This window comes from Homo sapiens, chromosome 12 (assembly GCF_000001405.40).
Source record: "Homo sapiens chromosome 12, GRCh38.p14 Primary Assembly".
Lineage (NCBI taxonomy): Eukaryota > Metazoa > Chordata > Mammalia > Primates > Hominidae > Homo > Homo sapiens.
In genome coordinates this window covers 73,356,800-73,428,888 of record NC_000012.12, presented here as the reverse complement: position 1 = coordinate 73,428,888, position 72,089 = coordinate 73,356,800, and the positions used below count along the sequence as shown (strand labels likewise).

The 72,089-nt window shown below is 34.9% G+C and overlaps 1 long non-coding RNA gene across 1 annotated transcript; it reads right to left on the bottom strand.

Annotated features, from left to right (window-relative positions):
• Positions 1-63,687: 63,687 nt before the first annotated feature.
• Positions 63,688-65,818, bottom strand: LOC124902966 (uncharacterized). The gene is made up of 2 exons (XR_007063368.1): positions 65,492-65,818; positions 63,688-65,080 (listed from the first exon to the last, which is right to left on the bottom strand). It is a non-coding gene; the product is annotated as an uncharacterized LOC124902966 (long non-coding RNA).
• Positions 65,819-72,089: the final 6,271 nt, after the last annotated feature.

Sequence of the window (72,089 nt, the reverse complement as noted above, 5' to 3'; positions counted from 1 at the left end):
CATTAGTGTCTTCAAACATTGAAGCTGAAAAACTTCAACCTTTCAAGAAACATCCATCTTAAAATAATTAGAATAAATGTTTAACTAATGGAAGTTTCACGGATCATATATATTTATACCCTAGAGTTCTGCACTGTTAATAGAAGTGTTTCTAAGTAACTAATGTTATACTTTATTTTATATTAACACATCATTATAGTATAAATATATCCTAATTAATTAAAAAACAAATTTTCAGGAATTTATGAATGTAAGCAAACAATAACATTAATATAAATATAATTATATCATAATGGGTTCATTTTGCTTATGTACACATTCTAAGGATTCTTTACAGTTTAGATTATCAACTTTTTTTAAATGCATTAGCTCTGAGACTTACCATTTTGGGTCATATAATATTAGATATAATATATACTTCTTTCTGCCTGTAACACACTCATCATTACAGATTTATGATGTAAAAGATAATTTAGCTGGCTTATAGTTCAACTCATACATCTAGAAAGATATTTTAAAAACATCAATAATAAGATGTCATGTAGGACATTAGTTTCAGGCACTTCATTGAATTTTTTGAATGGCAGACCAAAAAACCAAGATATCTCAAAAGTCTGAATGAATACTAATTTTATATTTACTTTGGAATTTAACAAAGCTTAAGTTGCCATTTTCTTTTATTTAGATTCATTTTTTCATTTATTGTCATATTTAGCTAAAGCCAAAATGCTAATAGATATGTTATAAAAATATAATAATTTTCTCCAGTAAAATAACAAAACCTTTCTTACAAAAACATGATTCTTTCTGCTGCTCAGTATAAAAGTAGTCCCTTTTCTGCAAGATGTTTTCTTTTAAAAGAAAGTTCTTTTTTGCTAATTGATATTTCTTACAAATTTTCCAACTATACTAATAAAATAAATATGCACTAATATGAAGGAAGATATATTAATAATTAACACTAATTAAATTATAAAGCCAAATTTGACACAATATATACTGTTTCATCTACATAGACATTGTTATCTGATTAATTCAAATCAATCTTCCTTATGAAACCTAATACTGTCTCTCTCTTCTATATAAAATGTGATCACTACTTTTATGTTTCCTTTCTTTCATTCACATACTCAAAAAATATGAAATTGTTTTCTTCTCATTCTGAAAGAGTGCCATTTCTTTCAACAAACTTCACTATCTTTTTTTCCCCACCTAGATGAAGTTTTTCTCAAACCTGATGTTATAATGACCATAGTTACATAACAACTGGTATAATTTCCTGCTACAGTATTTCGTTATAATGGTCTTTTATATTTCTGATTCATGCCTATATTAAGCTCTTCAAGAATGCACATTATTTATTTATTTTTCTTGACACATTCCATTTTTAGATCTCTGTTGTAAACTCTCAGGTAACAAAAACAAAAATAATAATAAATTCAAGATACTATACCTATGTAACGTTGCTTTTGGCAAGTATACCTATCTGCCATTCATTAGTTAGTTAAATTTTAATTTAAAATAGTAAGTCTACAAAATAACACATTAGATATAGATATATTTCTTCTATTATAAGGATATAAATAAGCACCAAAAAGACAGTTCTATTAGTAAGATAGATATGAGGAAGTAATGCTGAAACGAGCAAACTGAATGCTTTAAAATACATGGCTTTTTTTGAGGCTGACATTTTAATAATACTTCTTTGGAGTTGCATTGTCCCCATTTTCTTTGCAATTCCCATAAAGAGAGATTATTAGCCTAATTAGAGCTGTTAAATCTGAGAAGAGAAAAATGTGTGAGCAAGCTCTTTCTTTTTTCTCTCAAGGAAAATAAGTCTAATAAGTTATGAAGATCAAGTCAATAAAGTAGTTCATTGAAAAGACAATTTTAGTTCCTTAGAAACAATTTGGGTATCTAAAAACCCACGAAACTCTCAGATTTCATAAACCAATATATCACTTTGTATTTAAGAACTCCCTTTGGCTGAAGTTCTCAGAAAATTATCCCCTATTGAACTGGTCCTTAAGAATGGATGTATTTTATAGTGCTCATTACGTTCAAATATATGGGCCATAGAGAAAAGTGAACAAAATAACTTGTATTCAAACCTAAGGGTGAACATAAAATAATTACTTTCATTTTGCATTCAACCTCTACTTCCGTGCTCTAACACAGTTTACTACAAACATTATGTAATATATATAAACTTATGTGTACTGTACCAAGTTGCTTTCTCAAAATCAGCTCTAGGATGGTACCAAAAAGGAGTCAGAAATATGTTAGATACCAACAGCTCACTGGTTGCATTTTAAATTGACCAAATTTTTTATTGTTTGTACACTTCATTTGCTTGTCTTTGAATACATTAGAAATATTTTCTGAAATTAAATTCAGAAAACATATTATTTTATGCTTCCAGACCTTCCTTAAAGCCATATTTTCTCATTTCTTTTATATTTTGTTCAACACAAGTTCAATCTCCCTTTGCCTCTCTGCTATGGATTGAATGTGTACCCCCAAAATTCATATGCAAGAGTATAAATCCCCAATGTGTTGATATTTGGAGGGAGAGGACTTTGGGAGTTAATTAGGTCATGAAAGTCGAGCCCTCATTAATGGAATTGGTGCCCTTTTACAAAGAGATATCAGAGAGATGATTTCTCTCTCTCTTTCCACCATGTGAGACTACAAAAAGACAGCCATCTACAATGCAGGAAGAGTGCCCTCCCCAGAAGTGAATTGGTGGGCACCCTGACCTTAAACATTACAGCCTCCATAACTGTGAGAAATAAAAGTTTATTGTATAAATCACCCAGCTTATGGTAATTTGTTATAGTAGCTCAAGCTAAGATACTCTGAAAATATCAATATGGCCTCTAAAATCTTTGACTGAATTTTATTTTACAAATTGATAAATAGTGCTCTACTAGATTAATAAATATTAGTATAATAAGGAATGGCCTCAAACATACTGCCTAGTGAAATAAAAATAAAATTAAAATAGACAAAATAAATTTTAAAAAGAACCAAACCCAGCAATAGTGTTTAAAAAAATCAATGTCTTTAACTGGTCATTGAACATTGTTCCATTACAGTTCTTAATAATTTATACTTTTTATTAATTTATTCAAAGGTTAGGTATTTAGGGTTTAATGGGTGTCAGGTATAGTATTAAATATGCAGGGTGATATGGTTTGGCTGTGTCCTCACCCAAATCTCATCTTGAGTTGTAGCTGCCACAATTCCTACTTGTTATGGAAGGGACCCAGCTGGATATAATTGAATCATCAGAGCAGTTTCCCCATACAGTTCTCATGATAGTGAATAAGTCTCACGAGATCTGATGTTTTAATAAGGGGGAAGCCCTTTTACTTGGCTCTCATTCTCTCTTGTCCGGCACCATGAAAGACATGCCTTTCATCATCTGCCTTGATTGTGAAGCCTCTCCAGCCATGGAGCTGTGAGTCCATTAAATTTTTTTAATATATAAAATTACCCAGTTTCTGGTACGTCTTTATCAGCAGTGTGAAAATGGACTAATACAGTAAACTGGTACCAGTAGACTGGGGCGCTGCTTAAAAGATACCCAAAATTGGGAAAGTGACTGGGGAACTGGGTAACAGACAGAGGTTGGAACAGTTTGGAGGGCTCAGAAGACAGGAAAATGTACAGTTTGGAACGCCCTAGAGAATTGTTGAATGACTTTAACCAAAATGCTGATGGTATGGACAATGAACTAGGCTGAGTTGGTCTCAGATGGAGATGAGGAACTTGTTGAGAACTGGAGCAAAGGTGACTCTTGTTATGTTTCAGCAAAGAGACTAGTAGCATTTTGCCCCTGCCCTAGAGATTTGTGGAACTTTGACCTTGAGAGAGATGATTTAGGGTATCTGCAGAAGAAAATTCTAAGCAACAAAGCATTCAAGAGGTGACTTGAGTGCTGTTAAAAACATTCAGATTTATAAGGGATGCAGAGCATAAAGTTCAGAAAATTTGCAGCCTGACAATGTGATAGAAAAGAAAATCCCATTTTCTGAAGAGAAATTCAAGCCATGTGCAGATACTTGCATAAGTAATGAGGTGCCAAAAGTTAATTTCCAAGACAATAGGGAAAATGTCTCCAGAGCATGGCAGAGACCTTTGTGGCAGGCTTTTCCGTCACAGGCCCAGAGGCCTAGGAGGAAAAAATGGTTTTGTGGGCCAGACCCGGGGCTGCCTGCTGTGAGCAGCCTATGGTGTCCAGCCACTCTAACCATGGCTCAAAGGGCTCAAACCATGGTCTCAGAGGGGGCAAGCCCCAAACCTTGGCAGCTTCCACATGGTGTTGAGCCTGTGAGTGCACAGAAGTCAAAAATTGAGGTTTGGGAACCTTTGCCTATATTTCAGAGGATGTATGAAAATGTCTGAATGTCCAGGCAAAATTTGCTGCAGGGGCAGGGCCCTTATGGAGAATGTCTGCTAGGGCAGTGCAGAAGGGAAATGTGGGGTTGGAGCCCCCACACAGAGTCCCTACTGGGGCATGGCCTAGTGGAGCTGAGAGAAAAGGGCCACTGTCCTCCAGAATCCAGAATGGTAGCTTCACTGACAGCTTGCACTGTGCACCTGGAAAAGTTGTAGACACTCAATGCCAGCCCATGAAAGTGGCCAGGAGGGAGGCTGCAACCTGCCAAGCCAAAGGAGCAAAGCTGCCCAATACCATGGGAACCCACCTCTTGCATCAGCATGCCCTGGATATGAGACACAGAGTCAAAGGGGATCATTTTGCAGCCTTAAGATTTGACTGCCCCACTATATTATGGACTTGCATGGGGCCTGTAGTCCCTTCATTTTGGCCAATTTCTCCCATTTGGAGCAGGTGTATCTACCTAATGCCTGTACTACCATTGTATCTTCCAGGTAGCTAACTTGCTTTTGATTTTACAGGCTCATAGGTGGAAGAGACTTGCCTTGTCTCAGATGAGGCTTTGGACTGTGGACTTTTGCATTAATGCTGAAATGAGTTAAGACTTTGGGGGGACTGTTGGGAAGGCATGATTGGTTTTGAAATGTAAAGATACGAAATTTGGGAGGGGCCAGGGGCAAAATGATATGTCTTGTCTGTGTCCCCATCCAAATCCCAGCTTGAATTGTAGCTGCCACTATTCTCACATGTTGTGAGAGGGACCTGGTGGGAGACAATTGAATCATGGAAGGAGTTTTCCCCATAGTGTTCTCATGGTGGTAAATAAGTCTCATGAGATCTGATAGTTTTATAGAGGAAACCCCTTTCACTTGGCTCTCTTTCTCTCTTGTCTGGTGCTATGTAAGACATGTCTTTTGCCTTCTGCCTTGATTGTGAGGCCTCCCCAGCGACATAGAACTGGGAGTCCATTAAACTTTTAGTTTTGTTTTTTTTTAAATTACTCTGTCTCAGGTATGTCTTTATCAGCAGCATGAAGACTAATACACAGGGCAAATAAAGAACAAGTAGTGATATTTCTCAAGAAGCATACCATTTAGTATGTTTTATTTTTCAAGGTTTGATCATTATGAAGTCTTATAGATTAGACTTATACATAGGTAACATTCAAATTTTTTGACTAAATACTTTTTCACCACTCAAATGTCATAGTCTTTGTTTTTGTGCATGATTAATAAATAGTATATCTCACATTTAAAAAAATTCAAGTTGTAAGCTTATAAACTATGGATTCTATTTTTTACAATGCATTTCTTATTTAAAAAAACAGCCAATGGCTATTGACTTTGGATTGTGCCACATACTTATTTGATGGTTGCCTCAATACACATTTAACACATTTAATTAATTCTATTTTCATTTAGGCATTCATTCATGCCAAAGGTATATTATGTGTGTAGTTGAAAAACAATAGTATGCATGCTCAAAGAGAATAAAATTTAAGCTGTATTCTGAGTGTGGGAGCTATATTCTGAATGTGGGAAACAAATATAAAATAATTTGGTCTGAAATAAATATGCAATAATTTAGTGTGGAAATTATCAAAAAGTGCAATAGGTACTGAGAAGGTGTGTACAAGCAGTTATGAGGAAGTCAGGGCAGGTGTCAGATGATTGATACTTGGGATGACTTTTGAAAGATAACATGAGTGTATCAAGTGAATAGAGGAGTACATTCCAGGAAAAGAAAAGGACAGTAGTGAAGCATGACCTAAAGCCTTATTTGACACTGCCAGTGATTGTGTAAACACTTACTATATTTCTGCATTATATCTCTTTAAAATAGCTAGAATAGTTTCTGTTTCTTGAAGCTAAAACCTAATCTAATATTGCAGACCCTGGACAGATTCTTCATAAGTTTAGAAGTATGTTATGATCAGGAAATAACATGAAGCTAATGATAATTAGAATCCAAAGCCAGGTGTGAGGAAACAGAAGTAGGCCTTTGATATCATATAAAATCATGAACAAACATGTACACTGTGAATGTAAGCTCAGGCTTTATCTTAAACAATAAAATGTCATTGGTGCATTTAAACAATTCAGTAATATTAACTTTAAAAAATGCATTTAAGAAATAGGACCTTAATGGTAGCATTATAGATTTTCTGAAGAGAAGCAAACCTAAAAAGCTGTTATAAAGACCAGCTATCATATATATTCTGGTGGTCCAGGTGAGAGATGAGGAATGTCTCATTGATGGCGCTGATGATGGATTGTAGAGAGGAGAAGATATTTGAAACACATCAGAATTAGAGTAACTAAGACAAACAATATGAATGATGAGGGAGAGGAGTGTATCTCAGAAGAACAGTTTCACTTTCCTTTTTGGCATGGATGAGAGTGAAGATGAGTACTCATTGTCTAAGGTAGAAGAAGGCAGTCATGATTTGTTAGGAAGGAACGAGGGAGTAAAGGGTGACGTGTACATTTGGAGAAGATGATGATTTGAAGCTTGATAATGATTCAGCATTGATTCATATTTCCTCTCTTATCCATGAATCATCTCGAGGTTTTTTTTGTCTCTTCAGGAAGCTAACAATAGCTCTGTTCTTCAGAAAGAAAAGATTATTCTCGAAAACTCCAAATCCACAATAACAACTTTAATGTCCATGTTTTAGATCTTCAAATAAGGAGACACTTTCCTTGCCATCTATGTTTCACCTGCTTACCTGCATGGAACATGATGTTTACTATTTCTGCTGCACAGTTGCAAACACTATTTATACAGGGGACTCTGGGACTGGTGTCAGGTCTTACTGACATTTTTGCATTATGGCTTTCTATCCAAAAGGAAGTAAAAGTTTTGAGGGCTATTGAACAGTAAATGTTCCTCATGTACCACATTACAAAACACAGACCTAAGTTAAAGAATTTGATGTCAACTTGCTGTGAAAATGCAGTGTTCAATTGCCCAAAAAACTTCAACTTCTACACCTGTAGGAAGACATTTCTAGTGCTTGAACAATGAACTGCGCAAAACAGGCAGTAACAGATACTGGTGAAATATGTTTAAGGATATATTTGACACTGCTTTTGAGCTATGCACGTTTATCTCTTTGTTCCAATTGTCTGGACTACTTTGATTTTATGTTATCTTCAGACATATTTAAAGGAAACTATGGGATATTTCAAGGTAGAAAAATATTATAAAGAAAAAAGCCCAACAGGGTCTACTTATACGTATAACCAAGCAGCCATACATCATGTACCTATTCTATATATAACAAACAATAAAATATAACAGTGCTGTTAAATTTCCACCTTGAGCATAGGATATATTAAATTAAGAAAAGAGATACAGAGTTCAATCTTTGCTCTAACAACTCACTTATTTTGCCTAACTCTGTCAATTCATGACCTCACTTTATGGACACTTACCTTGTGTTTACAGAATCTTGGTCTGCAGTATGCCTCCACTAGTATAGAATTAAACATCAACACAAATATGCCAGATGCCCAGAACAATCTTTTAAGCACAGAGATTATCAGAGAAATAAGGTCATTTTAAAAGGGAAGATAAAACTCAATCAATGTTCAACCAAACATGAGAAAGCAATTATGGGTAGAAAGCATCATAGAAATAGGATCCTAACACAAAATAAGTTACAGGACCAGAAAGGAAAGAATCAGCTTAAAATTTGGAACCAAGAATAGGTTTAAATATGTTATTCTGATAAAATGATTATATTATTTTTCAATCTCCTTGTCATGTTGAAACTGTCTCTATGGAGAGTATGTATTATTTTGCTAAATTAGATAATTAAAGTATTATTTCATTTCAAACACATTTTGGGTAATCAGAAATGTTATTATTTAAGAGACAGATAATATAAAATCATTAGTGCCATAACCTAATAGAATTTAAGTGTGTGTGTTCTGTGTATAGGTGTGTGAAAAATATTTAGTTTTTCTAAAGAAACTGACTATTTAGACATAAAGAATGGTATGGATTGAATCGGTGTGCTCAAAATGCCTATGCTGAAGCATTAATCCCTAATGTGATTTTATCTGAAGGGTCATTTAATAATGAAGATAAATGCAGGGTTCTAATCTAATAGGACTGTGGCCTTAGAAGAACAGAAAGAGAGATTTTTTCTCTTTGTGTGTGTGTGTGTGTGTGTGTGTGTGTGTGCGTCTCTCCAATGTGAGGAGATAGCAAAAAGGCAGCAGTCTGCGAGCCAAGAGAGTCAGAGACTGAATCCTTCTGGAACCTTCATTTGAATATTCCAGCCTCCAGAAATGTAAAAAAATAAATTTTTGTTGTTTAAACCATTCAGTCTATGGTGTTTTTTATGGCAGCCTGAGCAGACTAAGACAGATATATAGGCTGTCTCTAATTTGAGGCTATTCAAAACAATGATGTCATAAACATTTTTGAACATTCCTGTGCTTTGAAGCACATATGCACACAATTCTGTCGGGTGTGTATTATATATGTTTGTGTGTGTGTGTGTGTGTGTGTGTGTGTGTATCAGAGCATATGCATGTGTTCACATTTAATATATAATACGTAGTGTTCCAAAAAGATTACAGCTCTAATTTCCCATCATCAATATATGTGTATTTCAGTTCCAGTTGATCTGCATTCTTATTAGAACTTGTTATTGTCAATCTCTTTAATTTTAGCAATTTAGGGGGCATATGTGTAGTGGTGTCACCAATGACTATTTGAGTGGAGCAATTTTTTAATGTTTAATGATTATTGGCTCTTAGGATATCATTTTACATGAAATATCTATTCAACTTTTTTTTCTATTGGATTGCCTGTCTTCTTTTAAATAGTTTGTAGCTTTTTAAATATTCTTTTAATTTTTTGACAAATAATGTCTTTCCCTAAAGATCTTCTAATATTTGTTCATCTATATTAAGGTAATGACACTTTAAATACTAGCAATTCCTGGTACTTCTTTGTGTATACAGTAATGGTATGAAAAATAGTTTGTGTGTTCATTTGAAAAACTGCAAAGGCCAATGCTACCTTTAAAATTAAGAACATTTTCTTTATTTAGCAAAATATCTAACATAAGAAATAAAGTCCTACCCCTATCCACAGTTGGAGCATCCATGAAACTTGGCGATGCATCCGAATTACTATAACAAAAGGGTACCTTTCTCCAGGACATGTTATTTCCACTTGAACTGTCATTGTTGCAGAAGACTTATCCAGTAATTCTTAGAAATTTGTTTTTTTGACATGACAGTTATCAACTCTTTGAGAGAGAGGCAAGGTCTCAAGTGGGTACTCTTTCACATATTTTATAAAGAGATGGGGGTAGGATATGTCATGTAGTTGTATTAAAAGTTATTAACATATCAGTAATATGGAACCACAAGTTGGAACTTTGGGAAGAATTTTTGCTTTTTTGAGAAAAAATTCACTTTTAGAAATAGAAAAGTGTTCATTCAGTAACAGGCTTACCTGGGTTTTAACCTATATGATTCAATCAAAGCCTTGCCATAATCATAATAGATGGTCTTGAAAATAGGGCCTATTTTTGCTGAGCTCTCACTTTGAAAGATAAGATTATGGGTAGCAAACTATGCAAAATTTTCAAAATTATATGAATTATTTCTGTAGGCTGCAATTGAGACTGACAAAGATTTTCCTGCTTCATGGAAGGCTGAAATTTACAGAAAAATTTAAACACTGCAGAATTTCTTTGAAGGAACTTTTCTGATAAACTTACAATCAATATGAATATTATTAATTATTTTCTTCCTGAAGCAACCAATAACAATGTGACACACTTTGTAAGGATGGCAAAATTGAATTGAGGACAAAGAAAATTATTCCTCCCCCTGTTACATTAAAAAAGTTTTAAAGATTGCTGGTACTGTTTGATCCAAGCCAGTCCAGTTTCTGAGAGTGGGAGCTATGAGAGAATTGATTTTCATCATAACTTACTTATGAGAATTAGAATATTTATCACTAATTACAAACAAAACAGAAAGCTGTGACAATTTGATTTTAATAATTATTATTTTTAAAGCTGAGTCAAAGATGCTATCATAATTTTAACCACAGATTCCATCCAAAATACGGAAATTCTCCTCATTTGAATTTATTTTTAACTGGGGTCAACCTTAGCTTTGTATGCCTTGAAAAATGTATATTTTTAAAGGAATTATACACTAAGTTTTTAATGAAAAGTGATAGTCTTTGTAATGATTATTTTATATTTTAAAAAACTATTTATTTACATAATGGAATCAATTTCATAAAACTTGGCATTTGTGTTTTTGTTTAAAATGTGGATGGAAAACTTTCATTACCTTGATGACATTACATTCTTAATCCTTAGAAAGAAAAGAGATAAACCTAATAAAATAGTATTTGAGATTGTAAAGTGAATAAATAACAATTTTACTTTCACACAGATGAATTTAGATTACTTATAACATCTTAAGAGACATATTATTGAACAAAGCTTTTAGCATCTATAAGACCATATTTTTAAAAAGACTACCTTATAATTAGACTCTTTGGTATTTTACTAATGGAAAAATAATGGATAGGATTTAGAAGGACTACCTGCTCCTGAATTATGCTACTAAAGCAAATAGTGTCATTCACGACAGAGTTAGGATGTTGCAACTTAAGTTTTTAACCGGGGAAAGCAGTAAGAAAAAGTTGTGTATGAACTATAACATATTTTGCAGAATCAATCATGACACAAATTAGAGTTCACATAAAGCTTATTGTGGACTCTCTTCACGGCTCTTTGCATTTTGCCTGACCTTGCTAATATTATCCTTGCTAACCTGAGAACCTACTTGTAAGTACAAATGAGCAACAAGTTTATCTCTGGCTAGAAGTTGTTAGAAAAATAAAAGTAATACACACAAAACTTGATACAGACATTTACTTTTTTCCTAATTTCCTTCCTCCCTCCCTCCCTTGCTTCCTTCCCTCCTCCTTCCTTCCTTCCTTCCTTCCTTCCTTCCTTCCTTCCTTCCTTCCTTCCTTCCATTCTTTCTGTCTTTTTTTACTTTCAGCAACAAGAGTCCTAGAACTCAGAGGTTTTGGAACATAACAACACATATATAAACCCTTCATCCCTTTTCTCACCTATCTCATCATTTCCAGAACTTGTCCCAAAGGTTCATGTCCCATGATCCCACAAGCTAATTCTGCATGAGCAAGGAAGCACATATAGAGTCCAACCAACTGCTTTGAGATTTTTTAAAATAAATATTATACACAAGCTCATAGTTATGATTCAAAATGCTCCATTTTTTCCTCAAATTCTTCCCAACCTTTGGTAGATAATAGTTAAAAACCAGTGCTAATTGGTAGATAATTCTTGAGAATTTATATCAACTCATTTTGTAATCTTCAATCATCCAACCCCTCCACCTTCTCATCCTCAACATAACTACTATCTTATCCAGCCATGAATAAAATCAGAGGCTTTCTCAATTTCAATTCTTAATGCTGGCTCTCATACATCATGTACCTTCCATATTCTACACTACTAGTGGGGCTGGCTCTGAACTCACTCAGGAATTGACCTCCTCATGCTGATGGCAGAATGCCCACACAATCTCTGATTGTCACCTAGCTCAATGATTGTCGCCAAGCTCAATGAGCCCCAAATTGTGAATGAGAATATTGTTTCACTTTTGCAGTGTTTCTTCCTCCTTTCTTACTACTTCTAATGCCTTCTTAAGAAACTAATGATGCATTAAGATTAAGACTCAAATATCACAAGCTATAACATTGGCTAAAGAATCTTGTTAGCAAAAAACAAAATAAAAATAATATTATGTTTATGTCCTGTGTTTTTTCAAAAATTAAAGGTTACAGGGGAACACAGGAAGAATCCAACAATCTAAAAACTTAGGTCTCTATTATGAGAATAACAGTATATAATTTTTCAAATTTTCTTCTATTTTTAAACTTAATTGGTGATTGTAGGATAAAAAAATGGAACAATTGTTTAGAGGTTTTCTAGAAAAATACAGTTTATATTTAGTAGATCACCGTCCTTCTCACCATGTCTCTGAAACCCTTAGAGGTTTGCAAGAAGGCTGGGAGAAAGAGGATGTCAAGAGAGCAGATCTCTGGCTTTGTTTAAACTTCCAAGGGACTTTATTTGACAAAAAGATGGTTATGTATATTAGTCAGGATTTTCCAGATAAATAGAACCAATGGGATATCATTTTCTCTTTATATACTATATATAGAGAAAAGAAAAAGCTATACAATGACGAATTGGCCCACACAGTTATGGAGCCTGAGAAGTCCCATGACCATGAGAAGTCTGCAAGCTGAAGACCTATGAGAACTGGTGGTTTCTTTAATTCTAGTCAAAAGGCTCTGAAAACAGAGAAGTCAGTGGTACGAGTCCCAGTCTGCAGGCAGAAGAAGGTGAAATGAGATAATCCAGCCCAACCAGTGAGGCAGAAAAAAAAAAGGGGCAAAATCCTTCTTTCTCAGACATTTGTTCTATTCAAGCTTTCAATGGATTAGATGATGCCCAACTACATTGGGGAGGGCAATCTGCTGCTTTACTGGGCCCGCTGAGTCAAATGCTAATCTCATCTGGAAACATCCTCACAGAAAGACCCAGAAACTGTTTAATCTGGGTACCTCATGGTCCACTAAAGTTGACATATAAGATTAACCATTACATAATGCTAGTTTAGCAGTAATAGAAATATTTGGTATGACCTTTGGATTCGAAGAAAGTGACTAACCTGGCAGGCATACACCATTATTTTGTCATTATTAGCAAATGCAAAGCATCCAAAGTACCACATCTTAGACAAAATGCAGAGCAAACATGAAAAGCCATCCTTTTTAAAAGGTAAATTATATGTGCTTTGCAAATACTCAGTGCTCCAACACCAGTTGCATATTTGTCTGTGTCCTCTGAGAGGCAAATACCAAGATTAAATTAAATGTGCAAGGACTTTGTTAGGGGAGATATCTATGAAAATAAATATGTGAAGAAAGCCAGAAAAGGCTGTGATAGTCATCAGACCATGGAAATGAGACCCATGTGATAGAGAGAGGGAAAGAAGATTGAGTGGAGGCATCCCACATAACCAAGCAGGAAGTTTCAGCAAGATTTGTCAGGTAGTCATTAATCCAACAGCTTCCAGAGTTCTATTTCTCCCAGAGAAGGGCTTGTCTTAGTATACCTGTTATGTTTAGATATCACCTGGGAACACTGTGTGAAGTGTGGCCTCAGCACAAATGTGATAGATTGGAGAGCATAGCAGTTATGACTCTTCATCAATTAAGCTATTGTTGGAGGTCTGCAAGGCACATTCTCACAGTTTTAGATGTCATGCTATAAAATTTGTCATTCATGCATGAAAAGTAATGAACAGTACAGTATGGTTCTTTTGTTTACATGGAGCTCAAAAAGGGCCTAGAGGGGCAAAGGGTTGGGAGTGGCGGGAGACGGAGAAGACATTAATTATATTAATTACAGACTTTGCAGATGAAGGAAGTATTGAGCAGTAAAAAGAGAAAAGTCTTTTCAGAAATGTAGAAAACTATGTCAGTGAAATGCAAGGGGTGGTGTAAGACAAGATCCGACTGATATCCAGGGACTTGTTATACAGATCTAGCCTAAGATGAAGATTAAAGATATTCTTTATTATCCAAAAGACAATGGGAAGCTTCTCTTTATATTTTAAATAATGAGACATAATCATATTTGTATTTTAGATATCATTGAATCTACTGCATACAGAATGGATTGAAAACCAAGAAGAGTAGATTAAAAAAACACTAGTTAAGAGGTAATTTAATTTGCCAAAAAGAGATGTATTATTGCAACTTCTGCCTCCTCCATGGTTGTATTTTATGATGTACCTTTGTGAGTTATTTTTATTTATAAACTTTTGTTGCAATATATTTTAGGAATATTTCTTTCAAATGATAGTTATTTTTCATGTTTTAGTCAATACAAGCGGCTTTAGATTTGCAGGATTTTTTCTCTTATGCTTTTTTTCAACTCTCTGCCCTTCTTTGTATATGTTTTTGTTGTCTTTTGCTATATATTTATTACTTTTATTTTCTGTGTATATGTCACTTTCTTATTTGCATTTCTCATACTTTGTGTTGAAAATGAAGTATTTTAAATTATATAATGTGGCACTTCTCAAAATTAGACTGTCATCTCTTCCCAGGATTTGTTGTTGTTTGTTTGGTGGCTTTTGTAAACTAATTCTGCATTTTGTGTTTGTCTGTTTTTAATTTTTTGTTAACCAAAGTCTCTGTTCCGTTAGTGTATTGGTCAGCAAAAAATTAAATGTCTGAACCCAATAAGCCTCTCAGTTCTAGTGTAAGAACACTGTTTGTGTGTTGAGGCTAAGTCAGCTGGGAAGTTGGCAACTCTGCCTTAGTCTTCACTTCCTGCTTAAAGATCCTCAGATTTAGCTAAAGGTGGGAGCTTTGTTCCTTCTCAGGTTTTCCTGAGCATGTGCTAAGCACTGTATATGTGCACAGCCTTACACAGGTATTCCAGATTCATAAGGATATTCAGGAGTTTTTGAAAGTACCTATGGCTGTGGTCTGAGTGAATGATATATTGGCCCCAAAATATACTGTATTAAATCAATTCCTCTTCTCTAAGAAAAAAGCAAAGGGAAAAAAAGGAAAAACAAACAGAAAAACTCCTATGAGGATTTCATTTCTCAACTTAAAAATGAAAACAAAAAAGTTTTATTATTGTTTGCCCCAAATGTTATCCACTGACTTAGGCAGCCACAAAGTTCAACAATTGCCTCTAATTGTTTTGGACAAACTCCCTCAGCTAAAAAGCTCCTTCCACTGGATAAGCTTAGATTTCAGTCAAATAAACATAAGTGTGGTTTTCAAGGGAACCGTCAGACAGATGAAATGCTGACAATTTTCTGGGAATGTGACATTTAAGGAGCTGCAATCACATTCTGTCCCCTCTGGTGGCTTCTGAGGTTTTGGTTTTCAGGGCTACCATGGAGCTGGGAAAAAATGCAAATTAAAATACTACAGACCTCACTCTTGTTAATAATATTAAGCTATTTTTCATAAATAAATACTTGCTGGATTGCTGCACGAGTTTGACAGGTTTCCAGAGTTCTAAAAAAGGTTATTCTGGTTATTTTCTCACTTTTCTCATTGCTTTTATGTAGGTGAAGAATTTTGAAATTATGTATTCCACTTTTTGCTGATGTCACCTTTTCTTGTTATATAGATTACATTTGATCTTATTTTTGATGTGTAAATTTGTGTGAACGTGTATATGCATATATAATATTTCTGTTCTTATTTCTACTTATATTACTGTATTAGTTTCTCATTGCTGCAGTACAAATTTCCACAAACTTATTTGATGTAAAAACAAATCTATTCTCTTACAGGTCTGGATATCAGACTTCTAACAGCATTTTTTTGGCAGGGCTGCATATCTTCTGGAAGATTCCACAGAACAGTTGTTACTTTTCCTTTCCCAACTTCTAGAAACCACCTGTATCACCTGTATTCCTTGGCCAAAGATTTCCTTCCTCCATCTCCAAAGCAAGCAATGACTGAGCAAATCTTTCTCACACTGCATCGCTTTGACACTATTATAGTAAAATCTCCCTCTGCCTCTCTCCAATAAAGACAATTGTGATTAAGTAGGACTTACTGAAAACATTCAGGGTAATCACTCTCTTTAAGATTGTTAACTTACCATTATGTAATGGCCTTCTTTGTCTCTTTTAATCTTTTTGGTTTAAAGTCTGTATTATCAGAGACTAGGATTGCAACCCCTGCTTTTTTTTGCTTTCCATTTGCTTGTTAGATCATCCTGCATCCCTTTATTTTGAGCCTATGTGAGTCTTTGTATGTGAGAATCAAATAGACAAAATAAAAAATGATAAAGGGGATGTCACCACTGATCCCACAGACATACAAACTACCATCAGTGAATACTATAAACACCTCTATGCAAATAAACTAGAAAATCTAGTAGAAATGGATAATTTCCTGTACATATACACCCTCCTAAGACTAAATCAGGAAGAAGTTGAATCTCTGAATAGACCAATAACCGACTCTGAAATTGAGGCAATAATTAATAGCCTACCAACCAAAAAAAGTCCAGGACCAGACGGATTTAGAGCCAAATTCTACCAGAGGTACAAAGAGGAGCTGGTACCATTCCTTCTGAAACTATTCCAATCAATAGAAAAAGAGGGAATCCTCCCTAACTCATCTTGTGAGGTCAACATCATCCTGATACCAAAGCCTGGCAGAGACACAACAAGAAAAAGATAATTTTAGACCAATATCCATGGTGAACATCGATGTGAAAATCATCAATAAAATACTGGCAAACTGAGTCCAGCAGCACATCAAAAAGGTTATCCACCATGATCACGTGGGCTTGATCCCCAGGATGCAAGGCTGGTTCAACCTATACAAATCAATAAATGTAATACATCACATAAACAGAACCAACGAAAAAACCACATGATTATCTCAATAGATGCAGAAAAGACCTTCAACAAAATTCAACAGCGCTTCATGCTAAAAACTCTCAATAAACTATGTACTGTTGGAATGTATCTCAAAATAATAAGAGATATTTATGACAAACCCACAGCCAACATCATACTGAATAGGCAAAAACTGGAAGCATTCCCTTTGAAAACTGGCACAAGAAAAGCATGCCCTCTCTCACCACTGCTATTTAACATAGAGTTGGAAGTTCTGGCCAGGGCAATCAGTTAAGAAAGAGAAAGAAATAAAGGGTATTCAATTAGGAAATGAGGAAGTTACATGGTCCCTGTTTGCAGAAGACATGATTGTATATTTAGAAAACTCCAGGGTCTCAGCCCCAAATCTCCTTAAGCTGATAGGCAACTTCAGCAAAGTCTCAGGATACAAAATCAATGTGCAAAAATCACAAGAATTCCTATACACCATTAACAGACAAACAGCCAAATCATGAGTGAACTCCCATTTACAATTGCTACAAAGAGAATAAAATACTTAGGAATCCAACTTTCAAGGGATGTGAAGGACCTCTTCAAGGAGAATTACAAACCACTGCTCAACAAAATAAAAGAGGACACAAACAAATGGAAGAATATTCCATGCTTATGGATAGGAAGAATCAATATTGTGAAAATGGCCATACTAACCAAAGTAATTTATAGATTCAATGCCATCCCCATCAAGCTACCAATGACTTTCTTCACAAAATTGGAAAAAACTACTTTAAAGTTCATATGGAACCAAAAAAGAGGCTGCATTGCCAAGACAATCCTAAGCAAAAATAACAAAGTTGGAGGCATCATGCTACCTGACTTCAAACTATACTAAAAGGCTACAGTAACCAAACAGCATGGTACTGGTACCAAAACAGATATATAGACCAATGGAACAGAACAGAGGCCTCAGAACTAACACCACACATCTACAACCATCTGATCTTTGACAAAAACAAGCAATGGGGAAAGGATTCCCTATTTAATAAATGGTGCTGGGAAAACTGGGTAGCCATGTGTAGAAAGCTGAAACTGGATCCCTTCCTTACACCTTATACAAAATTTAGTTCAAGATAAATCAAAGACTTCAGTGTTAGACCTAAAACCATAAAAACCCTAGAAGAAAACCTAGGCAATACCATTCAGGACATAGGCATGGGCAAGTACTTCATGATTAAAACACCAAAAGCAATGGCAACAAAAGCCAAAATAGACAAATGGGATCTAATTAAACTAAAGAGCTTCTGCATGGCAAAAGAAACTACCATCAGAGTGAACAGGCAACCTACAGAATGGGAGAAAATTTTTGTAATCTACCCATCTGACAAAGGGCTAATATCCAGAATCTACAAAGAATGCAAACAAATTTCCAAAAAAAAGCAAACAACCCCATCAAAAAGTGGGCAAAGGATATGAACAGACACTTCTCAAAAGAAGACATCTATGCAGCCAACAGACACATGAAAAAATGCTCATCATCACTGGTCATCAGAGAAATGCAAATCAAAACCACAATGAGATACCATCTCACACCAGTTAGAATGGCGATCATTAAAAAGTCAGGAAACAACAGGTGCGGGAGAAGATGTGGAGAAATAGGAACACTTTTACACTGTTGGTGGGAGTGTAAATTACTTCAAACCTTGTGGAATACAGTGTGGTGATTCCTTAAGGTTCTAGAACTAGAAATACCATTTGACTCAGCAATCCCATTACTGGGTATATACCCAAAGGATTATAAATCATTCTACTATAAAGACACATGCACACATATGTTTACTGCAGCACTATTCACAATAGCAAAGACTTGGAACCAACTCAAATGTCCATCAATGATAGACTGGATTAAGAAAATGTGGCACGTATACACCATGGAATACTATGCAGACATAAAAAAAGATGAGTTCATGTCCTTTGCAGGGACATGGATGAAGCTGGAAACCATCATTCTCAGCAAACTATCACAAGGACCGAAAACCCAACACCGTATGTTCTCACTCATATGTGGGAATTGAACAATGAGATCACTTGGACACAGGGTGGGGAACATCACACACCGGGGCCTTTTGGGGGGTGAAGGGCTGGGGGAGGGATAGCATTAGGAGAAATACCTAATGTAAATGATGAGTTGATGGATGCAGCAAACCAACATGGCCCATGTATACCTATGTATCAAACCTGCACGTTGTGCACATGTACCCTAGAACTTAAAGTATAATAAACAGAAAAGATTATTAACTTAATCACATTTGAAAAGTTTATTTTACTGTGTCAGCTAACATATTCATTCATAGGTTCTGGAGATTAGAACACAGACATCTTGAAGAGACCATTATTCAGCCCACCACAGTTGCCTTTATGATTTTAGAATTATTTTATTCTTCTAGTAGGACAAGGCCATATGAGTTCTTTCAAATTAAGATTAGGAATTTGATATATAATTTTACTATTTCTTGACACCTCACACTGACCTTTCTCTCCCACAAATAGCTTAAGCTTTGAAAATACTTAGCCCCAAAGTTATGCTTAAATGATTGATTTTATATTATATATCTTCTCTTTCAATAATAGTTGGTTGTTATATTAAAGACATTGTATATACATGGAACAACAGTCAAACAATACAGCTCCTGTAATCCCAACAATTTGGGAGGCCAAGGTGGGTAGATTACTTGAGGTCAGGGCTTCAAGATCAGCCTGGCCCACATGGTGAAACCCCATCTCTATTAAAAAAAAAAAAAAATTAGCCAGGCATGATGGCACACAACTGTAGTCCCAGATAGTTGGGAGGCTGAGGCATGAGAATCGCTTGAACCTGGGAGGCAGAGGTTGCCGTAAGCCGAGATCATACCAGTGCACTGCAGCCTGGGCAACTCTGTCTCACAAAACAAACAAACAAACAAACAAAAAAACAAAATAGCTGCATAGCTGCATCTGCACCCAGAATAAAAGGTAGAAGCATTTCTACCACTCCCACAGCCAAAAATCTCAGGATTTATATCTTACACCATTTTGTTTTTAGCTCTTTTAGTGACTTTCACTGTAAATTTAAATAATGTGTTGACATATTTATTAATTTAAACCAATATTTATTGTGCCTTTCTGATAAAAATTAAAAAAAAATTGATACACATGGCCTTTCTTCTTCTCTTCTCCCTCCTCTTTTTATTTTTTGGACAATCTTTTTTTTTTTTCTTTTAGATTTAGGGAGTACATATGCAGCTTTGTTACCTGGGAATATTTTGTGATGCTGTGGTTTGGGCTTCTAATCATCTTATCAACCAAGTAGTGATCATAGTAGCTGGTAGGTAGTTTTACAACCCTTGCCTGTCTTTCTCCTTGCCCCTTTTTTAATCCCCAGTGTTTATTGTTCCTATCTTTGTATTCATTTGTAACCAATGTTTAGTTTCCACTTATAAGTGAGAACGTGTTGGATTTGATTTTCTGTTTCTGCATTTATTCACTCAGGATAAAGGCCTCCAGCTGCATTCATGTTGCTGCAAAGGACATTATTTTATTCATTTTTATGGCTGAATATTATTCCGTGGTGTATAGGTACCACACTTTCTTTATCCAGTCCACTACTGATGGCACCTAGGTTGATTCCCCGTTTTTGCTATTGTGAATAGTGCTTCAATAAACTTGTGAGTTTTGGTGTCTCTTGGTAGAATGGTTTATTTTCCTTTTAGTATATACTCAGTAATGGGATTCCTGGTCAATTGATACTTCTATTTTTAGTTTTCCAGAAATCTCCAAACTGTTCTCCACAGAGGTTGAACTAATATGTATTCCCACCAACAGTGTGTAAGGATTCCCTTTTCTCCACAACCTAGCCAACATATGTAATGTTTTGACTGTTTAATAACAGCCATTCTGATTAGTGTGAGATGATACCTCATTGTGGTTTTGACTTGCATTTCTCTGATTAGTAACATGACCCATTTTTTTATATGTTTGTTTGCTGCATATATGTCTTCTTTTGAGACATGTCTGTTCACGTCCTTTGCCAATTTTTAAATTGGGTTTCTTGCTTTTTGCTTGTTGAATTAAGTTCCTTATAGATTCTGGGTATCAGACCTTTGTCAGATGCATAGTTTGCAAATATTTTCCTCCATTCTGTAGGTTGTCTGTTTATTCTACTGATAGTTTATTTTACTGTGCAGAAGTTCTTTAATTAGGTCCTACTTGTCAATTTTTGTTTTTGTTGCAATTGCTTTAGAAGACATAAATTATTTGCCTAGGCCAATGTCTAGAAGGGTATTTCCTCAGTTTTCTTCTAGGATTTTTATACTTTGAGGTCTTATATTTAAGTCTTAGAACTATCTTATGTTAATTTTTGTTTAAGGTGAGAGGTAGGGAACCAGTTTAATTATTCTGCCCACGACTAGCCAGTTTTCTCAGCACTATTTACTTAATAAATAGAGTATCATTTTGCCATTGTTTATTTTTGTCAACTTTGTCAAAGATCAGTAATTTTAGGTATATGGCTTTATTTCTGGGTTCTCTATTCTGTTCCATTGTTCTATGTGTTTATTTTTGTACCAGTACTATGCTATTTTGGTTACTGTAGCCTTGTAGTGTAGTTTGAAGTTGGGTAAAATGATGCCTTTGGCTTTATTCTTTTTGCCTAAGATTGCCTTGGCTATTTGGGCTCTTTTTGGTTCTATATGAATTTTAGAATAGTTGTTTCTAATTCTGTAAAAAATAATGTTGGTGATTTGATAGGAATAGTGCTGAATCTGTAGATAGCTTTGAGCAGTATGGACATATTAACAATATTGATTCTTTAAGTCTATGATCATGGAATGCTTTTCCATTTGTGTCATCTATGTTTTCTTTCAGCAGTGTTTTGTAGTTCTCCTTGTAGAGATTTTTCACTTCTTTGGTTAGATGTATTCCTAGGTATTGTATTTTATTTTTGTGACTGTTGTCAACAGGATCAAATTTTCTAATTTGGTTCACAGCTTGAATGTTATTGATGTATAGAAATACTACTGATTTTTGTACATTGATTTTGTATCCTAGGCTTTGCTGAAGTTGTTTATCAGATCTGCATTTCTGCTCTCAACTTTTCTTTTTATTTGTAATTATCATTTATAATTTTAAAAATTCATTTAGAATTTTAATACTTAGCTTTATTATTTGATGAACTATTTGTTTTAGATTAGATTTAAAATTATAGGAAAATTGAGAACACAGCATAGATAGTTTTCATATATCCCACATCAAGTGTCACTAATATTAACATCTTACGTTAGTATGGTAGATGTGTTATGAACTAATATTGAACTAATATTGATATATGATTATTTACTGAAGCCCCTTTTTTATTTACGTTCTCTTTGTTTTTGCCTAATGTCCTTTTCTTTCCAGGATTCAATCTAGAACAATCCTTGTTTTGTTTTCTTTGGTTCCTCTTCCTCTTGGCAGTGAGAATTTCTCATACTTTATTTTTCCTTTATTTAGGACCTTAACAATTTTGAGGAGTACTGGTCTGGTATTGTAAAGAAAGTCAATCTATTGGGTTTGGGGACTATATTTCTTAAAATTAGAATAAGGTTATGGATTACTAGGGAAAAAAAACACAGAGCTAAAGTATCCTTGTCATCATCGCACCATAGCAAGGGTACACACAAACAACAGGGTTTATCACTAATTATATTAACCTTGATCACCTGGCTGAGATAGTGTTTGCAAGTGCCTCAACTACAAGTTACCTTTTTTCTCCTCATCATATTCTGCTCTTTAGAAAGAAGTTATAATGTAAAATCTTCATTTAAGGACTGATCTTTTATCCCTCAATTCCTTCAGGAGAGAGTACCATATACACTTTTTGGAACTTTTCTTCATAGAAATTTTGTCTAATTTCTCATTGATTTATTTATTCATTTACTTATTTAAATTAGTTATTGAACTGAGATTTTATTTTCTAGTTTATGTACTTAATGCTAGAAGTTTCCCTGTAAGCTCTGTTTCTGTTGTAGCCACACATTCTGATATATTATATTTTCATATTAAGTTAGTTCAAAATATTTTTGAATTTCTCTTGACACTTTTTCTTTGAACATCTGTTACTTAAAACTGTGTAGTTTAATTTCAAATATTTTGGGATATTTCCCAGCTCAATTCCTTTATTGACTTCTAGTTTAATTCTATTTTGATCTGAGGACATACATGGTATAATTTAAATACTTTAAAATATGTTAAGGTACATTTTATGACCCAAAATTTGGTTTATCTTAGTAATTGATTCCTGCAAGTTTGAGAAAAATGTGTATTCTCCAGTGTGGCCTGAACTGTTCTATGAATGTCAGAAAGATCAGATTGATTAATAGGGGTGTTCAAGCAATATGTATTCTTACAGTTGTTCTGCTGCTCTACCTACCAGTTACTAACAGAAAAGCATTAAAGTCTAACTATAATAGTAGTTTTTATTTATTTCTCCTTTCAGTTCAGTTTTTGCCTCATGTATTTGAGGCAAAACTATGATCTGCTGGTAGGCACATATACATTGAAGATTGTTTTGTCTTCCTGAAGAATTGATTTCTTTATTTTTGTGTAATGCATCTCTCGTAATCTTCCTTATTCTGAGCTTAGCTTTATTTGAAACTAAAACAGTTACCACAGATTTCTTTTGAATACTGTTAGCCTTATATAATAATATTACTTTCTTCATCTCTTTAGTGTTTTTAACTGAATGACCTTTTTTTTTGTTTTTCACCAGTGGCTGTATCATTACCGAAAAGCCTTACATGTTAACTAATTTTCAAAACTAATTTGACAAAGATATTTCTTATACAAAATAATCAATCATCTCCATTTATTCCTTCTTTAGTTCTTTTCCTTTATATACATACAAGTTTTGGACCTACATACATTATCCTATCACTGAAGAAGTCTTTCAACATTTCTTGCAGAGCAGATCTACTGGCAATACATTTCCTTAGGATTTTTTATTTATTTTTTGTTTGAGAAAAATCTTTAGTTTATTCTTCACTTTTGAAAGATAATTTTGCTGGGTGTGAAATTCTAGTTTCATATGTTTTTTCCCTGACCACATTGATTGTTTTGCTTCAGTGTCTTCCCGTTTGCATGTTTTCTGAAAAGAAGACCATCATATAATAATTCGTATCTTTATTCTTAAATTAGTAAGTGTCCCTATTCCCACTTCATTGGTCTGTCTTCTTTCAAGATTTTCTTTTTCTGTGTTTACTTTTTCAATGTTTGAATATTACATTTCCAGGTGTAGTTTTTGTTGATGTTTGCTTTTTTTTTTTTTCTATCTACCTGTTTGTTTTTCACAGAGCTTTCTTGATCTGTGGTTTTGTGTCTGCCACTAATTTGGCAAAGTTCTTGGCCATTATTATTTTAAATAAATCCTCTGTTTTGCTATCTCTTCTCCTTCTGGCACTGCAACATGCATATATTTTACTTTTTGATATTGTCCCATAGTTCTTGGATGCTGTTTTTAAAAATTATTATTGTTTTCTGTTTGAATTTCATTTGGAGAGATTTCCATTGACCTATCTTTTCAAGCCACTGATTATTACCTTGACTGGGTTCAGCTTATTTCACAGAATTTTCATCTGTCCGTATACATTACCCAAATATTCTGGAAAGTTGACTACTCTTTCCATTGAAATTCTTACCATATTAATCAGGGTCATTTTAAATTCCCTGTCCACTAATGCAAGAATTTATGTTCTGTCTCAATTTCATAGCTTCAGACTGTTTTTTATTGGCTTTTAGCATGCCTTATAATTGTTTTTGTTAAAATTTATACATTTTGTATCAGATAATAGGAATTAGTGTGAGATATTACATGAAACTAGATAGAAATTCAGTTGTGTTTAATTTTTACTATAGCCAGATGATTCTAGTTTTTTTGTTTGTTTTGTTTTTATATTTCCCAATGACTTTTGTATTCTTTAAATATTTTTTTCTCAGGGAGAGGCTGTATCTTACAGTCCTTCTGGCAATAATCAACTGTTAGTACACTGGAGTCTTCTTGGGCTTTAAAATGTGGAGCAAGGTGTGCGTTCTATAATCCCCTGATTAAATTTCAGTGTTTTAGTGGGCCTAGTCCCAGGACTGTGGTATTCAGAAGTGTTTCTCTAGTGGACTTCTGCCCTCTACTCCCATTTGTGTCTTCAGTGTTCTCAGTTGACTTCCCTGACCTGAGTCCTGTGGACTACATTTTTCATGCTTTGGTGAGAGAAAAACCTTGAGCAGACTTGATTGGAAGGAATTCCCCTTTCACAGCTGGGACAAGACACTGGCAAAGTGTTGTTACCTAGAGAATAAGATTTGGTCATGGAGAAGATTGCAGCGGCATTTTATAATGATTATTCTCCCCTTTTCTCCTGCCATAGCCACCTTAGCTAGGCTCTATGAATCTGGTGGGATTGCTGGAATTTAAGCCTAGCAAAGTGAAAGTGTGGGGCCCACATAAGATTGTGAACCACTAGAACTTTCTCACTGTCAGGCTAGTTCACTGTTGGCCTCCAGGAATTCATCAAAATTACCATTTAAGTGTTCTTACCAGTTTATGGCTTATGTGACTTCTTTTCTGTCTAAGCAGATACCAACTTTGTCTCTCTGTATACATTTATTTGTTCAGATTTCAGGACAGTGATTTGCCCTGTGACCTTAGTTTTCTGTGGGATACAACGAAATAACTGAGTTTTATTTTGCCCAGATTTTTCTTAAGTTAGGGAGTGATTCTTCTATCAGTAAGCTTAACCCTCCATTTTTTAAATATAAAATTAAACAATTCATATTGACTTCATATTATACAAAATTAGGCAATCTTTAGTCTTACATTTATCATTCTCTTACTATCTACTTTGCCTTCCAACTTGTGCCAGTGATATTATTGCTTTGTTTTACATATATCTATATGTGTGTATATATATATGTATATACGTATATATATATGTGTATATGTATGTATATATTCTGTATCCAATTAAGGTACATTCAAGTACATGAGGAATATTTTCAGTCAGTCATGTTCTGTGTATCAGGGTCTTAGCAGGAAAAAGCTAAAACATTCAAATTTGGATAATTAGAGGAGGGTTCATTTGCAATATATATATATAATAGATATAATATGCTATATAGTGCTATAGTAGAGCATTTAATTTCTGCTCTGTAATGGTACTACTTTTTTTGTATCCATAGGTTAATTCTAAACAAGATGGTATTTGTAATATTATGCTTATGCAATTATTATTAAGTGCAGAATCAAGTAGCAAAGTTGACCTATAGAGAAATACTACATTACGGTTATGTGTTACTAAATTTATTTCACTTGAGACAGAATGTTAACGTGTCAAGATTGAAAGGATTCTATTGCTTATGCTCAATCAATTTCTTAATACTTTATATATTATATTTTAGTTTGCTTCATATTTAAACATTATTGTACAAAATATAATTTTACCTAAACTTATGTCTTTCTCTTTATTCTTGCTTTCTTACAATGTTACCAAAATTATGAATTTTCTTAAATTACTTATTAAATAATAAATTGACAGATTAAATCTACTCTGTATCTTCCATAATGAGTTTAATTCCACTGTCTCTTGAATTCAGTGTCTTATTTTATCTCTATTTTTTCATGTTTCTCCAAGTACAAATATCACAGTTATATGAGGTAAACTTTCTGAGACACAATATGCCAAATATATTTAGTCTGTCTCTCCAGAGTCCGTCTCTGCTCTTTTTAAACCTGCTTTCTATCCGCAAGGAACTAGCCTGTGTGAATTGCATCCAAAGTCTGCACATCATCTAGCTTTCTTCTGGGTTCAGTCCATAAGAAGTTCTGACAGGAGATTAGAAGAAGAGAGAAAAGGTTAGAGTATTTCATCCCTGGTTCCCTCCCTGCAAGGGCTTCCCACCGTGGACTGGATATTTACTTTGACCAAAGGTCAGATTGAGTGATTTATCTACATATCTCTCTTTCAATGTTCCACTAACTATCCTCTTCTGTTACTAGTCAGAGTTCTCCAGAGAAACAGAACCAACATGATATATATATAAATATAGGTGTGTGTATATATACGGGGGTACAATTTGTTATGAAAACTGGCTTACGTGACTTTGGAGGCCAAGAAGTTCCACCATCTGCCATTTGCAACTTGGAAAACCCAGAAAGCTAGTGGTATCCTTCAGTCTGAGGTTGAAGGCATGAAAACCTGGGAGGGAAGCAGGGTGGTGCTGGTGGGGTCCAGAGGCTGAAGGCCCTCAAACCAGGATGGCAGGAGAAGATAGGTGTCTCAGCTCCCCAGCTCAAGACAGCAGAGAGACAGAGAATTTACCCTTCCTCCACATTTTTGTTCTCTTTGGACCCTCTGGGGATTGGATGAAACCTGCCCACACGGGTGAGGGTAGCTATTCTTTGCTCAGTCTACTACTGATTCATACACTATTCTGTTCCTGAAACACTCTCACAGACACATCCAGAAATGTTTGCCCAGCTATCTAGGCATCCTTTAGTCCACTCAAGTTGACAAATACAATTAATCACCCACCCTCCTTTGCAAATGAACCCTCCTCTAATTATCCAAATTTGAGTGTTCCAGCTTTTTCCTGCTATGACTCTGATACTCAGAACATGAATGAAAATATTCCTTATGTACTTGTATGTACATTAATTGGGCACAGAATTCTAATTTCAAAACCATTTTCAAATCAAAAGCACTAAAAAATTACACTATGGAGCTTAAATATTCTTTGTTTTTACAGAGGAACCTGGAATGGGCCTGCTTCTCATCAATTGGTAATAAAGCATACTTCTGAATAATTTCAGGTGTTTTCTTTATCTTTGATATTTGGACATTAAACAAGGAAAAATCAAAGCAGGAAGTCTTTGTCACTGATTCTCTTCAACCCTTGATAAGGTCTTCCCCACTGGCAAATAATAGGTTTCTCACCTCTAAGAAATACCGTTCTTAAAGTCCTTTGATTGGTCCCCTCCCCTGACACACACATACACAAGCACTCTCTATTTTATTTCTCTAGGACTCATTTGATAAATGTTGGTACCCCTGGATTGCTAATCTAGATTACTTAACATCTCCTTAGTATTTCATGTTTCTTGTCTTTTCAGGTTCAACTTTTTTTTTTTATTATACTTTAAGTTTTAGGGTACATGTGCACATTGTGCAGGTTAGTTACATATGTATACATGTGCCATGCTGGTGCGCTGCACCCACTAACTCGTCATCTAGCATTAGGTATATCTCCCAATGCTATCCCTCCCCCCTCCCCCCACCCCACCACAGTCCCCAGAGTGTGATATTCCCCTTCCTGTGTCCATGTGATCTCATTGTTCAATTCCCACCTATGAGTGAGAATATGCGGTGTTTGGTTTTTTGTTCTTGCAATCGTTTACTGAGAATGATGATTTCCAATTTCATCCATGTCCCTACAAAGGACATGAACTCATCATTTTTTATGGCTGCATAGTATTCCATGGTGTATATGTGCCACATTTTCTTAATCCAGTCTATCATTGTTGGACATTTGGGTTGGTTCCAAGTCTTTGCTATTGTGAATAATGCCGCAACAAACATACGTGTGCATGTGTCTTTATAGCAGCATGATTTATAGTCCTTTGGGTATATACCCAGTAATGGGATGGCTGGGTCAAATGGTATTTCTAGTTCTAGATCCCTGAGGAATCGCCACACTGACTTCCACAATGGTTGAACTAGTTTACAGTCCCACCAACAGTGTAAAAGTGTTCCTATTTCTCCACATCCTCTCCAGCACCTGTTGTTTCCTGACTTTTTAATGATTGCCATTCTAACTGGTGTGAGATGGTATCTCATTGTGGTTTTGATTTGCATTTCTCTGATGGCCAGTGATAATGAGCATTTTTTCATGTGTTTTTTGGCTGCATAAATGTCTTCTTTTGAGAAGTGTCTGTTCATGTCCTTCGACCACTTTTTGATGGGGTTATTTGTTTTTTTCTTGTAAATTTGTTTGAGTTCATTGTAGATTTTGGATATTAGCCCTTTGTCAGATGAGTAGGTTGCGAAAATTTCTCCCATTTTGTAGGTTGCCTGTTCACTCTGATGGTAGTTTCTTTTGCTGTGCAGAAGCTCTTTAGTTTAATGAGATCCCATTTGTCAATTTTGTCTTTTGTTGCCATTGCTTTTGGTGTTTTGGACATGAAGTCCTTGCCCATGCCTATGTCCTGAATGGTAATGCCTAGGTTTTCTTCTAGGATTTTTATGGTTTTAGGTCTAATGTTTAAGTCTTTAATCCATCTTGAATTGATTTTTGTATAAAGTGTAAGGAAGGGATCCAGTTTCAGCTTTCTACATATGGCTAGCCAGTTTTCCCAGCACCATTTATTAAATAGGGAATCCTTTCCCCATTGCTTGTTTTTCTCAGGTTTCTCAAACATCAGATAGTTGTAGATATGCGGCATTATTTCTGAGGGCTCTGTTCTGTTCCATTGATCTATATCTCTGTTTTGGTACCAGTACCATGCTGTTTTGGTTACTGTAGCCTTGTAGTATAGTTTGAAGTCAGGTAGTGTGATGCCTCCAGCTTTGTTCTTTTGGCTTAGGATTGCCTTGGCGATGCGGGCTCTTTTTTGGTTCCATATGAACTTGAAAGTAGTTTTTTCCAATTCTGTGAAGAAAGTCATTGGTAGCTTGATGGGGATGGCATTGAATCTGTAAATTACCTTGGGCAGTATGGCCATTTTCACGATATTGATTCTTCCTACACATAAGCATGGAATGTTCTTCCATTTGTTTGTATCCTCTTTTATTTCATTGAGCAGTGGTTTGTAGTTCTCCTTGAAGAGGTCCTTCACATCCCTTGTAAGTTGGATTCCTAGGTATTTTATTCTCTTTGAAGCAATTGTGAATGGGAGTTCACTCATGATTTGGCTCTCTGTTTGTCTGTTGTTGGTGTATAAGAATGCTTGTGATTTTTGTACATTGATTTTGTATCCTGAGACTTTGCTGAAGTTGCTTATCAGCTTAAGGAGATTTTGGGCTGAGACAATGGGGTTTTCTAGATATACAATCATGTTGTCTGCAAACAGGGACAATTTGACTTCCTCTTTTCCTAATTGAATACCCTTTATTTCCTTCTCCTGCCTGATTGCCCTGGCCAGAACTTCCAACACTATGTTGAATAGGAGTGGTGAGAGAGGGCATCCCTGTCTTGTGCCAGTTTTCAAAGGGAATGCTTCCAGTTTTTGCCCATTCAGTAAGATATTGGCTGTGGGTTTGTCATAGATAGCTCGTATTATTTTGAAATATGTCCCATGAATACCTAATTTATTGAGAGTTTTTAGCATGAAGGGTTGTTGAATTTTGTCAAAGGCCTTTTCTGCATCTATTGAGATAATCATGTGGTTTTTGTCTTTGGCTCTGTTTATATGCTGGATTACATTTATTGATTTGCATATATTGAACCAGCCTTGCATCCCAGGGATGAAGCCCACTTGATCATGATGGATAAGCTTTTGGATGTGCTGCTGGATTCATTTTGCCAGTATTTTATGGAGGATTTTTGCATCAATGTTCATCAAGGATTTTGGTCTAAAATTCTCTTTTTTGGTTGTGTCTTTGCCTGGCTTTGGTATCAGAATGATGCTGGCCTCATAAGATGAGTTAGGGAGGATTCCCTCTTTTTCTATTGATTGGAATAGTTTCAGAAGGAATGGTACCAGTTCCTCCTGTACCTCTGGTAGAATTCGGCTGTGAATCCATCTGGTCCTGGACTCTTTTTGGTTGGTAAACTATTGATTATTGCCACAATTTCAGCTCCTGTTATTGGTCTATTCAGAGATTCAACTTCTTCCTGGTTTAGTCTTGGGAGAGTGTATGTGTCGAGGAATTTATCCATTTCTTCTAGATTTTCTAGTTTATTTGCGTAGAGGTGTTTGTAGTATTCTCTGATGGTAGTTTGTATTTCTGTGGGATCGGTGGTGATATCCCCTTTATCATTTTTTATTGTGTCTATTTGATTCTTCTCTCTTTTTTTCTTTATTAGTCTTCCTAGCGGTCTATCAATTTTGTTGATCTTTTCAAAAAACCAGCTCCTGGATTCATTAATTTTTTGAAGGGTTTTTTGTGTCTCTATTTCCTTCAGTTCTGCTCTGATTTTAGTTATTGCTTGCCTTCTGCTAGCTTTGAATGTGTTTGCTCTTGCTTTTCTAGTTCTTTTAATTGTGATGTTAGGGTGTCAATTTTAGATCTTTCCTGCTTTCTCTTGTGGGCATTTAGTGCTATAAATTTCCCTCTACACACTGCTTTGAATGCGTCCCAGAGATTCTGGTATGTTGTGTCTTTGTTCTTGTTGGTTTCAAAGAGCATCTTTATTTCTGCCTTCATTTCGTTATGTATCCAGTAGTCATTCAGGAGCAGGTTGTTCAGTTTCCATGTAGTTGAGCGGTTTTGAGTGAGATTCTTAACCCTGAGTTCTAGTTTGATTGCACTGTGGTCTGAGAGATAGTTTGTTATAATCTCTGTTCTTTTACATTTGCTGAGGAGAGCTTTACTTCCAAGTATGTGGTCAATTTTGGAATAGGTGTGGTGTGGTGCTGAAAAAAATGTATATTCTGTTGATTTGGGGTGGAGAGTTCTGTAGATGTCTATTAGGTCTGCTTGGTGCAGAGCTGAGTTCAGTTCCTGGGTATCCTTGTTGACTTTCTGTCTCGTTGATCTGTCTAATGTTGACAGTGGGGTGTTAAAGTCTCCCATTATTAATGTGTGGGAGTCTAAGTCTCTTTGTAGGTCACTCAGGACTTGCTTTATGAATCTGGGTGCTCCTGTATTGGGTGCATATATATTTAGGATAGTTAGCTCTTCTTGTTGAATTGATCCCTTTACCATTATGTAATGGCCTTCTTTGTCTCTTTTGATCTTTGTTGGTTTAAAGTCTGTTTAATCAGAGACTAGGATTGCAACCCCTGCCTTTTTTTGTTTTCCATTTGCTTGGTAGATCTTCCTCCATCCTTTTATTTTGAGCCTATGTGTGTCTCTGCACATGAGATGGGTTTCCTGAATACAGCACACTGATGGGTCTTGACTCTTCATCCAATTTGCCAGTCTGTGTCTTTTAATTGGAGCATTTAGTCCATTTACATTTAAAGTTAATATTGTTATGTGTGAATTTGATCCTGTCATTATGATGTTAGCTGGTGATTTTGCTCGTTAGTTGATGCAGTTTCTTCCTAGTCTCAATGGTCTTTACATTTTGGCATGATTTTGCAGCGGCTGGTACCGGTTGTTCCTTTCCATGTTTAGCGCTTCCTTCAGGAGCTCTTTTAGGGCAGGCCTGGCGGTGACAAAATGTCTCAGCATTTGCTTGTCTGTAAAGTATTTTATTTCTCCTTCACTTATGAAGCTTAGTTTGGCTGGAAATGAAATTCTGGCTTGAAAATTCTTTTCTTTAAGATTGTTGAATATTGGCCCCCACTCTCTTCTGGCTTGTAGGGTTTCTGCCGAGAGATCCGCTGTTAGTCTGATGGGCTTCCCTTTGAGGGTAACCCGACCTTTCTGGTTGCCCTTAACATTTTTTCCTTCATTTCAACTTTGGTGAATCTGACAATTATGTGTCTTGGAGTTGCTCTTCTCGAGGAGTATCTTTGTGGCATTCTCTGTATTTCCTGAATCTGAACGTTGGCCTGCCTTGCTAGATTGGGGAAGTTCTCCTGGATAATATCCTGCAGAGTGTTTTCCAACTTGGTTCCATTCTCCCCATCACTTTCAGGTACACCAATCAGACGTAGATTTGGTCTTTTCACATAGTCCCATATTTCTTGGAGGCTTTGCTCATTTCTTTTTATTCTTTTTTCTCTAAACTTCCCTTCTCGCTTCATTTCATTCATTTCATCTTCCATTGCTGATACCCTTTCTTCCAGTTGATCGCATTGGCTCCTGCGGCTTCTGCATTCTTCACGTAGTTCTCGAGCCTTGGTTTTCAGCTCCATCAGCTCCTTTAAGCACTTCTCTGTATTGGTTATTCTAGTTATACATTCTTCTAAATTTTTTTCAAAGTTTTCAACTTCTTTGCTTTTGGTTTGAATGTCCTCCCGTAGCTCAGAGTAATTTGATCGTCTGAAGCCTTCTTCTCTCAGCTCGTCAAAGTCATTCTCCATCCAGCTTTGTTCCGTTGCTGGTGAGGAACTGTGTTCCTTTGGAGGAGGAGAGGCGCTCTGCGTTTTAGAGTTTCCAGTTTTTCTGTTCTGTTTTTTCCCCATCTTTGTGGTTTTATCTACTTTTGGTCTTTGATGATGGTGATGTACAGATGGGTTTTTGGTGTGGATGTCCTTTCTGTTTGTTAGTTTTCCTTCTAACAGACAGGACCCTCAGCTGCAGGTCTGTTGGAATACCCTGCCGTGTGAGGTGTCAGTGTGCCCCTGCTGGGGGTGCCTCCCAGTTAGGCCGCTCGGGGGTCAGGGGTCAGGGACCCACTTGAGGAGGCAGTCTGCCCGTTCTCAGATCTCCAGCTGCATGCTGGGAGAACCACTGCTCTCTTCAAAGCTGTCAGACAGGGACATTTAAGTCTGCAGGAGTTACTGCTGTCTTTTTGTTTGTCTGTGCCCTGCCCCCAGAGGTGGAGCCTACACAGGCAGGCAGGCCTCCTTGAGCTGTGGTGGGCTCCACCCAGTTTGAGCTTCCCGGCTGCTTTGTTTACCTAAGCAAGCCTGGCCAATGGTGGGCACCCCTCCCCCAGCCTCGCTGCTGCCTTGCAGTTTGATCTCAGAGTGCTGTGCTAGCAATCAGCAAGACCCCGTGGGCATAGGACCCTCCGAGCCAGGTGCAGGATATAATCTCGTGGTGTGCCGTTTTTTAAGCCTGTCCCAAAAGCGCAATATTCAGGTGGGAGTGACCTGATTTTCCAGGTGCATCCGTCACCCCTTTCTTTGACTCGGAAAGGGAACTCCCTGACCCCTTGCGTTTCCCAAGTGAGGCAATGCCTCGCCCTGCTTCGGCTAGCGCACGATGCGCGCACCCACTGACCTGCACCCACTGTCTGGCACTCCCTAGTGAGATGAACCTGGTACCTCAGATGGAAATGCAGAAATCACCCGTCTTCTGCGTTGCTCACACTGGGAGCTGTAGATGGGAGCTGTTCCTATTCGGCCATCTTGGCTCCTCCCCTCAACTTTTTTAAAGAATTGTCTTTCTTAGAGCTTTTATGTTAAATTTTAAATTGTGGCAATTTAGAAATTCTCATGAATTCCTTATTGCTGTCTGGTTCCCCTTTTTCCTGCTTTTTAAAAATTATTTACTATTATATTCTTAAATATATCTGAAGACTTGAAGACCTGAATATAATAACTGAATTATAAAAATTACCTTTTTGGTTTTTATGGTTTCCAAAGTATCTCTTTTTTCTATGGTTAGCTTTTGCATTTGCTCATCTTAGTATTTGTTTTCTGTGCTGTTGATGTTCTCAATTGTTTGATTATTCTTTTTCTCTTCTACCTCAAGCTGGTCATCTTTTTTTTATTTTGCTCCCTTTTTTATTTGGAATATATAAATATATATATATATATATACACATATATTTCCACATTTATATTTCAAATATATAACAAGATATGTATTTTGAAAATATCTCTCTATAAGATTTAGATATGTTCCAATATGTCCACTATGTTTTAGTATGTTCAGTTTTCCAACACACACACACACACACACACACACGCATGCACTCAGAGACAGCATCCTTACATTTTCTCTACACTTAAAAATAACTTCTGTGAAAGATTGTTGCCAGTATACGTTATATATAATTCCCTCCCAAGACACATGCAAGCAGCCCCCATTGCATGTATAACAGATATTACAAAGATCATAACCTTCCCATACTTTCCAGGAATTGTGTGGGATGGAAAACTTAACTCATTCTGCTGTTCACAGGTCGTCCTTGCATCAATTATCTCAATGTCTGCTCACATTCTCATCCATTTCTCAGATCTGGAATCAGTATCTGGTGATAGCAGTCATGAGCAAATGGTATTTTATTTCCCCTTTTCATACTCTGGAAGAGCCAGCCTAATTCTATACATATGGCATGGATTCATTTAGCTTATCCTGCTCTTGTGAGACAACAGCTTTTCCTAACGGCTTTGTCTAACTTTCTTAAATAAAGTCGTAGTTAACATCTGTACATCCCAGTATTCATTCCTGCCCAAGATTTGCCTATTCTCTGTTCCCTTCTTCTGAATGAGTGGCAGCTTTGAAAACTTTAACCATAGGTTGTGATGACCTTCCACAGCATCTATTCTTTCCTGCTCTATCGTTTTCTTCACTACACTACGTGGAGGTAGAAATATGGTGAAAGGAGAAGCCTGAATAGGGAATGTTGTTTTGAAATGTTGCCTTCCAAATGAAATGATGATGATGCCTTCATGATAAAGCATCATCATTGTACAAAAAGACCTCTACCATGGTCATAAAAAATATTTTTAGAAGTTGGAAGAAACTAATTTGTAGGCTATGTTCTGATTCCATTTTAAATAGTTATATATTATATTTTAATCAGGATTTGAAAAAAATGTATAATCAATTGAAGGAACAAAAATAAGTCTCATGTAGATACTAGAGAAACTAAAGAAGCTAATTTACATAGGGTCAGTTTTCTAAATTCAATGTATATATTCGACGTTTTGGACTTCCAATTAAGAGAATATATACACACACACACACACACACACACACACATATGTGTGTATGTGTGTGAATTTTATGTATTAATTTGTTTTTTTCTTTAAAATTACTTATTTTATTTTTAGAAAAAGATAAATATTAACAAAAGAAGACTTTCAAGATTCAAAGCTTCAAAATAAAAGGTATGCCTCTATGGCATTTGAAAACACTTTTATGACAAATAGGTAAATATAGCATTTATGATGAAACTTTGAAAGCCACGTTACCATTGCAATACACATACACATATATAAACATATGCATGCATATATTTTACATGTACAAAACAGATCATTTTTCCTATGTAGTTGATATAAAAATTAATGTTTTGGAAGATAATTATTGCATAATTTTGAATTTCACAAAAACACTTTTATTAAGTGAGAATAATTTATGGAAGCTATATGTATGAAAATATTTTCCCATGTATATGGAGTCAAAGTTTATATATATTCTGTTAATTGAATAACTGTTATTTGAGTTGGACATGGAACTGTTGTCCATGTCCATAAAATCATAAAATGATTTTAGTATTTACAGTTATAAGCTTCAAATAACCATGGAACATGACTTAACTATACAGCGCTCTGTCCTTACTGCATAGCAAAGATCCCGCCACATGGTATCAACCTAATATATACTTTAACTGACTATATGTATGAAATAACTCCATGGTTAAGGCTGTATTTTTAATGTGGACATTCTCATATTTTGAGAAATAAGGAACATTGAACAAATAGAAATGAAGCTATGGCTTAGAAATTTAAATAGAAATACCATTACAATAACCACTTAGAGTAAAAAGCATTTATGATTTGTGAATACTACTTTATTATTAAGACTGTCCTTTCACACTTACATTCTTTAGTGTCTTTTTATCATGGGGACTATTTTCGTTCTTATATTGGTGACTAGTTGAGGATTAACTATAACAATTGTCATTGTTATATTTAGCAATACAACTTTGATATTTTATGTGCCAATATTGAACTACGAATTGGACTAAAATATAAATCTATAAATACTATGAATTTATAAATCTGTATTAGTTTGTTACATCATGAGTGTCTTGATGGCAAACTGTAGATCAGGGAAAATAGAAGATCCTATAATTGTAGTTTATCATACTTTTAAGAGATTGCAAAGATGGGGATCTTTGCCTCTAGTCTCTTAATGGGGCAATCTCAGAGATAATAAAGAGCAAGTCTCTGCCTGTCAGGTGGAAATAGGAAGCAGAACTAATCATTTCAGAAAGTCTCAAGACAGCCTCGATTTTTTGAAAGTAGCAAAATAAATCTCAAATGAATTGTGTCCAAGAGAGAAATTTCACACCTCTAATGAAAAAGTTTTGTTTCAATAGCAACAGCATTTATTCTTTTTTATTAAAATTATCTTATTTTTTATGTGAAATTTATTAAAATTTCAGGTATTTTCTTGCATTGATTTCTCAGATAAAGTACTTTGTTCTACTAGGTCTACCAGAGTCGTTCATACTGCTATTGATCAATAAGTACATTGGGATAAAATCAGTCATCTAAACTTCTTTAGACAAATATTTATCTACCAAATTATATAGGACAAGGAAACTTTAAATGATTTAGTAAATTGCAGCTTATCATATTTAGTAATATTGATTGTTCTCTGGATTATATCATTTAAGCTTTTTCTTATTTTCTTTTAAAATTTATCATTTAAATATAGATTTTGACTGTTCAAAATAATTTGCATGTTTTTTCTTTAAAAAAATAGAATATGAATTCCAATCAATTGCACAGTGCTTTGATTATGACAGAAAAGTGGGATGAGACTATGGAGTCAATATTTTGAACTTTTTGGGGAAAGTTATAACAGTTAAACTTTCTCGATTTCATAAATACTATTGGGAGAAATAAATTATTTTGAAAATAATAATGAAACCTAACATTTATTTATTGCTATGGTAGCATAGCCACTGTATGTATCTCTTTATTTGGATAAGTTAAATTCACCTGAAAATAAGCAAAAACAACAGAAATAAATATGAAGCATTTCTGTAATTATCTCTACTGTACAGATGGAAAATTTGAAACTCAGAGAACTTGAGAAACAGGCCAATGTTCGCTTATCCCACTGCTGGCAGAATTAATCTCTACCTGATCCCAGATCCAAGCAAGAGTATCAGAGTCTCTCTCTCTCTCTCTCTCTCTCTGTGTGTGCGTGTGTGTGTGTGTGTGTGTGTGTGTGTGTGTGTGTGTGTATGACTATGATTCAGTTCTATCTGAGGTCAGAAGCACCCACAATTAAAATTGAAGTGTTAAATCGTGAGCTATCATCTTAAGCCATAGAGTTGAGGGCTAAAACTTGAGCCATAATTACATTCCCACTAGCAAAATGCCAAAGGTGGATATTACACTTCGATCAGATGGTGGCCATGTGAAAGACAGAACTAGCCTGGGGTCAATCAAAGCTTCCCTGGGTAAGCAACATGTAAGCTAAAAGCTGGAGTTAAGGAGGAGAGAGATGAAAATTTAGGGTAAAAAGGAAAGCATCTGTAAAATTTGTGTTGTTATAGAAATCATGGGGGACATGAAGAAATGGAGAAAGATCACTGGTGCTGGAGCAGAAAAACTGGAGGTGGCATGGTTTTAGAAGAAGTTAGACAAGTAGGTAGAGGCCAAACCATGCAGGTCTTTGTAGGCCTCATGCAGGACTGTTCTCCTAAGAAAAAGGCACTGGAAAGCCACTAAGATGTACATATCAAACAGTTAAACATAAAGCGTACTATGTTTCCTATCTCCCAAGTACAAAGTCTGTCATATATGAAACTGAAAGTCAAACGAAGTCCAAAATTTCTTCTCTTGTACAGTCTTTTTCTCTTTGCCTATTAATTAGCTTAAGGAGTTGCTCTCAAATTGTACTGTGTTTAAAGATCTTTCTAGTCTCTTGGTCTCTTGACCACTTCAGCAAATATCACTCTGTGGATATTGGCAATGAAAATTACAATTACCATTTTTATTGTGACAAAAATGACATGCTTGCCCTTAAATTTTTATTGTTATTTTCTAATTTCCATTTGCCTATTAGTTGTATAAAAAATAAGTGATATATAGACTGCCAGTTGTGCAAAGAGAAAGAAAGGCAAAATGTGGCCTCTATTTTTCCTTTTTTTTTTTGGTAATAATTTTCTTTAAAATGACAGGCTAGAATTTATTGAAGTTTTGGAAGAGAAAGAGAGCTATGTTATTTGCAGAACTTAGAATATTTATCAAATGAGGAGGGAGCTATTTGAGGAGTTGAAAGAAAAATGTTGGTTGTCTGGGGAGATGTTTACAGAGAAGATCCTCAGAGTACAGGATACATGCATCAAGTATATTGATAGTTTGGGAGTTGCTAAAAATAGAATATCCCTACTATAAAACATAAGATAATAGTTTAGGTATATTAATTGTCAGTAGAAAAGAATGAGGTCCATTGTTCCCTGATGTGATCTTAAGTCTACTAATTTTTTTAATGTATATAATCAAGATTTTAAACTCTCACCATTCATTTAAGGCATATCTAATCTGCACAAGTTTAGGGCATGTTACATTATTGAGATCTCCATTTCTCATTACTTAGAGAAAAAAATAAACTTATAAAAAAGAAGATTCCTAGCATACTATTAGAAATAAATCAACAAACTCAATTAAGTTCTCAAGACATACAAAGTATAATCAATCTACCAGTAATGATATAACACTATTTCATGACGGTAATTTATTTCTCATAATAATAAAAATCCCAGTGAACATATATATGCTGCATGGTCAAGTTGGTTAGGGAGATATTTTTAAAATATGAAAATTAAAAATTCATATAAATGAAGATAAAATGGCATTTCAAATTCTCAGACCCTTAACACTATTTCTGCAGAACAACTGATTGGACACTGATGACCCTGAGATTCTACCTCTCTTGATAAGTGTCCTGTAATTTAGTAACACAAGACCTCCCTGAAATTTACACAGCTATGATATGTTTTATTTTTTCCATAGTATTATTACCTACTCAAAAAATAGTACTTCACAGAAAGACATACGTTTTAATTTACATATTGTAAAATTAGCATGCAATGTATATACACATGTATCAAGTATTCAAACAATTTTATAATACTCCGTACAGTATATGATATGATAATGCTTTAAATAAACTCATTAAATTAAATGAAATGTTTTATTATTAATCATCAAATGGTTAGATTCAAACAAATGATCCAATATATAGCTTAGATAATATGAGCCTATAAAAAGAATTTTGTAAAGAAGTTTGCTTATTTGTGCCCACTTAAAATTATATAATTTTCATTATAAGTGGCAAAGAATTCATCCTACAGAGATACTCAAATGAGAGCATTAAATCCGCAGACATAATGACAACAACAAAATAATGTATCAAATTGGAAATAAAAATATATTAAGTGAATTATTCACAGAAATTCTGATTTTCCCTTTCAGTTCTTCCTCGAGCATTTGGTAGTGACCATTGTCCTATATGACTAAGAAAATAGTTTTAGTAACTGATATTCTTGGTTCTTTCAACTCTTTTAATACCTTTTTGTCAAATAGCATCTTTCTTCATTTCCATTGTACTGGGATATTACATTCCCCTCTTTAAGTGCCTTAGTATGGCTTAGTATTTGCAACAACAAATATATTCTAAGTTCATTTTATACACTGAATGATAAAACAACATATACCTATATAGAAATTTGATTTACAAAAATTATGCACAATGTTGATTGTCTATTTGTTAATTAAAGTAGCTGCCCGATCTTGAAATTCTTTGTATTTGTTTCCTGAATGGATTGAGTCCAAGTTTTCTCTGCCTTTATTTTTAACCTGCCTTAGCAGTAAATTTTCTTCATGCTCAGAGTTCTCAGAGTCAGAAGGAAAAACATTTTTAAAGCCATGGGGCTTCTATGTGTGATGAAGAGTGCTAATTGTTCATCAAAATCTATTCTACTTTAATAATAGACATTCTCAAGGATTAGTTCAGTACATGACTATCTCTATGGAGTATGTGTGTATATAAAATTATATATAAAATAATACATAAATGGGTTTAAAATTTAGAAATAATTAAAATTCACAACAATAATAGCATATATGTTAGTAATGAATGGACGTAAACTGTGCTAAGTTCATCTAAGAAATAAAAGTAGTAGTTCATATTAAACTTACATAACTCAAGGATAAAAATGGGAATTTTTAACTACTAAAATTTAATCAAAAGAACCAAGCTAGTTATGCTATGCAAAGATATGTAAATTATTTAAAGAGTAAATAAGAAACAAAGAACAAAGAATAATTATTTATCAGAAAAATATGAAGTCCTCATAAATGTTGATGAATAGAGCTCAAATTCTTAGAAGGGAAGACAAATTACAAAATTGTCCGTAACAGTGAAATCACCTTATCTACCAATTCAGCAATTTACCCGGGTATGCATTACTGTAGTAATAGATACCTATACTTAGGGGATAGACACATATTTCTGTAATACTAAAAATACATTTATTCAAATTCAGAATAAAATAGAATTCAATTGTAACGAATTTTCATCAGTTCAAAAGTTAACCAGTATACCTATATTTGCTTAAATCAGAACAATTCAAAATGTAGAGCTAAGTTGTGTCGTATCAAACTTTAAAAATAGCACAATTCTATAATTTTAGGAACCACTATATGCATATGCAAGTTAAAATAAAGCCAATCAAAAAAGTAAGCACAATAATTTCACTTAACCGAATGCCAAAAGTGATGATGGTTTTGCCCTTCCTGTTTGCCATGGGGAAGTGGATGCTTTGTGCAGTGACTGCTTGACAGACTGCTGTGTTTCTCAGTGCCTAGAGAAGCAATCTGTCTCCCCCAGGATTACTGCTAATAAACTGACACCAGTCAATCTCCCTTTTATATTTTAACATCACTTTTTATTACACTGACATCTTGCTTTCCCTTGAGTTTTTAATTAATTTTTATTAAAATGTTTCTTTCCTGTCAATACACTTAATGAGCACTTTTTTTCTTATCTTTGCTTATTTACTTCTCTTCCAGTCCGTACCATTTTCCCTTAGCAGTTCCATTCAGAAATAAAAATTATATTTTGTACACAAAATATGATATTCAAGAATCTATAAACTTAAGACTATTCAAAAACATACTTAAAGTACTATGCTTTTTATTTGGTTCTCCTGTCTTTACTTATTTATCAATGCACTATTTACCACCAAAACAGTGAGTACTGTGTTAATATATTTATGAAATTTTGAGGGAAAAACAAATGTCCAAGAATCCGTACATAAAAATGTTTCATCATTCAAAGTTTAAAGTCATAGGAGTCTACGTATTTTAATTATGCTATTATTCAAAACATTGTTAGAAAGTTTACTTTGTATTATTTATAAAGCTATTCTGAAGTAAGCATGTAACTAAATAATTTTTGTTTTTAGTTGCACATTTGTGTTTCTCTCCTTCTTCCCTACCTGTTCCCTCTCAAGCAAGTAGGAAGTATTGTTCCTTAGAGAAAGTAAGCAGCAGAATTTAGTTAGTAGTTCTCAAGACTTCATTCTTTTTTTTTTTTTTAACGTTCCAGGAAGTCATTTATTTACTGTATTCAAATGAATCCAAGTGTAACACAGCATTGAATTCTAGATATTTATGTACCAGATACTGGGAACTCTACCCACTCCTTTCAAGAAACCCCTGCTACAAGTACTCTGTGTTTGGCTAAGTGACTTGTTTTGTTTTTATCTTTTGAGGATTCTTAAAATCATATTGAGGTCTCTTTTTTAGCCGAGAAAATATTTGATGAATATTTTCATCAAATCTTAACCACTGATGAATGGTTAAGATTTTCTCAAATTCTTTTTTTATTCTCTAAGTCTTGGTATACATGTGAGGAAATTGCAGGTTTGTTACATAGGTATACACATGCCATGGTGGTTTGCTGCATCCACCAACCCATCATCTACATTAGGTATTTCTCCTAAGCTATCCCTCCCCTAGCCCCCCACTCCCAACAGGCCCCAGTGTGTGATGTTCCCCTCCCTGTGTCCATGTGTTCTCATTGTTCAGCTCCCACTTATGAGAGAGAAAACGCAGTGTTTGGTTTTCTGTTCCTGTGTTAGTTTGCCGAGAGTAATGGTTTCCATCTTCATCCATGTCCCTGCAAAGGACATGAACTCATCATTTTTTATGGCTGCATAGTATTCCATGGTGTATATGTGCCACATTTTCTTTATCCAGTCTATCATTGACAGGCATTTGGGTTGGTTCCAAGTCTTTGCTATTGTGAATAGTGCTGCAATAAACATACATGTGCATGTGTCTTTATAGTAGAATGATTTATAATCCTTTGGGTATATACTCTTATACTCACCAAAAAATCTTAACACTATTGAAGGGAATAGAGTTTGAAGAGAGAGTTTCTGCAGACTGTAAATGTATTTTAAATTCTCCTAAGTTAGAAGTAGAAAATTGAATGATTGCAGGAGAAAGAGCATTTGGTTGTTTGATTTGAATCAATTCTCCAAAGGAGAAAGCAAAACCTCAGAGAGAAAATGACAAAATAGTACATCTAAGAGAGAAGAGGCAGGACTGTAAATCAGGATTACCAAAGTCATAAAACTCCTCAAACTTGTATGAGAACAGCAGAACCAGAAGACCTAATAAAAACATATCTCAGTGGTAACCACACTGAGCTGAGAGGACACCCTTCTCCCCTTTACATCTTTGCACTGAGTTAAAATCTCAAAAACTTGGCACATACTTACAGGAAGAGGAAGCCCACGTATTATGAGTTTTCAAATTTCTTTTAGTCTGTTCAGATGGAGGTTCTGAATGAAAATTATCCTGATTTTGAAATCAACAACAATAGCAAATAAGTGTGAAATGTCTTAAACATAAATTTGACTCTGATTTATAACTACTACCGACCTAAAACTGTTAGTTTTATTTCTAATCAAATGAAATCATGCATGCTTCTATTCCGTTGAATAAGATAATGTTTAGAGTGGGACTGTATCTTTTTGTGGCAGATTGTTGCTGTACTGGCCTTGATTTATTTATGTCTTCCTCTACGCACTCCTTTCAAGAACCCCTCCTGCAAGTACTCTGTGTTTGGCTACGTGACTTGTTTTGGTCAATCAGGCCTGAAAATCTGAGAAGCAAGCAGAGTTGAAAAGTGCTTGTTCCTTGGGGTTTAACCTCTCTTGCTCCTTTTTGGAAATGTGGAACTGCCATGTGAAATGGCTACCCAAAGGAGGCTTACCTACATCTGCTGGACATGTAAGTGAGGCCACCTTACATGCTCCAGGCTGGTTTTGCCAGCCCAGAAAAACTGGTAAATTTAAAACCATCCAGCCAACCTACAGAAGATAAGACGCTATTATTGTTTCAAGGTACTACTATATTTTGGAGCAGGTTTTATGCAGCAAAGCTAACTGGTGCAATATTCCAAAGTTACTGGCAAAGATGGTTAATTATTAATAGTGCTCCTGCTCATTTTCAAACACCCATGTTTGAATGGTGAATTATATATTTACCCTAATTAAAAAAAACAAGAATGAATATTCCAAGGTGCAATCAAAAGCAATTTGTTATGTGTGAAGTTTGAGAAGTCCTTGTATACAACTCTTCATGAATTCAGAACTAAGAGATAGATGTAGAAATCAAACAAATGTAGATATAAATATCAGATTTGTCATTTGCAAATGCTATTTTAGAAAATGTGGTTTAGAAATTTGGAAGCAATGGGTTAGCTAACCCTTCACTTCAGAGTTAAATTTACCCACTCAGTCAAAAATAGAGTAGAAAAACTACAGAATCACAAGAGCTATAAAATATGTTAAAAAATATGTTAAATAAAATGGAAGAGGGCATATATGGCCCATGTTTATAGCTTGCCATTAGCCCATAATTAATTCAATTCTTGGCATCTGTGGTCCAATTAAGGCTAATAAGAATTATAATAAGAAAAAGTATTTCATATATATTGCCTGGTACATTGAAAACTTTGATTATATGTTACTTATATCTCTTTAAAAGTATATCTCCTTATAAGGACAGAGAAGTGGAAAATTCCCTAAAGTAAATAATAAAAAGCCTAGGCAGGCAACTTTTGTAACAGCAGATCACATATAGATGCCCTTCATGCTGTTAATAGCTGGTCTATTTACTTTACCTTCACACACCTTATTTGTGTTTATACAAGATTGGTTATATTGGCTCTCTTCCTGGACTATGCTACTTGCTTGAACTTTGATGACCCTGAACTTTATTGGCTTGCTGTAATTCAATATAATTGCAAAACTCTGTGAACATTGAGCTACTGAGACACTAGATTATCAATTTCCAAATCTTTCTTATTAAGAAAACAAACAAGAAAAAACTCTGACTTGAATATCAAGCCCCTCAAGTTCTGCTATGTCTGTTTAATGTCATAGCCAGCTTCTCTCTGACTTATTTCCTTACCACACATGCCTATCTTTCAGCCTCATTGTTTTACCAAACCAGAACTTGAAAATTACTGGAGACTTTTGGATCAGTAAAGCTAATTAACTTTTATCATTCTTCATTTTCCTATTGAAGCAGCTCTTCTAATTTCTCTCTTACATCTCTGACTTCTCATTTTCAGTCAATTGAAGGTTTATTCTCTTTTGTTCCACCCTTAAATATTAAAATATCTCAAGGTGCTGTCATAGACCATCTCTCTTCTCACTATGCTTAAATCTCTTTCATGCTTATAACTTAACAAAGAGAGCCCTCAGATTTATAACTCTAGTCTAGACCTCTCCACTAAGTTTCAAGTGCCTATAAATTCATGTTTTCTAGACTGTCTACTTGAAAGTTCTCAAAAGCAACAAAGACTTTATGCATTTAAAACTAACCCCATAAGCTCACCCAAATCTTGTCTTTCTCTATTATTTCCAACTCAGTAAATGGATCTACCATTCATCCATGTTTCAAGCCAGAAACCCAACAGTTATCTTTGAAACTATTTATCCTGTATGATACTTAATTATTCCTATTCAGTTTACTAATAAAAATATGTTTAACTTGTCATTTTTTCTCTATGTCTTTTACCACTCTAATTCAATCGCAATTACCAAAATAATGCAAATAATATTTTCCAGTAAACTTTAACAGCATTGTGTATCTCTACCTAAATTACTTTAAGAAATTGTTGTAAGCAGAAATCTAAGATGCTCCCCCACAATCCCTATAACCTAAAGTTTATTCACTGTATAATGCTGCCCCTGTAGTTTCTTTCTTTTTCTCTCTCTCTTTCTCTTTCTCTCTCTCCCTCTGTGTGTGTATGTGTGTGTGTGTGTGTGTGTGTGTGTGGGTGGCGGGCGGCATGGGGGGGGCGGGTAACCCATTACCTACCACTGGTCAAAAGAGTATAACAAACATGAAGGGATTTTGCAGATATTCTTACCTTACAGTCTAGGCTTATTCAGAGTTAATTAGCAGAAGACAGTCTTGCATGGTCTGACTCAATCAGGTGAAACCCCTTAAACAGGGGACTTATTCAGGTTAAAGCTTTAAAAGAATTCAGAGACTCTTACAGGTTTAATTAACAAAGAGGCCATGCTAGAGAAGTTCATCTGATGATGAATTGTGAACAGCCTCTAGGACGCCAGGGCTGCCTGCAGCTGACAGGCAGCAAAAGTCAGGGTTCTAGTAACACAGCTGCATGGAAACAAATTTGCCAAAACCTTAAGAAGTTTGCAAGTGGATTTTTCCCCAGACAAGCCTCCAAGTGGGAGTACAGTCTCAACAAAAGTCATTTGCAGCCTTGGGGGATGCTGAGCAGAAGACCCAGCTAAGCTGTGCCTGGATGCCTGACCCACAGAAACTGTAAGATAATACATGGGTATTGGCTTAAGCTTCTAGATTTGTGTTCATTTCTTATGCAGCAATAGCAACATAAAAGAGTAATTATTTTTATAACTGTGAAGCAGTCTGAATAAATCGGTTTTGTTCCAGAAACAAACTACCCTCAATCTCAAGAGTTTAACATATTGCATGTTTACTTTTTCCTCGAATTCAGTAGGTTACAGGTTCTGGTACACATGTGATGATTTTGGCCTTATATATGAGTAGGATCAATTCATTCATTACCATAAAATAAAAGGCAGAATATATGGATACAGAAATAGGTAGAATCGTTTTTGAGTATAAATTCTTATCAGATGTCTTACATTTCTTAGGGAAATTAGAAGCAAGCAAAATAAGAATAGAATGAAGAATAGGTGAGAAATAGTCATCTCAGAAAGTAAGAGAGCAAATTTCTTTGAGAAATACTGTACTATTGCCAAGCAGTCAGGAGGACTCACTGAGGTTTGTGATAGCACATTTAACACGAGGTCAGTTTGCATGGTTATGTTTTTTTTCTCCAATCATGTTCAGCTACTTGGGAGAAGACATAGAGTAGGAAAAAAAATCATATATTTAACCATACCTGAGGAAATTTCAGGAAAAAAAAATGATAGAGAAAGAAAGAATAAGGAAATTGAGATGTGTGGGATTGAGTAATTTTCATCATGTGTCATGAAAGCAAGTTGGGTAAAAAAGAACAATGAGGCTATGGAGGGGATAATGGATGTGAAAAGGTAAGGAGTCACCGGACAGGAGGTACTAGCAGGGTTGAGGAACTGTTGAAATAGGGTTACAAGAAATCCAATGCTGGAATTATAAAGCAGTGTCCAGAGAGTGGACTCTGGGGATTCTTGAAATTGAGGCTCATAAAAATGGAAACTATTGTTGATAATGACAATTTGACAGGATTAGTGTGGTGACCAAATGAGAGAATGGAGTGAAAGATAAAGTTATTTGAAGCAAAAACATCAACAGGATCAGGATGCATCATCCAGAATAAAAGAAATCATCAAGGCTTATGACAGGAGTAGTGGCTGTGAGACTATGTTGCAAATGTTGAAATCTTAAGAAAATGGCCGGGCGCGGTGGCTCATGCCTGTAGTCCCAGCACTTTGGGAGGCCAAGGTGGGTGGATCACCAGGTCAGGAGATCGAGACCATCCTGGCTAACACGGTGAAACCCTGTCTCTACTAAAAATACAAAAAAAAAAAAAAAAATTAGACGTCCGTGGTGGTGGGCGCCTGTAGTCCCAGCTACTCAGAAGGCTGAGGCAGGAGAATGGCGTGAACCCGGGAGGCAGAGCTTGCACTGAGCCGAGATCGCACCACTGCACTGGAGCCTGGGCGACAGAGCCAGACTAGTTTCAAAAAAAAAAAAAAAAAAAAGAAAGAAAGAAAATGAAGGGCGGGTGATAAATAATTGCAGCACAGAGGGATTGTATATGATGTAATCTGATGGTATGTGCTTCACAGATCCTAGAGCTTTTATTATTATTATTATTTTATTTTGCCTGGCTTGGAAATGGCAATGAAGTCACATTACATACTTACTCGAGCTTATGGTCAAGTTTTCCTGTGAGGAATAGAAGATATAAAAGCCACTGCTTGAGACATCTGCTGGAAAATCCTGGGATTCAAAGAACCCATCAGAGCAATTCAGAGTTTGGCCACTTCTCATAGCTGCTGCTGTGTTGTTCGTATAGCCAGAGAAAATGTATTCTTATCAGAAACAGTGCCTTGATTCAAGGTTTCATCACTTTTTCCTTGATATTTCAAAAGGATCCCAATGATCCCCTGCCTCCACTCTTACTCTCTACCCTTCTATTTCCCATATCGTGGCCAGAGATACCTTTCTACATGAAAATCTCAAACAATCACTTCTGTATAAAAGTATTCAATATTCTCCTGAAGAATTTAGAATGAGTTTCTAATTGCTTATATTAGTATAGATTGGTACTCCAAGCCTTGAATATTCTGATGTGGCCTCCTTCTCTATTTTCACTTCATTCTCTGGTCACTTATTGCTTTGCTCTAAAATCAGTTCTCTGGTTGTGTCATACTCTTTTATGCTCTGGTGCCTTTTTACTTCTGTTTTTTGTTTTTGTTTTTTCTCCCTAGAATTCCTAGAGTCCTCTGTAACTCATAAGATGACATTGTTCAATTAGAAAAAAAAGACAGTTGCTTCTCTCCATCGATGTACCCCTTTGGAAATATGATTTGGCTCAGCAACATTTTGAGAATTAAGAAAACGTACCCGTTATGTTGGGTATACCCAGCTCCAGTGCAGTATCATGAGTACTATAGTGGGAGTGATTGCTTCAGGTACAGGCAGTGAGTGAAGCCCCATTGCCTATAGAGAAATCAAATTCCATACGCTGACAAATTTAGTCTATTTATTATCACCATTCACTAGCAGCTCTAAATATTATCAGTAAAAAAATGCTCCGCCCTGAAAATCCTTTACTGGTGTTTTAAATAACCATTGGATTACTCTTTAGTTTTAATTATACACACATACTTGCACACACACAAGTGTGCACACTCTGACGTCTGATGTCCAAGAGGTGGGATTCCAAACATAAAGTTTACTACTCACTCTTTATACCTTGTATGAGTTATCTCCTTGTAAAGATTCCCTACCTTACCTCTTGAGTAGAAATTATATTTCCTTATAGCTACTACTATACTTGCACATATGTATTCTTACTTGAAGCCCTGGTCATACTATATGATTAATTGTCTACATGTTACCTAGAGTAGAAAGACTCCCTTTTTTAAGAAAAAAAACTATTGAATTTTCTTGGAGTCTAAGTAATCAAGGTAATAGCAAACAGTTACATACCACTTACACTGTGCTAAGTGCCCTACTAAATGCTTTGCAAATGTTATTCATTTAACACTCACAAAATGTTATAATAAAAATGATTGACCTCATTTTATATATAAATAAACAAAGGCTTTGAAAGTGCAAAATCTCAGCCAGCTGATATCAGGAGACTGGAGCTGTGCCTCCATGTATGATGGTTCAGGTTGATGGCCACACAAGCTCGTCTGGCAATTGTTATATATCAGCATTGAAATCAACACTTTCTGGCAAGACATGAATTCTCATGCTGTTTTTTTTCTACCAAAGAGGAAGAGATGCCATTACATAATTTTCAACAAAAACATGCTTTATAGAAGTATAATGTCCCTGGAAGAGGGAAGAGGCCATGGAATTACAATCAGAAAGTAAAGAATTTAAGAGGTACCTGGGCATAAGCCAACATTAATACATAGGTTATATGTGATTAGGTCTTAAGAATACACAAATGTATATCAGCATTAAAATATCAAATGTTTTCTGGGCTAATATGAGAGCTCAGAAACTTGACCTGTATCCTAAAAGTTTGGAAGATTCATTAACTAAGCAAGGAATGATAAGACATTTTGAACTTGAAAAATTTATCTGTCTATACAATACAGAGTATAGAGGAAAGGAAACCATCTCTGGAGGCAGGGAGATCCATTATGAAGCTATAGAGGTAATTAAAATAATAAGAAAGGAGAAAAAAGAAACAAAGGAAGGAAAGAAGAAAGAAGGGAGAAATGGAGGGAGAAAGAGAGAAAGAAAGAGAGACAAAAAGTGTTCCAGCCTCAACAAAGGCAGAATTGCTAGTCAAACCACTCCTCTCTGAGCCTCAAGACAACCACAGCAAGACTTAAGGGAAGCCCATGAAGCTCTGAATGACTCTAGCAGGAACACGTGTCTCCCAATATACTCCAGAAATTTCCCCAGATGCCACTGGGTTGGCCTGTGACTGCTTTGACCAATTGTATATGGTGAAAGTAATGCCATTCCAATTCTGGCCCTAGTCTTTCAGAGGATGAGTGTGGTTTCCATTTTGCTTCCCTTAAAGTGCTATCCTGGGTTCAACCAACCAGAATGGAAGAAGTTTGACTGCCATAAGGCCACTTTGATCTGAAGAAGTTGACAATGGCCATGTGGAGAGACCACATGGAGGGAAAGTGATGCTAACCAGCCCAGGCACCAGTGAAGAAACCATTTTAGACATGTCACCACCAGCATATTCCAAATGAAGATCTGAAACCTTGACATATGAGCCCAGTTGAACTATCTAAAACCTTCCCATATATTTAATCTAGCTCAGCTCATGCCCCAGATACCATATAGCAAAGACAAGCCACCTTGCCTAAACTCCTAACCTCACAGTTGTGAATATCAGAAAATAGTTATGAAGCCTTAACTTTGATGAAGATTTGTTCTGCACAATAGATAATAAGATAATTTTTTGATTTGTCTATTTAGTATTTGTCCACCTTCTTATAAGTTTCGTGAATACCAAAATTTCTCTATTTTTTCTCATTAAGCATCAATAGCTTCTAGAACATACTAATTAGTTACTGAAGGAACAAATAAAAATGTATTAAAAACAATACAAAACAGCTCTTTACAGAACAGAATCTGTAGTTCTTATTGACTGACAGGATACAGTTGTGGGCAAAGAAAATAGAAGCTATGATTGGCCTCTGGGCTCTTGATGTGGACAACTGGATTGATAGTGGTACCATCCATAGAAACAGATACATCAGGAGACAGAATTGGCTAGGTATTATAAAGTGATTTATTTGATATATATGGGGATTCAGCTATTATGACATTGCAGGAAATGGCAGATAATAAGATTGATATAAACGCTTAGATATTAGCAGGTTGTATCCTTAATACTAAATAAGTAGAATTTCAATAAAGAAAGGATAGCAGTAACCCATTATTATGTGAATAAAACTAGAAAGAAAGCTAAAACATATTGAAGCTTATTTGGTTTTATATGTAGGAGGCCATTTGTAAACTAAATAAGAACAAATTCAATGAAATTAGACAAAACTAATCTAATAGTAGTAGGTTGAGGTATGAATAAAAATGTAAGAATTGGGAACACTGATTATAAATGACTTTTTAGAGAAAACTAACAAAAACAAGAAAAAAATAAAATAATAAGAATAAGAGTTCCAGAAGATGATTATGATTTCTATAATTTGACATAGAATGTAAGAGTATCTGAAAGAAGGAAGATAAAAACAATATGTAAGTACTCCTAAACTAAATTATAAAATTGAAAAGATGGTGGCATCTTTCAATATTAAGAAAGCAGAAGTCCGAGGATGGGTGAGAGCATGACTGGGGAAAACTTTTAATTACTGATCAAGTTTAAAACTACATTATGACTGTTTGAAAAATTCCATATACTTGCTTAAAGCAATATATAATAAGTCTAAGACATGTTTTATGTCTACAGTATCAAAAACTGATCTACATACAAATAAAATAATAGTTATTTTTTACAAAAGATATTTATCTCCAGATTTCAAATAAATTGTCAATAATAATCAAAAGTCTAATAAAAATTCCATTTAAAAGCAGTGAACAGCAAGTATTAAAACTGTCCAAGCAGAGAACAGACCATTAAGTCAAGCTAATTATTACACTGTTTTTTTCTTAAAGCACCAATAATATTATCTCATGAGTCATTGCATTATTCTGTCTAATGTTAGCCAATGCTTATAATATTCTGCTTTTACTGGATAAGTAAATGTAAATATGATAGATAAAGTGCATATATATTTATAAATCACAATATAAATGTGTGAAGGAGAATCAGGGCCACATTATGAGTTTATAATTCTGAGAAGATAATAGACATTTGAAACAGTCTGGAAATATGTGTCCCTTTTGACTATTTCAATTATTTCAGTTTGATCCCAATCACACATAGAACATTCAATGCTTAAAGTTGTTCCATTTACAATTAAAAAATAAGCGAAGGACTTGAGATAAAAAAAAAGCCTGTTAGATTAAAAATAATAATAATAAAAGCTAACTCTGAAATGTCCAAGAGGGTAAGAATGAGGGAGAGAGAATGAGAGAGAGGGAGAAAGAGAGAATATGTTTGGCTGTAGAGGAGAGAGATTGATTGCTATGAACCTGATATATTTCAAGATTTGTTACCTTCACCAGACAATAGCCTAAAAAATTAACTTCCAGGCTGTGGTATCTCAGGAGGAAGGAAGGAATATAACAATAGATTAGTATCAAAGATTTTCCTCAGCTTTCCAGTCTTCGCTTAGAAGAAAATTGCTAGGCATGATAGTTCTCTGGGCTAGATTACCCTTTACCTGCAAGGTGCAAGTACTTATGGTTGATGCATAAACTTCTATATCTTTGTTATCTTAGATATTATAATTCATAAAATATACCATGACTGATAGTAATATCTGCCATGAGCACAGAGTGGAAAGTGATGAGATATAGCACACATACAGTTCATCTGGGGACTACAATCTTTTAAAATATTATAAAGCATTCTCACTGTGCCTTGATTTTTACTACAAACGTATCATCAGAGTAACAGTATCTGTCCTACATAACCCAAGAGGATATTTTGAGAACTTAACAAACAAAGAGTGTAAACCAAATAAAAAGGTTTATGAACTGTAAAGTAAAATGTCAATGCTATATCTATTTATTTTTTAAAAACCTCATTTATATGATTAAATTAATTTTAATAGAGGTAATAGGATGCAGGCAGAAAACAGAGGGTGGTATATCTTGTTATTCAGATTTTAAAATTTCTCTGTTATATAAAAATTCTCATTTTTAGAATATTGTCAGGTACAGTATATGGCTGCTCACACAAGTCACCTGAGAAAAGTGAGATCGTTCAGCTAGTCTCACTCCGATTTGCTATTCTTTCTTGCCATGCTTAGTCTCACCTCTATGAAGCCCCTGGTACCCAAGCTTGCCTTGCCAAAAAATAATTATAATAGTAAGTTCAGGGTTCAGTAAGGTAATAGATGTCTGAAGTGAAGCTAAGTTAGGGGAAGTCTTTTCACTAGAATCAACGCACATCACACTCCATTGGCCAATGATTGGTTATGACAGGTAATGAGAAAGAAATCCCAAACTTTTCAGTAAGAAGTAAAAAGTGTATAAACCACCCATGCACAGATGGTGGTGAAATGAGGCTTTCAAAGTGTTAAAATACCAAGTAATTCTAACCATACTGAAAAGACTGAGCTATTCATCACTCATTTTTAGGTGTAATACAATATTTATAGCTGTTAGATGTATACACCTACCTAACATCAATATGATACACAGTGCATAATCTCTCCTGTTAATTTGAGTAAACAAATTACTGTGAATGAAAAGTATGCTGATTAAAGCTTATCCAAGAAAAGCTGTGTACAAACAATTTAATAAAAAATCATGTAAATGGTCAAATTATGTTTTGTTCGTAATTTAAATTTGATTATTAAACAAAACTAAGTTTATGAAGTTTTCATCAAGTTATCTTTTTTCTACGATTATGATTATGTTTTTCTAAACCCTTTACTGGAAAACATAAATGGATAAGAGGCCATAAAATGGGTCAAATGATTGTTAATCAAAATGTATATCAGAAAATATTTGATTATTTAATAACATGCAAATTAAATACAGTTTCAGCATGTGGAATGCTAATTCACTACCATTATTTTACTTGCCATAGAATGAAGCAAAAAGAGTTCATCACATTCTCTTGTATTCTTTTAATAGATCATTACTTTTTTGTTTATTGAAAAGAAGTATTGCAGTACTGAGAGGGCTATAGAAACAACCTCAAGTGATGAAAAACAAAAATTTTCCATAATAGATGTTGGCTAAAAAGTCAGACATGCTTCTGAGCATGAAACATACAAAACTCTGGTAAGAGTAGACAAAGAAAGGCCAAATTTCTTTTTTTGCTGACACTGAATTTCAGAGTTACTTTTAAGAGCTTCCCAAAATTGAAGAAGATATTTCAAAATCCATGGCTGTGTCTGTCTCTATGTGATACAGTATACTGCTTACAGAGGTAAATATTTTGCTAAGTGCATTAAACCAGTCACAAAAAGCAAAATACTGTATAATACTGTATGATTTCACTTGTATGAGGTACTTAGTGTAGTCAAAACTCAGAAACAAAAAGTGGAATGATGGTTGCTAGAGACTGGGCAGGAAATGGGGTAAAGGAGAAGGCAGAGAATGAGAATTCATTGTTTAATAGGGACAGAGTTTCAGTTTTGCAAGATGAAGAGTTCTGGAGATGAATAGTGGTGATGGTTGAACAATATAAATTCACTTAATACCACTGAACTGTACATTTAGAAGTGGTTAAAATGATAAGGTTTTTGTCTATTTTACCACAGTGTCAAAAAAAAGTCATGATGTGATTCTTTTATAGGTGCGGAATATCTTATTATTGATGTAATTGGTCATCTACAGTTACATAAAATACCTATAATTACTAGGCTTGTGGACTTGACCCCAACTGGTATGACAGTTGGCTTCTAATTACTGACAGGTAGTATTTTTTCTGGAGTATTTTCCCTGGCCAAACAGGAGCTCATCAATTGCTCAAGTAAGAGGTTATCTGGCCAGCCACTCTTAGCCATCAACAATTAAAGACTTTCTCACATGAGGACTTCTTTCAAGGAGAAGCTGGCTCCCTTACCTTAAAATGAAAACAACTCTTAGGTTCAATTGGTGCTACAGATGTCCCTGTGAGATCTTGCTAAAGCAAGTCTCTGGGTAAAACCAAATTCTTGTTTGGCTTTTTTCCATGGTTTATGCTTCTCCTTCCACTCCTTTCTCCTGAAAGCCATCTTAAATAAATAACTTTCCCAGGTATCACCTCTGGTTCCAGGGAACCAAACCTAAACAATAGCAAGTATAGCACCTATTTCCTAAAAAACCTCTGGAAACTCAGGATTATCATATGAATGAACATATCAGACCTCTCTATATTAAATCTAGCAGGCCTCTTTTTCAGCATAATTATGATCTTAAGATTCAAATCCGACTATATACTCAGTGCTTTGGAAGTACCTGTTGCAAACTCATGTGAAAAATTGTTAACTTTGGGAATATTGTCCAGAATATTTCAGGTCTGGTAAAACAGATTGTTACCATTAATAAAATTTTGCCTATTATGGAAGAGAAGTCCAGATGGATGTCATAGGAAATAGCTGTGGACCTGATGTTAACAATGTATTAATTTTATTATGAGTAGGTTGGCTGAAAAAGTAAAAGAAACTAAAAAAAGCCTTATGGGCATATGGGAACATCAGGGCATCTCTCACAATGGTGAATAGTGTTTTGCCGAAATATGATTGCAGGGCTATTTCCAATAACCTCTGCCAGAAAGTATTAAACAGAATACATCATGGCTATTTGAGCTCATGAAATGGTGCAAAGGAAGAGAATGGGCTACCATATTTTGGCAAGAATTCAACAAAGGAATTGATGAAAAAGTAGCTTCTTGTTTGTTGTGCCAACTCTTACAGCATGAAAATATGAAAGAGATACTAATGAGAAGAGCAGCAGCTGTCATACTGTGAGAACAAGTTGGCACATGAAAAGAAACAGTTATTACTACTGTTATTAGAGACTTGGAATTGTCATTTTATAGTCTGGTACCACTAACATAAAAAGAGATGAGAATGAAACAGCATAGTCAATATTCATATAGAGTTAATAATGGCAAGTATAAAAATGTAGAATATGAATTTTGACAAAATACACTTCATGAGTATGCAAATAATTTTGAAATATGCATAATTTATAAATTAATTTATGCAAAAAATTTAGAGAATTAGCTTACTCAAAGAGTGCCCATTGGGGGAAATTATTCACTAAATTTAATTTTTTTTCACATTAATTAGTCATATGTAAGATATTCATTTTGTTAAATGATCTGTCAATTACAAGTTGGATCCTGATAAAATATGGAGAGTCACATAAAAGAATTCAAATTTTAAAATGTTAATGTAGTTTTTCAAAACATATAGTATATAAATGCTGAAAGTATTACTCAAGCCAAAGAGAGTAGGTCAAATAATGAACCCTCTAAATTATCATAAAATTTCTTCTTCGGTAAGTAGTTCACCTATGATCTTTTACATGCATCTGTGAACAGGCTAATTTATCTGCATATGAATTATAACAAACACTGAATATACTTTATGTGGAATTTTGTACCACATTTTGGGATTGATTCATTCATCAGTATAAGATCAATGTTTACTTTTTACTGATGTTATCACTAACAAATTCAAATTTTAAAAAATATAGCACATAAATGGCATTAAAACCCATTATCATCACAATTCAGACCAAATAGACCATAAATTTTTGGACAATGTTTATTAACCCTTGTAACACAATGATTCACTTTGCTTACTATATATTTTGGGATATAGTAAGCACACTGTTAGATACCATTGTTAAACATGTAGAATGCTATTCATGTGTATCTGAATTTATAAACCAATGACACAACAAAATTGAAGTAAGTGAAATAAATGCATTATACACTTTAAAAACATAAAACTCTATTCAAGTCATTTGTGATTTCTTTCATTACACAAAAATTTTGATAGAGATTATTAGATCCAAATTCTCTTAAAATTTACTATTGCCAAAGATAATTACATTGCATATACCATACAACAGAATCCATTATAAAAATATTTAAATTGACCTTGGTTTGAGTACAGGATTTTACATATGATGCTGGGCAAATCACATAATCATTGTTTTCACAATTATAAGACATGAAATTATTTTCTGTTGTGGTCTCCCTTACAGGATAATCATAAGCTTCAATGGTTAAAGTACCATAAATATGAAAGATTTTATTATCTTTGTTAGCAACCAACACATTTAGGGAGCATTCTCAACTGAACGTTCAATGTTTCCCAGTGGTAGACTAATCATAATATTATAGCCCTTGAAGAAATAATCTGATGTCATTAAATCAGTTTCTCTGTTTCTTCTTTTTTGTTTAACTCCTGAACTCAAGTTGAAAAATGAATGACCAAGAGAGAAAAATGATGGACAAACTTAAGCTGTTACATCTCTATCTTTCAAATATTTATCCCCTGGAGAATAGCTGCCATTTGGAACATGAAACAGAATCATTTATTTCATCTTTTCAAGTTCTAGGATGTTCTCATTAGAAATCATATGTTACTAAAAATCCTGGCCAAAGGCAGGGGAGGAGGAAGAAAGAAAAACATTATCACCTAAGCAACAATAATAAGAATGTAAACTCCATGAGGGCAGAAATGATTAAATATTTTCCTAATTTTTATAATCTCATGAATATTTTTCAATGCCAGCACATAGTAGGATGTAAAAAGAATATTTGTTTCTTTTGCTGTGCAGAAGCTCCTTAGTTTAATTAGATCCTATCTGTCAATTTTGGCTTTTGATGCCATTGCTTTTGGTGTTTTAGTCATGAAGTCCTTGCCCATGCCTATGTCCTGAATGGTATTGCCTAGGTTTTCTTCTAGGGTTTTTATGGTTTTAGGTCTAACATTTAAGTCTTTAATCCATCTTGAATTAATTTTTGTATAAGTTGTAAGGAAGGGATCCAGTTTCAGCTTTCTACATATGGCTAGCCAGTTTTCCCAGCACCATTTATTAAATAGGGAATCCTTTCCCCTTTTCTTGTTTTTGTCAGGTTTGTCAAAGATCAGATGGTTGTAGATGTGTAGTATTATTTCTGAGGGCTCTGTTCTTTTCCATTGGTCTATACCTCTGATTTGGTACCAGTGCCATGCTGTTTCGGTTACTGTAGCCTTGTAGTATAGTTTGATGTCAGGTAGTGTGATGCCTCCAGCTTTGTTCTTTTGCCTTACAATTGTCTTGGCAATGCAGGCTCTTTTTTGGTTCCATATGAACTTTAAAGTAGTTTTTTCCAATTCTGTGAAGAAAGTCATTGGTAACTTGATGGGGATGGCATTGAATCTCTTTAAATTACCTTGAGCAGTATGGCCATTTTCACGATCCAACCCAAATGTCCATCAGTGATAGACTGAATTAAGAAAATGTGGCACATATACACCACGGAATACTATGCAACCATAAAAAAGGATGAGTTCATGTCCTTTGTAGGGACATGGATGAAGCTGGAAACCATCATTCTGAGCAAACTATCACAAGGACAGAAAACCAGACACCACATTTTCTCACTCATAGGTGGGAATTGAACAATGAGAACACTTGGACACAGGATGGGGAACATCACACACTGGGGCCTGTCGTGGGGTGGGGGGAGGGGGGAGGATTAGCATTAGGAGATATACCTAATGTTAATGACCAGTTAATGGGTGCAGCACATCAACACGGCACATGTATACATATGTAACAAACCTGCACATTGTGCACATGTACCCTAGAACTTAAAGTATAATAATAAAAAAAAAATTTGTTCATGTCTAAGTTCAGAAAACACTAACCCAAAATATGCCTCCTTAAAGGTCACTCTGACCTTTTTTGCCATCCTTTCTTCTGTCTCCCTCTCTCCCCACAAAGCAAGCCATACAAGCTAGAATTCCTATCCCCTAAAGAAAGGTCACTTTCTGCCTTCTTCTCTCTCTTTTTGGAGATTCTCATATGACTGGTGTCCTGCCCCCATATCTAGGGGGAAGGAATGTCATAGACATAGGAAAGAATCCGAACAAACAGGCCTTGCTGAGTTCCCCCAGTTTATTACCGTTAGATCATACCCCTTTTTGTCCATTTATGTTTCTCCACCATTACTCACTTCTTTCATCAGACTTAGCTTAAAAATATGGTTTTCTCTGTGTCTTTGGGTCTTCATTCTGAAGGCCCCAATGTCACAAAAGACTTTGGTTGAATTAATTTGTTCTGCTTTTCTGTTGTAAATCTATGTTGTTATAGGGGTGTCAGCCATGAACCTTGTGATGGGTAATGAAAAGATTTAACTTTTTCTCCCCTACATTGCATAAATGAATGACTTGTTTGCATTTGGTTTGCATTTAGGAAGTGTTTAAAATAGGCAAATTCATAGAGATAGAAAGTACATTAGAATTACCTGGGGCTGGGGGAAGGAGGGATGATAACAAAGTTTTCAAAATAGTCATTGCCTAACATCATGAATGTGATTAATGCCACAAAATTTTACATATGAAATGGTTAAAATGGCAATTTTTAATATATATTCCATAGAAATAAAATATTTTTAAAGAACTATTACTCTAATATGGAAAAACTTACAAGTTTAGAAATAAGCAGATAAAATCACCCAAGGAACCCAGAAAAAGTGAGCATTTATGATCCTAAAGTACCTATCTTAAAGCATACTATTAATAACATGTAGTTTTCAGGTAAAAATTATATAATGATAAATGAACATAAGTGGAGAATTGCTAAGTTTTGATAAATATATGCATCCATGAAACTACCATTCCTGTTGACATGGAACATTGCCAATACCTCAGAAAGTCCCCTCTTCCAAGGGTTTGCTGAAGATGTCTTATAAAAATTTACAAGAGAAGATTGACAAATTTTCAGGAATTTTATGAACTATTTGTTAAACACAAGTTTTATTAAAAATAATTATCTAAACTTACAACTAAATACATTATATTAAAAACAAAATAGATGTATAATAAAATATCCTACTAATAATTATTTTACTATATATTACTGTTCTCTTGTGCTCATGAAGTTATATTATCATATTGCCTGAAAATAAATTTATGATGACATGAACAAAAAAAAAGAAATATTAGATTTTGTTATGCTATTGCAATTTCCTGATTCTGTATTCAGTGACTTCAACTTCCCAATGGTTGTTTGAAATATACAAATAGTAAATTTTGTGAATTAGGGTTTTTCCCTTCCACAGAGAAGTTTTTAAACACATACTTGTACCCCAATGCTCATACACCTTTTCAGCCATTCACTGTTCCCTAGAGACTACCTATGTTTTTCATCCCTACCCATAGTTTAATTTTGCCTGTTCTTGAATTTCACATGAATGTAATCATAAAAGATATTCCTTTGTGCTTCTATGTTTTTGAAATCTTTTCCATATTTCGATGTATATCAGTATCTTATTATTTTTCATTGCTAAGTTGTGTTCTATAATAGGAATATACTGCAATTTATTTATCCAGACTTCTTATGACAATATGTGAGTTATTTGCAATTTGGTGTTATTTAGAATTAAGCTGCTACAAACATTCTTGCAGAGTCTTTTGTGGATATATATATGTATATATTTTAATTTTTCTTAAGTAAATATTTTTCTTAATATCTAAAAGCAGAATTGATGAATCATGGGTCTTCAAATACGTTTAATTTTAAAGAAGCTGCCAAATAGTTTTGCAGAGTGTGTACCATTTCATATTCCCACCAGCAGTAGAGGAGAGTTCTAATAGCTATATTTCTTTCTCTTTTTTTTTTTTTTTTGAGACGGAGTCTCACTCTGTTGCCCAGGCTGGAGTGCAGTGGTGGGATCTCTGCTCACTGCAAGCTCCGCCTCCCGGGTTCAAGCCATTCTCTTGCCTCAGCCCCACTCCCCCAGCAGCTGGGACCACAGGTGCCCGCCACCACAACCGGCCAATCTTTTGGATTTTTAGCAGAGATGGGGTTTCACCATGTGAGCCGGGATGATCTTGATCTCCCGACCTCGTGATCTGCCCGCCTCGGCCTTCCAAAGTACTGGTATTACAGGCATGAGCCACCGCGCCAGGCCTTTTTTTTTTTTTTTTTTTTTTTTTTTTTCCAGATGGATTTTTTGCTCTTGTTGCCAGGCTGGAGTGCAATGGCACAATCTCGGCTCACCGCAACCTCTGCCTCCAAGTTCATGTGATTCTCCTGCCTCAGCTTCCTCAGTAGCTGGGATTACAGGCATGTGCCACCAGGCCTGGCTAATTTTGTACTTTTAGTAGAGATGGGGTTTCTCCATGTTGGTCAGGCTGGTTTTGAAATCCTGACCTCAGGTGATCAGCCCGCCTTGGCCTCCCAAAGTGCTGGGATTACAGGTGTGAGCCACCATGCCCGGCCATAGCTGTATTTCTTACCAAATACATAGTATACATGTCTTTTAAGTTTTAGTAATTTTAGAAAATTTGAAATGATACCACATTATGAGTTTAATTTGATGATTAATGGTGTTGATCATCCTTATGTGATTGTTAGCCAGCTATCTGTACATCTTCACTTGTAAAGTGTCTATTCATGTGTCTTGCTCAATTTCTCGAGTTGTTTTTTGCTATTGTATGAGTTCTTTTTATTGCTGGTACAAATGCTTTGTCAAATGCATGCATTATAAATATTATATCTGACTTACCTTCTTTATTTGAAAGTAAGATTTGATGAGCATAAATTCTAGTTTTGATAAATTCTTTTTTTTTTTTTTTTTTTTTTCTGAGACCGAGTCTTGCTTTGTTGCCCAGGCTGGAGTGCTGTGGCCAGATCTCAGCTCACCGCAACCTCCGCCTTCCGGGTTTAAGCAATTCTCCTGCCTCAGCTTCAGGAATAGCTGGGATTACAGGCACCCACCAACATGCCCAGCTAATTTTTGTATTTTTAGTAGAGATGGGGTTTTAACCATGTTAGGCAGGCTGGTCTCGAACATCTGACCTTGTGATCCACCCGCCTTGGCCTCCCAAAGTGCTGAGATTATAGGTGTGAGCCCTGCGCCTGGCCTGAATTCTTATAAATTCTAATCTATTTTCTTTATTGGTTGGTGCATTTTGTTCTTTCTAAAAAATCCTCTTATATTCCAAGGTTATTAGGATGTCCTTCTATGATTTCTCTTAGAAGACTTCACTTTAAATATATGTTTCATCTGACATAAATTTTTGCGTATAACTTCAGGTAGGTGTTGATGTTAGTTTTCTTTTCTATGTGGATATCCAGCAGTTCTAAGACCATTTTTTGAAAAATATTCTTTCTCTATTGAATTGCCTTTGTGTTTTGTCAGAAAGCAACTGACCTTATATGTGTACCTCCTTCTCTTCTATTGATTTCTTTTTCTGGATATACTCAAGAAAACACTATCTTAATCACTGTAACTTCATAGTAAGGAATATTAAGACTTGAAACAAGTAGTGTGGAGCCTTTCAACTGTTTTTTTTTTTTTAACTCAACATTCTTTTAGGCTGCAAAAGTTATTTTAAATGTCTATACACATTTTATTCACAACTCATCAATTATTACGAGAAACCATTTTGTGGGAATTTTGACTTGAATCACTTCTTATCTTTTTAGATCAGTTGAAATCTTAGCAATATTTGGCTATTTAATTAATGAACATGATACATGTCTTCATTTATTTAGGTCATCTTTAATTTCCTGTAGCAATCTCGTGCAGGTTTTTTTTTTTTTGAGGTGGGGGTGGCGTGGGTGGATAATCTCCCTTTGTTGCCCAGGATGGAGTGCAAGTGCAGTGGTGGCCTGATCTCAGCTTACTACAACATCTGCCTCCCAGGTTCTAGTGATTCTCATGCCTCAGCCTCCCAAGTAGTTGGGACCACAGCTGCATACCAAAAGCCCGGCCACTCTTAACAGTATCCTACTAGAGGTTTTTTGATTTTTTTATTACACTTTAGTTTATAGCTTTTGATGCATCTGTTAAGTTGCTGGTAATTCACTTTGAACTTGTAAAGGCTTGGTTTTATACTTCGTAAGGCACACTTTGGAAAACTCAAGGTTTTTTTTAAGCACCTTTAATTTGGCAAGACTCAAACTCCAAACTTTGCTTCCTACCCTACCAGGCTTTGGCAGAGCCTGGACTCTCTTCTTGGTCTTTCAGTCCTTTGGTTTTTATTTTGCTTTAGTTTATTTGTTTTGTTTTATTTGCTTGATTTTTTACTTGGCTCTTTGTACTTTCTTGCATGGCTAGGCAGCTTAGGAGTAAGTCATGTCATTAAGAGGAGTTTATAGATATATTTTGGGTAGGCTCAGCTTTGACTTCCTTCTTTCTAGAACTTACCTCTTTAATTTCCAGTCACTTGGGTTACCTAAAATTCTGTTTTGTGAAATCTTAAGCTGATAGCACAACAGCATTTTGCTTGAGTTCTAACTGCCACACTCATGCAGATTTGGAAATATCAGCAGGGGAAAGACATGGATACTTGGATCTCATCCTGTTGAATTACACTGTGGAGAATTGAATTCTCTGAAGTTTATTCCTGACTTAAATAGCTCTCTAATGCTTTCTTACAACTGTTTCCCTCACCCCCATCCCACAGAGTTTGTAAATGTTATCTTTGATCTGGTTATTTCAAAACAAGCCACTCTGCTATTTCTGGAATTGGAAATCACTAATTTATTTTAAAAGTACAATGTAAAGGCATTGCTATGTCATTTACTTACCATATCTCTAACTTGAGTTTTTACCAAACAGACATTTAGAGTTTGATAAACCACAGGGAACATATATTAAAGACTGAATTTCAAGAAATTGTTCAAAAAAAAGTTTAGTGGTAATGCATTCAATTACTATGTGACATATGTGTAGTTGAATTCACTGTCAATTTCTCTAAAAACTAGTTTTAAATGTCTATTTATATTTTAATGTTATTCAGACTTTAGCTACTTGAGATTTAAAATTTAAAAGACCATGAAATGATGACAGCTAGTTCTCAGACTTATAGGATATCTGTGATATCTGTGATAGGATATCTGTGATATCTGTGATAGGATATCTGTGATAGGATATCTGTGATATCCTATATACTTGGGTCCTATGTTCAGAACACATTCAGAAATAATCTTAGAAAAATTAATTAGCATGAAGAAAAACACCACCAAAAACAAAACACCAGAAATAGGTTTGCTAAACACAAGGGGCTTGTAAAACATCAGTGATGTCTATTAAAAAATTTATAAAACATGTTCAATAACAACAAAAAAAAATGAGTCTTACAATTTAGCATCAGAAAAGTACAGATAAGTTACTTTTTTTTATTTTTCCTTTTTTTTTTTTTTTTTTTTGATGTAGTCTCACTCTGTCTCCCAGGCTGGAGTGCCGTGGTGCGATCTTGGCTCACTGCAGCCTCCACCTCCCGGGTTCCAGCAATTCCCGTCCCTCAGCCTCTCAAGTAGGAGGGATTACAGGCGCGCATCACCATGCCTGGGTAATTTTTGGTATTTGTAGTATAGAATGGGTTTCACCATTTTAGCCAGGCTGCTCTTGAGCTCCTAACCTTAAGTGATTCACCCGCCTCGGCCTCCAAAGTGCTGGGATGACAGGCGAAGTCACTTGTTTCTTTTTATCTTGAGAAAGTGAATGGTTGAAGAGAGTTACAATTTCTCATGCAATATATTTTGTCAACTACAAATATTCATCCTCCTGAAAGTTCTCAAAAACGTATGAAAAGTGAAAAACAGTAAACTTGGTTGAGTAAAATTTCTTCTCGGTGTCATTTCAAATGGATTCATTCTCAAACAGGCTCTCTTCTTATTATTGCACAGTGGCTGGAGAAGCTCCAGATCTCAAAACCTCTCACATCTCTTCTGGTAGTAAGAGGAAAATCCATTTTTCTAAATTACAAGCAAAAGTCATTGTTTATAATAGACTCTTACTGGTCATATGAGCATCTCGATCTAGTTATAGAAGTCAGAAGTTTATGATGGACTGATTCCAAGATACATTGTTCACATAAAACCTTTCTTTTCAAAAGGGATGTGGAACCCCACCTAAAATACACAACAGATAATGGTACAAATGTGATTTTTTTTAAAGGAAAATGGTAAGAACAATCATTATTGGAGGGCCACGATGTAACTAATATCTACTAAATACTCAATATAGTCTAATGGGTTTTCTTTCTCTTTAGACCTTATCTAGGAATACTTATCACCAACTTTATTAAGGATGTAATTTTAGTTGGAATGTGTTCCCACACCCTGGATTCTACAAGTAAGTCTACCAAGGTCTAATCAAATTCATGTTTATGGTCACGAAAGAAAAGAAAAGAAAAAAAGAAAGAAAGAAAAAAAAGCATTGTCAAGAAAGAAAAAGAAAGAAAAAAATAAAGAAAAGCATTGTCCCAGCTTTCACAGCCAGTGAGGTAAAGATAGAAACAGTCTATTAATAATAGGACTCACATTTTGTTCCATTTAAGTATTTTCCTTTTTTCATATGTATTAAGCTTCTCAAACTGTGCCCAACAAAAGTTCCCCACAACAAAAATTCAGGTAATGATCAATATGCAATTTTCTTCCATATTTTTTCTCTTTGATGTGTGCAGGTTGGACTGGGGGATGGAGAAGCTCATGGTTGAGTTATTTTGAGGTATTTTTGAGCTGCTTATTAGCAGGTTCTCATTAGTAGCTTCTTATTATGAGCTTTCCCAGGCAGTTGTGACATGTTTTGAAGATAACTCTTTTGTTCCATTGAAATCATAATGCCTACTTTAATCTGCAATGAATTCTAAAAAAGAGAAGAAAAGGCCAATTAATTATAAAATAGCTCAAAAGTCCTTGTTATATATCACCAGCTTTTACACCTTAGACAATATTAAATTACAGAGTCTTGAGTGAAAAAGTATATTTTGCTTTGAAACCAGTCTGGCAGCAATAATATGTGCTTCCACATAATAATAGGCACCAGAAAAAGAAGCAATGCCAGTAATCCCTTTAGAGCTGAAAGGAACCCATAAATAAAATAACTTTAGAGAGGCTGGTGTTTACTGCAAGTGCCTTCATTAAAAGAGGGATCGAATATCAATATGTCAAACACTTCAGTGACAATTTATTGTGTAATATCAGTGCACCAGGTATTACAGAATTTTGTTTTTTTTTTTCTTATTGGTTAATGTAAGACATTATATGATGCTAACTATGCTACAGTCATAAGCACATATGTAATGACACTTTTAATTCTTAAAAAGAGGAAAGTACTGTTACTATTCCCATTTTACTGTGAAGATGCTGAGGCATGGAGAGGTAACAAACTCACCCACTGTTCCATAGTTATAACAAATATGACCTGTCTATTAAGGCAGACAGTCTAATTCTAGCGTCCAGTCTATTCACCCCTTGGCTGCACTAACCCTGTTTTAAGGATAATACATGTGTTTCTGAACCTTCTTGTGTAAACCTCCCCTTCTATCTCCTTTCCTCGGATCTCTCTGTTGGCCCCACTTAGTAATGTTTTTCTTTAACTTGGCCAGGCTTCTTACTAACACTGCCACAGAAATTTTACATCTCCTTCCTCCCCTATTCTATGACTTTTTTCATACTATTCTCAATTACTTAAATAACTTGCATTATTCAGCACACATTTAACGATTCCCTATTTAATGATCTAGATACTGTGTAACTCCTATTAACAAATCTATCCTAGTTTGTTCCTTCAGGATTTGGTTTATGAATCACTTTCTCTGGGAAGCAATATATAATATCCTTTCCTCAAACTAATCATTCCTTACTTAATGTTTTATTGTTGCAATTCACGTTGAGTACTGTGGATTTCCATTCATTTCTAATTCAAATCCGCAGGACTTTGTGGTGAAATGCGCCTGGGATTTAGCATAAGAAGATAAAAACCAAAGCCAAGTATTACTTGCCAAGTCATTTATTGTAGTTGACATTCCTTCTTGTTACCAAAATGTTAATAATAGCAATTATAATGTGATTTAATTCATAGGATTATTAGGAGGGTCCAATATGATCCAAATAGACATGCTTTATAAAACCATATAGCACAAATATTTTGGTTTCTTACCCCAAACCTGGTTCCAACCCACACTCACATTGTCCTTAATATTTAACCACTCATTTGCAATCAACCATGTCCAGCCCATAAATCAATGCTATTCTAGCCTGACAGATATTCTAGGGGCATTTTGCTAACTTTAGCTAGTGTGATTTATAAATTAGTCTCAGGCTATCTGTGTCAAAAAGATTGCATGTGGAGGTTTATTTTTATTTTTTTTTAAACTGGATAAAGCAAGTGATTATTGGGCTGTGCAGTTTCTCCTCCTTCTCATCCTGCTCATCCTTCTTCTTTTTCTATTTCTTCACAGGTTTATTAAGTTATAATTGCTGTGCATTAAATTGCACATTTAAAACATGCAATTTTTTGGATGTTTCCTCATGCCTCTTTGTTACCCATTCCTCCCTCCTCAGTTCCTCTGTCCCTAGGCAACCATTGATTTGTTTTCTGTCACTGTAGACTTTTTTTGCATTTGCTAGCTTTCACTTAAGTTGAATCCATATCAAATGTACTCTTTCCTGTCTGATATCTTTCACTTAAAATTATTTTTGAAATTTATTCACATTGTTGTAAGTATTATTAGTTAATTCCTTTTTATTGTTGTGTAGAATTCCATTATATTAATACACTACAGTCAGTTTATTCATTCACCTGTTAATGGCCAGTAGGGTTGTTTCAAGTTTGCAGTTAATATAAATGATATGCTATAAGCATTTGCTTACCAGTCTCTTGCGAGCATACGCTTTCAATTCTTATGGATAAATGTGTAGAAATGAAATTGCTGTTATAAAATAGGTGTACATTTAACTTTATAAGAAACTGCCAAACTGTTGAACAAAGCAGTTGTGTCAGTTGTGTCAGCACTCTATCAGAGTTCAGGTTTTGCTTCATCTCCTCAACAACACTTGCTATACCAGTCATTTTTATTTTTTTTCTTCACGTGGCCTTTTGTCCTATTTACAATATTTTTGCCTCATGCCTGTAATCCCAGCATTTTGGAAGGCCAAGATGGGTGGATCCCTTGAGTCCAGGAGTTTCAGATCAGCCCGAGCAACATGGCGAAAAACAATCTCTACAAAAAAATACAAAAATTAGCTGGGCGTGGTGGTGTGCTCATGATCACGTCACTGCACTCTAGCCTGGGCAACAGAGGGAGACCCTGTCTCAAAAAAAAAAAAAAAAAAAATCTTGCCAAACCTAAGTTTACTAAGTTTTTTAAGGCAACTTAAAAAAGTTGCCTACTTTTTTAGAAGTTTTATAATTTTAGTCCTTACATTTAAGTATATGCTTCAAGTTTTTTTTTATATCTTTAAAAAATCTGATGATGTAGCTTTTTATCTGGTTGACATCTCTTTTTTGAAGAAAGCTTTTCAATTATCTTAGTACTATTCTTTTAGAAAAGATAATGATTTCCTCAGTAACTTGCTTTGGCAATATTTTGATAATGTAACTGACTAGAGAGTATATGCCTATTTCTGGTCTCTTCTATATGATCTATATGACTATCTTTTTGCCAGTCTCACAGTGTCTTTCTTATAGTAGCCTTGTAATAAATATAAACATCAGATAGTGTAAGTCCTCCAAAATTGTTCTTATTCTTCCAAATTTGTTTTGATCATTTTTGTTTCTTTGCATTTCCGTATCAATTTTAGAATTAGCCTGCAAAATTATATTTATAAAAGCCTTTTGGGATGTTGATTAGGATTGTGTTAAATTTAAATATTAATTTGGGAAAAAAAATGACATCCTAATATAGATGTTTCTATACCTGTGAAAACGGTATAACTCTGCATTTACTTAGGTCTTGCTTAATTTATCTCAGTAAGTTGTTTTCACTATATTTGCCATGCACGTTTGTCAAAATTTCCTAAATATATATTTTTGATGTTATTAAATATTGTATTTTGGTATATTTTATCATTGTAAATTCTTATTTTTTATTAGTCATACATAGATTCACTGATTCATCTTTTATCCTGAAAATTTTCCAAAACTATTTATTAGTTCTACTGAAATGTTTATGTGTTCATTACGATTTTCTATAGAGATAATCATGTTGTAAGAATGAAAGAATTTTTTTTTCATCTATTCGGATCTGAATGATATACATTTCATTTGCTTCGCTATTGCATTCTCTAGAAACTCCAGTAAATATGTTGACTAAAAATAGGGAGAATTAACATCTAGATTTATTTTTGATCTTTGGGGGAAAGTATTTACTCTTTCATTGCTAAGTATGATGTGAACTGTATGCTTTTCTGTATAAGCCCTTTATTGCACTGATGAAGCACCTTATATTTGTAGGTAGCTGAGAGATTTTTGTCATTTATGGGTATTGAATTTTCAAATATTTTCCTTCACTGATTGAGATGATCACATGTATTTTAGTCTGTAACTGTGTGAATTACTTTAGAAAATGTTAAATATCTCAGATATTTTTTGCTATATCTGGCATTTCAAACAAACAAAATATTTTCTCGTTAGCTCAGTTACATCTTCCTCTAACTTTGACTTGCATCTATTATCAGACAAGTTGATCACCTTCAATATGAATTAAAAAATAGAGTTGCAATTTTTTTCCCTATGGAGGAAAAATCTTCAATTTTATTATTATTTTTCTTTTACCTGCTGGTTTTCTTAGAATGGCTAATTCTAGAATATTTTGAAATCAATTAATATTAATTTTTTCTCAGTAAACAAATTTTAAATATAGCCAGTAACAGGATGAACTCCATGGCCTAACCAGCTCAGCATAAACACTGAGTCTGCCCCATAGTTGTTATATGACCTTGGCCAAATTATTTAATGACTCTGTGTTTCAGTTTCTTAATCTAGGAAACAGGAATAGTATTATTACTTACTTCATAGGATTAGTATAACGATTAAATATATTAGTATATAAGTAGCTTAGATCAACCTCCAGCCTATAATGAGCATGATACGTGTTAAAAATTTTGTATTTGTAATTGTATGACTAAGTAAGTTACTCAATCTCATAACAATATAATTTCTTTGTTTGTTAAAATGGGGTAAATAATAGCAGTTATCTTACAAAATTTTCTTCAATGAAATACTGTGTTAAGTAGTTATCACATAAATGATGAATTAAATCTATTTTGATATTATAATTTTATTCTTTTTTTTTTTTTTTTTTTTTGAGACACATCTCACTCTGTCACCCAGGCTGGAGGGCAGTGGCACAATCATGGCTCACTGCATCCTCAACCTCCCGAGCTCAAAGGATCCTCTTGCTTCAGCCTCCCAAGTGGCTGGAACTATAGGTGCATGCTACAATACTGGGATGATATTTTTTGTTTGTTTTTAATGTTGTAGAGATGGGTTCTCACTATGTTACTAAGGCTGGTCTTGAACTCCTGAGCTCAAGTGATCCTCCTGCCTCAGCCTCACACATTGTTGGGATTACAGGCATAAGCCATCATGCCCAGCCCAGTGTTTTTATTCTTTTTTTTTTTTTTTTTGATTTTACTTTAAGTTCTGGGATACACGTGCTGAACGTGCAGGTTTGTTACATAGGTATACATGTGCCATGGTGGTTTGCTGCACCTATCAACTTGTTATGTAGTTTTAAGCCCCACATGTATTAGGTATTTGTCCTAATGGCGTCCCTCCCTTTGCCCACCAATTCCCCGATAGGCCCCGGTGTGGATGTCCCCCTTCCTGTGTCCATGTGTTCTCATTGTTCAACTCCCACTGATGAGTGAGAACATGCAGTATTTGGTTTTCACAATGCAGTATTGTGTTAGTTTGCTGAAAATGATGGTTTCCAGCTTTATCCATGTCCCTGCAAAGGACATGAACTCATTCTTTTTAATAGCTGTATAGTATTCCATGGCATATATGTGCACATTTTCTTTATCCAGTCTATCACTGATGGGCATTTGGGTTGGTTCCAAGTCTTTGCTATTGTAAATAGTGCTGCAATGAACATATATGTGCATGTGTCTTTATAGTAGAATGATTTATAATCTTTTGGGTATATACCCAGTAATAGGATTACTGGGTCAAATGGTATTTCTGGTTCTAGATCTTTGAGGAATCGCCACACTGTCTTCCAAAATGGTTGAACTAATTTACACTGTCACCAACAGTGTAAAAGCATTCCTATTTCTCCACATCCTCACCAGCATCTGTTGTTTCCAGACTTTTTAATAATCACCATTCTAACTGGCATGAGTAGGTATCTCATTGTGGTTTTGATTTGCATTTCTCTAATAATCAGTGATGATGAGGTTTTTTTCATGTTTGTTGGCCACATAAATGTCTTCTTTTGAGAAGTGTCTGTTCATATCCTTTGCCCACTTTTTGATAGGGTTGCTTTTTTCTTGTAAATTTGTTTAAGTTCCTTGTAGATTCTGGATATTAGACCTCTGTCAGATGGATAGAGTGCAAAAATTTTCTCTCATTCTGTACACTGCCTATTCACTCTGATGATAGCTTATTTTGCTGAGCAGAAGCTCTTTAGTTTAATTAGAATCCATTTGTCAATTTCAGGTTTGTTGCCATTGCTTTTGGTGTTTTATTCATGAAATCTTTGCCCATGTCTGTGTCCTGAATGTTATTACCTAGGTTTTCTTCTAGGGTTTTTATGGTTTTAAGTCTTACGTTTAAGTCTTTAACCCATCTTGAGTTAATTTTTGTATAAGGTGTAAGGAACAGTTCCAGTTTCTGTTTTCCACATATGGCTAGCCAGTTTTCCAGCACGATTTATTGAAAAGGGAATCCTTTCCCATTGCTTGTTTTTGTCAGGTTTGTCAAAGATCAGATGGTTGTAGATGTGTGGTGTTATTTCTGAGTTATCTGTTCTGTTCCATTGGTCTGTATATCTGTTTTGGTACCAGTACTATGCTTTTTTGGTTACTGTAGCCTTTTAGTATAGTTTGAAGTCAGGTGGCCTGATGCCTCCAGCTTTGTTCTTTTTGCTTAGGATTGTCTTAGTTATATGGGCTCTTTTTGGGTTCCATATCA